At 37.8% G+C, this 72,089-nt stretch overlaps 3 protein-coding genes across 5 annotated transcripts in view; 2 read left to right on the forward strand and 1 right to left on the reverse strand.

Annotated features, from left to right (window-relative positions):
* The first annotated feature begins 15,243 nt into the window (after positions 1-15,243).
* Positions 15,244-33,727, forward strand: Gnpda2 (glucosamine-6-phosphate deaminase 2). Of its 3 annotated transcripts, none has more exons than XM_075943149.1 (7): positions 15,244-15,352; positions 17,699-17,861; positions 21,252-21,353; positions 22,700-22,882; positions 28,117-28,301; positions 30,097-30,271; positions 32,834-33,727. In XM_075943149.1, the coding sequence occupies exons 2-7, from the start codon at positions 17,738-17,740 to the stop codon at positions 32,893-32,895; spliced, it is 831 nt and encodes a 276-aa protein (XP_075799264.1). In that variant the 5' UTR covers positions 15,244-15,352; positions 17,699-17,737; the 3' UTR covers positions 32,896-33,727. The 3 variants fall into 3 exon arrangements, with proteins under 3 accessions (XP_075799264.1, XP_075799265.1, XP_075799267.1); XM_075943150.1 differs by having other exon boundaries at positions 28,123-28,301; XM_075943152.1 differs by lacking the exon at positions 17,699-17,861 and having other exon boundaries at positions 15,254-15,352.
* A 4,989-nt stretch (positions 33,728-38,716) lies between these two features.
* Positions 38,717-54,152, reverse strand: Guf1 (GTP binding elongation factor GUF1). Its single transcript, XM_075943153.1, has 17 exons — positions 53,930-54,152; positions 52,888-52,999; positions 52,582-52,730; positions 52,230-52,310; positions 51,211-51,288; positions 50,550-50,633; positions 49,300-49,364; positions 48,539-48,742; positions 47,134-47,273; positions 45,898-46,021; positions 45,108-45,240; positions 43,807-43,950; positions 43,137-43,270; positions 41,791-41,892; positions 40,859-40,978; positions 39,483-39,519; positions 38,717-38,869 (listed from the first exon to the last, which is right to left on the reverse strand). The coding sequence occupies exons 1-17, from the start codon at positions 54,062-54,064 to the stop codon at positions 38,732-38,734; spliced, it is 1,980 nt and encodes a 659-aa protein (XP_075799268.1). The 5' UTR covers positions 54,065-54,152; the 3' UTR covers positions 38,717-38,731.
* A 12,820-nt stretch (positions 54,153-66,972) lies between these two features.
* Positions 66,973-72,089, forward strand: part of Yipf7 (Yip1 domain family member 7) — an 18,314-nt gene continuing 13,197 nt past the window's right edge. The window contains exons 1-2 of the mRNA XM_075943344.1: positions 66,973-67,072; positions 68,529-68,645. Coding sequence (XP_075799459.1) covers positions 68,530-68,645 — 116 coding nt within the window. The 5' untranslated portion in view covers positions 66,973-67,072; position 68,529. The remainder of the gene's footprint in view (positions 67,073-68,528; positions 68,646-72,089) is intronic.

Consider the following 72,089-nt stretch of genomic DNA (forward strand, 5'->3'; position numbering starts at 1 on the left):
TGTTCACTATTCATCAAAATAGGAAAAAGGAAATGTAAGGAATGTGTTATGAAAAGGACATACAATTTCTGCACGAAATGATGTGATATAGAGGCTCAATTTCTGAGGAAGCTACTGTTAGAGAAACACATCCTAATGGGGCAGTTGATAGAATGCTGGCATTGTGTCATGACATTAGGCAGCCAGCACTGTATAAATCAAGCATTGTGGCTCATGCCTATAATCCAAAACTGAGAAGATCCTCGAGACACAGGAGGATCCAAAGTTCAAAATCATCCTTACCTACTTAGTGAGTTCAAAGATAGTCTGGGATACATTAAACCTTATATCAAAAATAAACAAACAAAAAACAACCAAAAACTACACACACTTCAGGAAAAGGAAAATTTCCAATTTTTATGTTTTCTCTTCATTCTGGTTGGTAAATCCTTTAAATTCTATGAATGGAAATGACTGTAATGTTTTCCGCTGCAGTTTCAGTGTAGCATGTTTTCTATGGTTTTTGTTGCCTGGTAGTACTATGGTATTATTGTATGGAGGATCTTCCAAGGTGATGTGTACATAAGATGAAGAAAAACAAGTTCATACTCATTTCTTTTCTCAATACTTTTTAATTTTAATTAAAATATAATTATTTCAATTACCATTTTTCTTCCTTTCTTTCAATCTCTCCCTTACTCCCTCTGAAATTTTTGCCCTCTTTCTCTAGAATTATTATGGATTGTGTGTGTGTGCCTGTATAATACATATATATATATATATATATATATAATATATAATATATAACACACGATTGCAACTTGAGGAGACCGTTCATGTTGCTTGTATGCACAAGGCTCTTATTTCCAAAGAAATCGAAACTGTCAGGCCAGTCCTCAGCCTGTCTCAATCCTGCCCTCTTGTGTGGAAGTGTAACACAGCAACTCTCATTTTAAATAAAAATACTTTGTAAACAGGGCCCCTTTATAACACAGGTTTTATTCTGGGTGCCAAGATAACATTAGAGGACCCCTTATCACCATGAAAATTACTTAGAACTTTCTTTACTCATGCTAAAAGTTTAAATTCAATTTCAAAACTCCTCTGTTGGAAGACGGAAAATTTCATAAAGTACAAATAGTAGCATCAGAGAAAAATAAATATCATCAATAATTTCTCTAGTGCACAATATTTAATTATTGATTCAGTTTGCCTCCAGCTTCTCCTTAGCATCTAGTGGTAAAAAAAAATGTAGGATATACTACTTAATTTTATGGGTGTTATTTACAAAAGTACATTCTTTGCCATAAAAGCCTGTAATGTTTCATTTGAAAGCTCTTATTTAATCTTAGTTGTCACTGGGAAACCTCAGGCTATAATTTCACACTTTATAACCTCAGGAAAACTCTCCTTATTAAATTACAGACAGGAGACAGTGTTTTATTCTGTTATTAAAATTGAAATTTCCCAAATCTCATTATATATTCTTACCATCTGCATTTTTATGATTGTTGTCTAAAGATATTTTCATGAAGGCCCAGCACTGATGTAAATTCCCCAAATTTTACTATCTGATTTTGTGGCTTTTCAGAACAAAAGTTCTTGTCTTAATTTAAAGGAACAGTGACTCTGTTATAATGCCTGAGTATAAATGCTTATCACATGGCCCAGAATGAAGCTTCCCATAATGAATATGGATACAATAATATGTAAACCACAGTAGAAAGACTTGATAGAATTATATTTTAATAAAACACTTAAATCAATAGAAAGTTATTGTAGCCTTTGATTATAAGATTACTGCCGCCTCACTGTTGAAAGTTAAATCATCTTATCTCTGACTTGGGACACGGTTCCTTCATTTCAGAGACTGAAGCCCAATGGGCACTGCTCACTTAGTGATCTGTTTGCTCTTCTGAGTCTTAATGTGGAGACTCATGATTGGATTTCAGCTTTTACAGAAAAAGATCACATTAACCTCTTTCCCACTGATACAAAAACTACCTCATAGCAGGTAATATATGAAAATCCCACATCTTTTGCAAAACAAAGATCTAAAATTAGGTGATTCCAATTGTTAAGGACTCTGGGGGAGGATTACAAAACACGGAGTCATGTGTCAGAAAAATCATAGGTGAGCAGGAAGCCAGACGCTTCCTCTTTTATATCAATCATTTTGCGTTCCAAGATATAACTCAAATTCAGGAGACCAACATGGCTTCCTTCTGAGGGTAGTACTCTCAGTGACCTCCCTTCTGACTAGTTACTTCCTATCTTTCAAAGGCTCCACTACTCTTTTTTTTATTTTTATATTTCTTAAACAATACATCCCAACTGCAGATTCTCATCCCTCCACTCCTTCCAGGTACACTAAGACCAAGCACACACTCATACCAAGGCTGAGTGAAGGAGTAGGAGGAAAGGGATTCCCAAGAGAAGAAGAGAGAGTCAAGGATACCCCCACACCCACTGGGAGGAGTCCCACTAATAAAAACACCAAGCTAACCATGATCACATATATGTAGAGGACCTAGTACATACCAATGAAGGCTTCACAGTAGCCACTTTTGCCTCTTAATTGATTCCAATGGTCATGCTCTACTGGTCGGTGTCCTCAAACCCTCTGGCTCCCACAATTCCTCCTTCCACTCTTCAGAAGGTTTCAGAGGGGACAGTCCTGATAGAGACCTCCAATCCAGTCTCTCTCTCCTCCTAATATTTGGGCTGTGGGTCTCCATATCAAGCCCCTTCAGCTTCAGAAGGAAGCCTCTCTGATGGTAACTGATGACTGACTACTCTTACGAGAGTCAACTTTTCCAGACATGAACCTTCAAGGGACACAGTCAAACTCAGTAAGTTCCAACATGGAATATATGGAAACTTAAGACCTCCTCCAATTTTGTCAAACTAAATGACCCTCTAAAATCTAAATTTAGTCAAAAACAATGAACTAATACAAATAATAATTCTGATTAGATTTTTCTAATCTCTTATTAAAAATTGATGAAAATATCAACAATAAATTAAAAATATGCACTTACTATTGATTTTTGTTGTTGTTATCTTTCCTTTTTATGAGATATGACTTTTCTGTAACCCAGACTGCCCTGGAACTCAGTATGTATCCCACGCTGTCAATAATTCATGGCAGTCCACCTACGTCAGCCTGTCAATTTCTGGGAGGACAGATGTGAGACACATGTCTGGCCTGAGTGGCTTTTAAAATGGGAGACAAGAGCATATTATACATTATTGCAGAATAGGTTTTCTCCTACATGACTGTTCATTTAAATTTCTGGTTCTGTGTGTGTGTATATTTGTGTTTGTGTGTGTTTATATGAAACCTTATCAAACCCTTAAGTAACTAACATATGCTTCCTGAGTTGCTTATGAAGAGTTAAGTAATTTGCCAACGATCCTACTCTTCCATGATGTAAAAAATAAAAACCATCCCATTGGATATGTCTAGCATCTCTGAGAACCTCAACACCATTGTTGACTCTTTAAGGGTCAGGGAAGCCATAAATGATTACATTCTTTCTCTAATACACTACAGAGATGTTTAATTGCTATAAAAGCTTTACAAAATCATCCACCCAAAAGCTCAGTTACATTAGGAGGGGAACAAATGTCATGACAGAGAGAATTAAGGCCATTTTAAAATCTGTAAGTCACAAAATATCTAGTAAAGAGGTGCATAAAATCATTTCCTGGAACAATTTTGGCTTCACTTTTGCTTGCATTACATAAACAACACACATAAACATGATGGATGCACTTTCTCATCAGATACAGCATTTCTTATGCCAGCTCATAACTTTTCAGTTTTATTATACAGCTCAAAGGTTCTCTAAGATCTGTGCTTCTCTGAATACTTAGAAATGTCCTAAAGTATTAGGATATCAAGGGAATGATCATATATATAAAACATAAAATATAGATATCATATATCCATGGAGATTTTAAGGATGTTTATGTCAGGCTAGTCAAAAAAATTGATGCTTCTCCACATTACATAATTCATACAAAGAATTAAAGACAATATTAAAGAGGATATGCACATCTAATTTATATGACTTCTAAATAACATAATTTTGCTTTTTCTCAAGATATTGTGACTTGATCTATGACTTTAATGGTCTTTAAGTGTATTTTTATGTTAATGTGACTAAAAGTAATTCCTATTAATAACTTTCAATGACAGTATCTCTGAAATTTGATTTAATATTTGACAGAGGACAAAAAGAGTTGCAACAAACGGGAAAACTGTATTTGTTTTGAACAACTACAGTGATATTTTTAAAAATACAGCTAAGACAGACTTCCTGAATTTACTTGTTGTCTAAAACAATTGAAAAACTAGACAAGGGGATCAGGGAGACGGTTCAGTAAGTCAGAATGATTGATGTGGAAGTATGCAGAACTGAGCCTAAATTCTAGCGTCCATGTCAAAAACCTGGCCTGGCCACATGAACACTTGTAACTTCAGCTTTATGGAGGGGCCAAAACAAAAGAGTAACTGGGGCTTACTGACTGCCATCTGAGCCCAAGCTCAGTGAGAGACCCCACCGTTATCAGTGGGATAAAGGAAAGTACTATACCCAACATCCCTCTCACTCCCCACACAAATACACCATGCACTCTCATGTATACAACAGAAATTAAGTTAAAATTAAAAATTAAGCTAGATTATAGCTCATTAAATATAAGTCATCTACAACTAGACTACACAACAAAGTCATAGCACTGTGCTGTTCTGCTGTGACTTACTCTTTCAGTAACTCTTTTAGTACTCAACCATACTGAGAGATATTGAAGCCTTTAAGAGGGATTAGAGCTTCCCCCATGGGTGTGGGTTCTCATTCACATGGAATCTGACTGTTCATCATAAGAGCTGACTGTGGTAAAGCAAGCTTGACAATTGCCTCTCTACCACACCTTGTCTCCTGTACAAGCTTGCTTCTTACCTTGGTCTCTCTGCCATGATGGGATTCAATGCAAGTTCCTATGCAGAAGGTAAGAAGATAGGAGTGCCATGGCCATTTGTTTTCAGCCTACAAACCATGGGCTGTAAGCATTTTCCTTAGAGAATGCCTATCAGTGGCTATATTGTGGGGGAAAATAATAAAATAGAACAAGATATCAACTATACACCATTTTTGTGAACAGATTCAAATACACACTCATAAATAAGGTACAAGAAAAACAAAGAAAATGTATCATATGACCACTAAGCAAAAAAAAATTGGGCTGGTGATGTTAGCAAATAAGATCTCAAAACAACGAATATCAGTATAAATGTAAATATGATCCTTTCTCAACCCAACAAGACAACATAATTTACAAATATTTATGTCCCCGATGGCAGAAAATTAGAAGGCAGAAAAGAAATAGCAAAAATAGATAGATGATGAATTTATTTTTTAAATACCAATTTCTTAAATGATAGGAATAAATTGAATTAAAAATCATTAGGGCGTTGGGAATTTACATACTATATAACCTAAATAATATATAATAATAGAGAGATTTAGTTAGCCATCCAAAACTTACAAAACATAGTGAGTATATTTTACAATCAACTATATCCCTTTTCAAACTATATCCCAATTCTTTTTTAATAGCCATAGAAAAGAAGAGCATAATTCTTAATTATATAAAGCCAATACCAACCTAATGTACAGCAAGCCAAATATAGTATGAGATATTAGAGCTACAGATAGATAGGCATGAATATAACCACAAAATATCCTCCATAAAATACTAAATTCACTTACCTATAAAAAGGCTCTTAATTACCAAACAAGATTTATCCCAAGTACATAATCAATATCAATATTCTGCATTTCACAGAATAGAACAAAAGATCAGACAGTTGATTAAATAGACCAAGAAACACAGCAAACAAAAGCTAGAACTCCTTCACAATAGAAAAACACAGTGTGAAAAACTAAGATTTGAGGTGTAGTTTTTCAGGCTGATATAGGGCATCTGGGACACACAGCTAACATCATACTCATCTATGAAAGGCTGAGGATTTACTTTCAAGATTATGAACCAAATAAGGATCTCTGTTCTTCTCAATATTATGTAACTCACTGGTGGACATTTTGGAACAATAAATAAGAAAGGAATAAAATAAATGAGAGTCACTCAAGATTAAAAAGTAAAATTACACACTCACACGCTTATTTCTTAGTTAGATTTTTTTTTCTGTGAAGAAGCACCATGACTATAGTAACTCTTATAAAGGACAACATTTAATTGGGGCTGGCTTAGAGTTTAGAATTTTAGTCCATTGTTGTCATGGCAGGAAGCACGGTGGCATGTAGGCAGACATGGTGCTGGAGAAGTAGTTAATAGTTTTACATCTGGATTGACAGGCAGCAGAAAGAGACTGAGACAAACTAGCCAGGCATAAGCATCTGAGATCTTAAATCCTGCCCCAGTGTCTTAGTTAGGGTTTCTATTGCCGTAAAAAGACACCGTGGCCATGGCAACTCGTATAAAGGAAAGCATTTAATTGGGGCTGACTTACAGTTTCAGGAGTTCATTACCATCATGGTGAAAAGCATGGCAGCAAGAAGGTAGACACCGTGCTAGAAAATGAGTTGAGAGTTCTACACATTGACCTGTGGGCAACAGGAAGTGAACTGGCTATCATACTTGGCATAACAAGCATACGAGACTTTCTTTAGGTCCTGGTAATTGTGAAGGAGGGTGTCAGAACCAGGGAATTGAGAGAGGGATGACCTGTTTAACATGAATCCTTCAATTTAGCTTCCTGGAACTCACAGGAATTCTTTAAGTTTGTGAAAACATAAGTTTTAGACACATACATTGTATAAACAGCAGCATATTTATGCCAGAATGACTGTGACAGATGTTTTTGTACAATGAAAAGTATCTTTAGAAAACGATCAAAGAGAATTTAAAATCTTGATCTTGCAGTAGTGGTAGGTACTCTATCAGAGTTAGATTAATAGCTTATCAACATTTAAATGATAATGCTAAGACTATGAATGGTATAGTCTTACCATGAGAGAAGTTTGATAACTTGCATTTGTAGTTTGCAGGTACATATCTTAATAATTTGTATTTGTATACCTTAAAACACCTTTTATTAGACATGGTAAGAGGTCATACTGAAATCTGTGAGGTTATCCTTTTTTTTTATTGAGAAAAGGAAAAAAGCAAGTTTCCGCCACCTCCCAGCCTCCCATTTCCCTCCCCTTCCTCCCACACCTCTCATCCTCCCCTCACTCCTCTCCCCCTCCCTCTCCAGTCCAAAGAGCTGTCAGGGTTCCCTGCCCTGTGGAAAGTCCAAGGTCCTCCCCCCTCCGTCCATGTCTAGGAAGGTGAACATCCAAACTGGCTAGGCTCCCACAAAGCCAGAATATTAAGTAGGATCAAAACCCCATGCCATTGTCCTTGAGTTCTCATCAGTCCTCATTGTTCGCCATGTTCTGAGAGTCCAGTTTTATCCCATGCTTTTTTTGGTAATAGTCCAGCTGGCCTTGGTGAGCTCCCAATAGATCAGCTCCACTGTCTCAGTGGGTGTGTGCACCCCTCGTGGTCCCGACTTCTTTGCTCTTGTTCTCCCTCCTCTGCTCCTCATTGGGACCTTGGGAGCTCAGTCCGATGCTCCAGTGTGGGTCTCTGTCTCTATCTCCATCCATCAACAGATGAAGGTTCTATGGTGATATGCAAGATATTTGTCAGTATTGCTATAGGATAGGGTCATTTCAGTTGCCTATCCTCAGCTGCCCAAGGAACTAACTGGGGACATTGCCTTGGGCTCCTGGGAGCCACTCTAGGTTCAAGTCTCTTGCCAACCCTAAGGTGGCTCCTTTAACTAAGAATTGTGCTTCCGTGCTCCCCTATCCAACCTTCCTTTATTCCAATCATCCTTTTTCCCCAAGTTCCCTGCATCCTCCCCTTCTCACTTTTCTCTCCCCATCTCCCCTTACCCCCATCCCACCCCACCCCCAAGATTCCAATTTTCTCCCCGGCAATTTTGTCTACTTCCCATAGCCAAGAGGATAACTATATGTTTTTCCTTGGGTTCACCTTCTTATTTAGCTTCTTTAGGTTCACCAATTGTAGACTCCGTGACCCTTATTTATGGCTAGAAACCAATTATGAGTGAGTACATCCCATGTTCACTCCCCACACAAATACAGTATAGTGTTTTCTATTTCCATCAATTTGCATGCAAAATTCGAGAAGTCATTGATTTTTACCACAGCATAGTACTCTAATGTGTATATATTCCACACTTTCTTCATCCATTCTTCCATTGAAGGGCATCTAGGTTGTTTCCAGGTTCTGGCTATTACAAATAATACTGCTATGAACATAGTTGAACAAATGCTCTTATCATATGATAGGGCATCTCTTGGGTATATTCCCAAGAGTGGTATTGCTGGGTCCAGGGGTAGGTTGATCCCGAATTTCCTGAGATACAGAAACACTGATTTTGAGGTTATCCTTTTTAAACTGACAAAAACTTCTCAGCTATCAAGCTGCATCAGAGATCTTTGAGAACGATAAAATTTTATTTGAGTTATTGATTTAAAAAATGACTTAGAACTTACTCGATTGGCTACCAAGAGTCAAGTCCTCAGGGTCCATGATGGCCATGACAGGGAACTTACTCAATTGGCTATCTAGAGCTGCTCTTAAGGGTCCTTCATGGTTGTTGAAGACAGGGTTTTTCAGGGCTGTATTTCCCTTTTGTGGTCAGCACCGAACTGCTGGACTTCAGAAAATCCTGTGGGTTAGGAATCTATAGGAAGATAAGCCTACCTTGCCCTGAGCAGCAAGATGGTTGATTCCAATTTTCCTTCATCCCCATCTGGAGATCTTCAGGAGTTTAGATGAAAGGCAGTTTTTCCAGTGATTAACACTTTCACTTGATTAAGCAAATTGTGGATAGACATTGTTCTATGCCCATCTGTCTTCTATCTTCTTTGGAGTAAACGGAATGCTGCTGCTAGGAGCCAATCTGTCTCTCTGTTATGAAAAGCCTTTTAATAATTAAACATTTAAATGCCATATTTTCCAGATCTCTAAGCACTTGAAATCTATTTAGGGTACATATAATTTTGACTACAGTATAGAATTTGCCTGGAGAGCTGGGTCCAAGCGTAATTGTACTGGTTTTTAACCTAACAGGTTAAAAGGTTATACTCGTGAAAGACAAAGAAGAAAAAACTGTTTGCAATAGAAGCTTAACAATAAAACTGACGATAGTGAAGAACAGCTTACAGGAAAAGCTGGAGGTTAGCTTTTAATTTGAAAGAGCGTTTTATAACCTTAAATTTTTATCATTATATAGAGTATATTTTAAAGCAGAATTCAATCACATATACACTATATTGTAATAGGTTTAAAAGTACATACCAATTTAAAATACTTGAAACTTATTGCTTTCTTATTATGGAATGAGATACAATGAACAGAGCTTTTTATGTAATGGATGCCACAGCAGGTCCTTCCAAGTTAAACCATCATGCAAACACAAACTGCAATGGAGCATAAAAGTAATTTTTAAAAGCCTGGCTAATGACTTAAATGTAGCTGATGGCAGGTCATGTATCTAGGGGGCATCCAAGTCACTACTGGAATGTGGTCAGCCTGTTAGCCTCGAGCTGCTGGCACCATTTGCCTGGGACAAAACCTCATGAGTCTGTGGCCCCTTCCTATCTTAAGCTCAAACAAAATGGTGGCATTTGCCCCTAACAAAGATGATGGCAAGGTCATGTGGTGCACTGCACAGAGCAGCCGCAGAAATGTTGCCACTAACAAAGATGGTGGCAGTCATGTGATGGAAAGCATAGAGAACCCATGGGAATTTTAAACAGATAGAAATAACTAGAGAGACATATAGGATGCATAGAACATACATTTACAACAGAATCACATCCATGTGGCCACTCCATTCACACATGAAGTAGACAAGAAACTTTCTCAATACTGCCAACTGCAGTCAAGTGGGAAAAGGGACCTACTCCTTGAATAGCGGAAACAAGACTGAGGAGCAGACAGCGGCTGTAGGGGTAGGTGCAGGTGGCAAGGGTAATGACCCCACCAGCCTCGTTGGCTCCTGCCCGAGATCCCACCCCAGACAGGTTTGGCTGTGGTGGGAGGCAGACCAATGGAGGGAAAAGCAGATGTGGGTGAGATACCGACAGGATAGACTTTAACATAACTGGATAGAAACTTTTACATATGCCTGTTTGCACACAGAAATTAGAAAGTTTCTGTGTTGGGGTCTGTCATTATGCAGCCAATATAGATTATTATTTATGGAGTACATAGGCCACGACCCAGAGCTGAGGGAGGGATGAGAGATGAGATTCAATAGCCAAATGTGCTAGGCATCCCTAAATTAAGGCAAGGCTCCATCAGATTGGTTAAGCCATTCTAAGGCTAGAGATAAGATAAATGACTACTTTTCAAGCAGAAAATTTCCTCAAGCCCCCAAAGGAAGAGAGACCCTTATCCAAATTCCTGATCTTGGGAAAAGTGATGTGGGATTCTCTCTGTATGCTATGAATATGCTTTTTTACCATTGGTTATTAAAGAAGCTGTTTTCAATGGCTTAGTAGAGTAAAGCCAGGCAGGAAATCTGAACAGGGATATAAAGAGAAAGTAGGTGGAGTAGAAGAAACGCCATGTAGCTGCTGAAGGAGAAAAACTCCAGCCTCCAGTCTCCAGCACTTTCGAAAACCTATAAAATATGGCATTTAAAATGTTTTAAGAACTTACACTTTTCTTGATGGTGAGTCATGTCTTCTTCTGACAGTACCAATTGCTTCATGAGGATGATGTGCATCGAATAATCTCTTTATGGAGCTTGCTAGCCATTTGGGCAAGAAACTGCTCTTGCCTGGACTGCTTGATGGTATGCTGTTATGAACTGGACATGCAAGACAAATAGAAAAATATGGGAGCCAAGAATGCAGATCATTTTCCATATTTGTCTGATGGTCAGAGTAGCTGCTGCATTCAGGCACCTTCTGACACAGGAGGTAGTTGCCTAGCTCCTTTGATAGTAAAGGAAACCGGTGGCCATCCTGAAAGTGGTCAGGATATGCTAATGCCGTTCTGCTCCTTCTATTGTAATTATGAGGTCACCCAAGGAAGAGGTGTTTTCAAGCCCATGTAACAAAATAGACATAAGCAAGACGTGACTTAAGCCATTCCCTGCTATGAAGGAAACAGAATGCAAATGAGGTTTTTGTAACCTTCCCCCCTCAGATTATGTTTAATGTTCCCACGCAGGTAAAATGGTAAAAGATGTTTTATGTTGGGGCTAGACTCCAACAAAAAAATGACTACTGAACTTGCCTAAAGAAAATAAGATAGTACTTCAGGGTTCCTGCTTCATGAAAGAAACTTCCAGACATTCTGCAGGACACGAAAGAAAGCAACTGATGAACTTTGTCATTACAAGGCAAAACAGATCTTCAAATTTCCTGCTTCCTGAAAGTCTGCTGGATACTACAGGCTTGTAAGCTAAAGAGGGATGCCCCAATGGTACACAGGTTCTTCTTCTTCAGACAGTCCAGGAAGTGAAATGGCTCTGTCAATTCTAAAACGCTGATACTTCCTGTTTACTTAGGTAATATTATATACTTCTGGGGTCTTTGGTGGAGTTAAAGAAAAATAATTGTAGTTTTCCATAGTTATGATAAAAGATAAATTATATATAAAACTTTAGACTCCCAAAGATAGGATGATAGAATATTTCCCTTAATTTGCTAAATGTAAGTGAACTCAATATTGTAACTGTAATTCTTGCTTGATAACTGTTTTGTTATATGTAATTTTACTATGTTAATGTGCCTTCTGCAGCACACAATGCCTGTTTGTGCTCTATGCACTACTATACAGTTCACAAGCTTTGGGCAAGGGGCTGGAGATTGAAACACACAAAGACACACAGAGAGACAGAGACACGAACCTCTAGTCCCTGGTAAGAAGGCCTTTATTCAAAAGCACCACGGAGGCTAATATACCCAACAGTCAAATGAGGCCAACAGGTGAAGAAAACCTTATCCTCAGATCCTCAAGGTCAAGGCAACACGTGCTCATGAAGCAGAGCTGGCTAACAACTTTGACACAGCTTTTAGTAACTCAAATCAGAAGGAAAGTAAAGATCTCTAGCAGGGAAGAGCAACTGGAGGCCAGAACTCCAAATGGTCCCAACAGCTTTCCTTTTTATTTAGAAGAAATGGGGAAATGATATGGGATTCCCCTCTATATGCTATGAATATGCTTTATTACCTTGGTTATTAGAGAAGCTATTTCAGACAATGGCTTAGTAAAGTTAGGTGGGAAATCCGAACAGAGATATGGAGAAAAGGTAGGCAGAATCCAGGAGACACCATGTAGATGCCGATGGAGAAAGGCACCAGCTGCCATCCAGAACCTTACTTGTAGGCACAGCCTCGTGGTGATACACAGTTTAATAGAAATAGGTTAATTTAAGATATGAGTTAGGCAAAAATATGCCTAAGCTATTGGGCAGTGTTGTAAAGTAGTGTAGTTTCTGTGTGATTTATTCAAGTCTGGGGGGCAGGGAATGAATGAGCAGTTTCTACCTACTGAAAAAGATTTTGGTGAAGTAGACAGTATATTACAGTTTCTTAGTGTTACCAAATGGGCCTGTTCCCCTCAACCCCCCCCCCACACACACACACAAAGGGAAGGTACTGATGTCTTACTCTTTTCTCATTATGCCATTATTCTGATTCTGTATTTATTAACTGAACTCTTGACTTTAAGGCCTCAGACCCTGGATATGAAGTGTAGGCAGTTCATCCTTGGGCTCAGGTGTGTCTAGTAAATCCCTAGCATTCTTCTTCTTGGTGGAATTAAGAGGGCATAACCTGGTTCCGTGGTGGTGGGGAATTTTTTCCAAAGAATTATTTTGTTGAGAGAGGCCACCATTATACACATTTTTAGCCTCTTACCAAAGACCACACAACATTTCCCAAAGGGAAAGGTAGTAATATTGAAAATCATTAAAAATGAACGTACAAAGGAGCTGGAAAAGTGTGGTATAAAATGTTGAAATGCTGGAACTTCATCAAGCAGCAATGATCACCACGTGGTCAATGGCAAAGAGTCTTCCTATTTTTACATATTTCTGCTCCTGAGAGGGGAAATTTCACATGTTCCCCCCAAATTCTAGAGTCCTGTAAGAAACCTCCAGTCCTAGAGAATCTGGATTCCTCTTTTATTTATTTATTTATTTATTTATTTATTTGTTTGTTTATTTATTTAGTGCCAAATGTTGAGTGTTCTGTGTTGTGCTGGATAGTCTGAAGAAAGAGTGTCACTCCAAGATAAATTTTAGGACCTCTGGCACATGAGAAGAACAGCTTCTGTGAACTATACATCAGACAGCAGTGCCATGGTTTATTTATTGTTACACAAAAGTTGGTTTTGGGGTAAAAACAAGTTCATTATACCAAAGTCCCTGATCTAATCTCTATGTTTTCTGAAGGAAAACATTGCATGCCCACCACCTTAGTCCTTAATTGTGTACTGGTTTCAGTGCTCAGTAATTCAAGAGTTCCAGGTGTGTCAGGATAGTCTTGTGGCCAAAGTCATGTAAAGGCTGCAAATTTCCGTTAGAAAAACAACTCCATGGGGGAACAGAAATCCGTGTTTTCTACAGTGATTCCTCAAGGTCAAAGTACTTCTAGAAAATAACAATCCATTCTGATGTTTACCCTAGACACAGTGAAAACAGCTACCTCATTCTAATGCCTACCCGAGGTACAATGGTTCTACTAAATTCCTACAAGTTTTGTGTTAGAATGTTGAAAACATCTTAGGAAAAAAACATTGAGGGAAAAAATCTAATTTAAAAATGCTATTTACGCATCAGTAAAATTGCAATATGACACAGTAAACATTTCTGTGAAAAAAGCTGATAGTACTGAAAAAGCTAATACTTGTTTTTTAAAGTTAAATGAATGAGATCATAAGAAACATTGTTCAATATCAACATATTGTAACTGTTCTGTTAGCCCTCATAAGAGCTGAAATCTTGATTTGCCTGGAGGATTTACCAAGACTGATATTTGACCCAGTCAGGATTTATAGTGATGGTACCTAACTTGAGGAGTTTAAAGGAAAAACACACTATTTGTATCTTAATTTTGTAGTATCTACGGAAACAGAATCCTGAATCATCTGCCACCCAATGCTGGTAGTGAATTTGTTGCTCCTGGTGGAAAGTCCAGCAGTTTTTAATCAAATATTCTGAGAACAAAAGATTTTTTTTTTTTTTGGTGCATGCGTGCGTGTGAGTGACTGCTGCTTACTTGGTGATTTTTTTCCCTTACAATGAATGTCACAACAGCCATTCAGTTTATGTACACTTCCACTCCCCCTTAGAATCATTCAGAATAAGTCACACAATGCCATATATAATCTCAGAAAGATTATATATAATCCTTCCTGAGGATTCAGTTACTGTGTTTTCAAAAGAATGAACTAAGTTCTCAGAAGAGAGCACTGTACCTGTTTTAACCCTTCAGAACTGACTATAACTCAGTCTTTGTAGGAAGAAGAAATGTTCCAAGTCCAGAGACACATTATCTCGGGAGGTCTCAACCTTTTGCATGATGACTTATTGCCTCCCTTGTATCTGACCAAATATCCTCGTGACTAGTAGGAAAACGCTCTTAGAACAAACTGACAGAAACTCAAAGGCTAGGGCTTTCATCAGGAAGCAGCATGAAATTGTTTCCTGGTTGGAACATAGTACTTTGGCTAACTGACATCTTGTTCCCTAGCCATAACCATCACTGCTTGGCTCCAGGATAAACTCTTTCCTATTCCCTTTAAGTTAAGAGCTATTTTACGATGTTGAAAAACAAGAAAGAAGTAAATATTCGATAATTGGGATAAAGTAATCTAGCTGTTCACTTTATCATTCACAGGCACTACAGGCCTACAATCAATCTCCTGCAATTCAACCTCTGAAAGACTTAAAGAAAAACTAGTAGCAGGTGGGTCCCCCAAAACAGAAGAGTCCCCCACTGGCCCCTAGCCCGGGTGGAAAGGTAGTTCTGGGCTGGAGAGATGGCTCAGCCCATTAAAGGCTAGGCTCACACCCAAAAATATATTAGTTCGGAAAGGCGGCTCTTCCACAGGTGTGAGGACTTCCCTCTCCCGGGCACCTACGTCGACAGTGCGCCTGCGCGCCGTCCTCCCGGGTTCTTCCTGTGTTGGTGTCTGCATCCGGGTTCCCAGGCTTCATAACTGCTCACCGGCTGGAGTCGCTGGCGGGTTGCCGGGTGCGTCAGTTACCGCCGCTCCGGTGTCGTCGGAGGCTGCAGGTTTGCGGGTGAGTTTAAGGGGGACACAGCTCCGACTCGGGGCTTGGACGGGGCTCGTTGCCGCTGACCCCTGGGCACGGTGCGGAGTCGGGCGCGCTTGGGGCGACCCTGCTCGGCGGCGTCTCTGAGCCCCCGGTGCTGTCGGCCTCCGTGGGGCCAACCAAGGCTTCCAGCGCCCGCCGGCACCGAGTCCTGTCCCGGGCTGCGCAGGGCAGGCGCAGCCCTGGCCCTGAACTGTCTGCCCCTGTGTGCGCTGAGGGGCGGGCAGCCTGGGCATCTGCGGCGCGGGGCATCACACCTGCTCGGGTCCGGGGGAGGGTGCTGCTGGAGCTGGACACACCGAGTGTGTGTATTCCGGAGCTGGCCCCCCGGTTAAAGGGCTGTGAAAGTTCCCTGGTGTAGAAGTTCCCACCCCATAGAAACTTCAGGGACTTGGCGTCTGACCATCCCTGGGGATGCTCTGCCCAAATGAATCAGCACCTGCAGGAAGCACTTAGCGCCAACTTTGGCGTTTTTAATGCTAGCTGCTCACCATGCCGGGGTCACAAAGCATCGACAGTTTCGGTTTCTGATGACTGTAAAACCTGGGAAAGGAGCGTCTTAAAACTCCGAATAAATGTGGAGAAGAATTTATCTTGAGTGACGGAGATTCTCTGAGGAATTTTGAAAGCGAAGACTCTGCCGGTTTAAGAATAAAAACCATAAATAACTTGGCTGCGCTTTATGGTCGGAATGACTTGGTTGAAAGACTCACCTGTGACAAGTGTCTCATTAGCTCAACTCTAAGAATCACCTGTGATACCTCACAGGCGCTTGAACTCCATTTGAGATCTGTTGGAGCTAAGGAGAGGGGCCCAGAGCCTTTTAACAAGTGTCATTAGTTGTTCTAATTGGCTCAAACAGTGAATGCATGGTTATTTGTGTCAGCTACACTTAGTCTAGCTTCCTCCGAAACTCAAATACCTTTGTAATTTCTGTAGAATTTGAATTTCTACATTGAGGATTGAGAATAATTGCAAATTGAGGAAGTATTAAGCTTATCGAATGTCTTTTATCAACAGAGTCTTTATCAAATTGTTTCTGTGCAGCCCAGGACAGTGTTTTAATACAGCGAGTGTGATAAACTCCGGGATAACACGGCACCTGGAATAGTAATGCCTCTCATTACTGTGCCTTTTCCTTCGGATGTTTGCTTCATAATCATCTTAGAAGGAAATTGATATCTTTTTGTTGGCTATGACAGCCAGCAGTTGTTTGGGATTTGGGGTGGCACTCTGTAGTTATTTTTGATGTTAGATTCTTGGTATACCTAAATGAAGACGGGGCTCAGTTGTTAGAGCTGAGTTTTTAAAAACTTTATAATTCTTTCCTACAAATGCTGTGTATCCCATATTACTGTCCAGGATTCTAGATTATAGTCATCAAACTTTCGTTGCTTTAGAATTCTAAGTCGTGTTCTTAAGAATATTATTTGGTTTCTGTGTCTTTGTCATGAGACGGGCTGTTTCCCTTAGCTTAAGCATTTGACTGAGTAGTCTTTGTGAAGTGTGCAGTTACCAAACAGGAATGCTGAAGCCGCCCTGCCATTAAAGGGTTGGTGTTAGTGACCGAGACATTTAAAGGTGAAACTAGAAATCTAAAGCTGAGAATTGGGACTTTCAGATATAGAACATAGATGTTTTTAGAGGTTATTTTTAAAAAGGAGTAGGCAGTAAGAACTAAAATTGATTTTTTTTTTTGTGAATTTTTCACCCAGAGGTCAGCACTTTCCTTCAAGTATGATCTTAATTAAACCCTAAAATAGTAAAATGTGTGTGTAGCTAATGATAATACACAATACCTCTGGAATTTGTTTAACAAATAAGGAAATTTGATCATTATGGTATTTATAGGGACAATTCTGGGTTTGGGTCAGTAACTCAAAGGTGCAAGGTCATTGTAGTAGTTAACTTGTCGTTGATGAGTGCTCTTTCTCCAAGGATGGTTGCTTTGGGTAGTGTATGTACTATACTTGTATATAGTATAGTCTTATATTTTCATTTGAATTCCGCCATGTCCTTTGCCTGCATGACCACAGGCAGGTTGTATGAGCCCGTTTTCTCCTCTGTAACAAAGCATTGTTTTTTACTTCACAAGATTGTTATAGGGATTAGCATATGCCTATAAACGACCTAACCCACTGTCCAAAGCACAGATCCTCGTTGACAAGAGAATCCTGTTGCTACTGTTTCATAAGTATGGATTGTATTTTTATATGTGCATGTCCTCCTTAAGTACTTTTTAAAAATATTATGCAATATATACTCTGGATGTCTGAAAGATGTCTAAAGATGCCTGTAATGGGATTTTCACAGGTTTGAACCTCTTGTGCTAAGAACCGTGTATCACCAATAATGAGACTTGTGATTCTTGATAACTATGACTTGGCCAGTGAATGGGCAGCCAAGTACATCTGCAATTGCATCGTTAAATTCAAACCTGGACAAGACAGGTATTTTTCACTGGGCTTACCAACAGGTATCGATCATGCTTTCTATTTTATATACTCACGTTATATAAGATTAAGGAAGTAATGGGCTTTTTTTTTAGTAAAATACTTTTCATTATCATTCTGTATCACTGAACATATTAGTATATAAAGGCAGAAGTATGTGCAGTCTATTGCAGTATGAATGTATTGAGTCTGTTTGTGTTAAAGCTCTGTACTACCTGTGCCTCCAAACACTGCGGTTTCAGAAAGCACCCTAAGTTAAATGGTGATTGTAATGTTTCTGTGCCCTTTTCTAATAATCTAGAGTTTCTAGTACACTGCTTTCATATAATTTCTTATAACTAGCTCTTTCATTAGTAACAGGTGAAAACCAAAGTGCCTCCTGCTATTTCTTATTCCGTATTACCTTCTTTATGATCTGATCTTGTTAGGCGTTTACTTTTTATTCTTCTGTTATAGAAGTATTTCAGGTGTAAATTTTAAATGCTCATGTCGTTTTTATCACATAAATAAACCCAAATGCCAATTACAAGTTCTATTGACTTCAGTTTTCCATGAAGAGTTGCCTTTAAAGAGGATCAGGTAGTATCACGTGATCTTTTGGCATGGCTGTATTGGTGACTTTTGATTTTTTGCAAACTGTGTGAGACCTAGACTCAGAACTGACTTTTAGTGGCTTCAAGGCATTCATTCCACATACCTCAAGCTTTGGATTCCTTACATGCACAACAGATAAAATGGTAATAGTTATAATAGCTTCACTACTGTTCTGAAGCTCAGCTACAGCAGTGTATGCGCAGATCTTTTGAATGCAGTCAGTGCCATGTGGCTCTAAGCTCTCGTGCTTATTTAAATAGACTGTTTTCTTCCTGATCTCCCTACATGCATTCTAACTGTAAAATCTATAGTCGTAATTCATTTTACTCACTTGATTTTTATGAATTATGTTTTTCTAGATTTTATTTGCTATTTTGCTGTCTCATTTTGTCTAGGACAGAAAAGGTCTTGGTGAGAATGACAATGGGATGTTTTTGAGAACTGGGCATAGATACTGCATAGTCACATCAGCACCCTCATGCTGACTCTCGTGACTCAACACACCTCTAGATCTGTGCACACTATGAATGGCTTATGTTCAGGCTACCTATATTAATCATGTTGTCTTAATTATGACAGAAAAAATAATTTGAGCTGGGGACAGGCAGGCTTCCAAGTACTGCATGTTAGCAGTGGGTGCTAGACGTGTTTCTTATGTGTTTAAATTGACAACTAGTGCACGTGCCAGGGGAGAGCCTGAAGACCCTTTGATGACATCTCATGTGCTCTCCTTGTTGAGCATTGCTGGTGTTTGTGTTCTTGACTTCCACCACTGCTTCTGAAATTGGAACATGCTTGTCTGAGGTTAAAGACAACATCCTGTACATCAGTAATTCTCCCACCAGGCACAATTTCTGTATTTTTAAGTGAATTTTTTTAAAGACCTGCACATTTTGGGTCTCACTTGCCTGAGAACCTTATTTTGACCATTTCCTTACCCTCAATTGGTTTGGAAGTAGACTACTTGTCCAAAGGATAAGCCTGAACTTCCTGGCTTACTGTCTTTTTTTTTTCTCTCATTTTGTTGCCCTATTGTATCTGTTTGTGTTTTGGAAAAAGCACATAAATCCCTGGTTTTATTGCCATTTAGTAGTTGGCAAATTCATTCATCTTTTCAATCCAGTTCTTACATTTCCAAAAGAAAGATCCTGCCTGTTTTCCAGGATTCGAGATTTCCATGAGGGAATGTGTGGAAACACCTGCATAGCCTTTAAGCCATGGGCTGGGCGTGGAGATAACATCCTTGGACGTTTTTTCTCCATCTTTTGTCTGTCTTTAAATACAGATTGCTGTGTGGTTGTCAGGATTCCAGCTCTTCATGACTCAGTCGAACTGTTCTCTTAGATCATTCTTTGGCGAGCAGGATTGGAGCCTTTTATCCTTTTAGCGCCATACCTTAGAATTACTGAGGTTTTTCTTCATGCCATGGTTTTGTACTTTGAATATGTGTTGTGAGTTCTTCTCAAACAGCAAAAGGCCTAACAAGCTTGGACTCACAGACACCTGTTATGAATTACTTTAGGGAATTAAGTGCACATCACAAAGCAAATAATGAAATAAATTTCTGTAATAGATTTACTCTCATCACCTCTTTCTTTTTTTAACTACACTGATTAAAAGTCTAGAAAGTAAATGGGTTCTTTATCACTGCCATTGGGGCAGTTTCTCACTTAAGCAAAATTCAGATAGCCTTGATCAAATGACTAAGCTTTCTAGCAGTAGGAGGTCCGTGTGCTTCTGGAAATGGAAGAGAAGCGAGAAGCGTGTGCTCTATCTCCATGACTGTTGTCATGTCAGTGGGCTATAGATCTCTAAGTTTGGATGGGAAATTTGATCCTACGGCTGGACTTTTGAATTATTACTTATAAGTTCAGATATGCTTAGCCTTAAAGTCCATTATTCATCTGCTTTCTGCACTCTGTGGTAGTTCTCATTACGGCCACATTATTTACAGCCATTTATTATTCTGTCTTCTCAAGTGAGGAACACTCACTCTTCTGAAACTCCTCACCCCCTTTCTTGTTTCAGCCTGAGAATTTTTTTTTAATCTACCAGATTTCTAAAATACTGCCTAAGTCTAACTACTGCTCCAGAAATATTCATTTCTGTGGCATTTTTTGTTTTTGTTTCATGATAATACGTGGCCTAAATATCCATTCCACCCATGTCTGAGAGGACAGGTCACATGCTAATAAGGGTGCCTTTTTCCGTGGGATTATAGTGAAAAACAAAAAGCAAATTTAATCAACAAAAGGAAGGCCCTTCATAAGCTGATAAACTTTGTGTCATATCATGAAGCTGAATTAAATAATTATATAGTCCATCTAAAATAAAATAATCACCTTATAGCCAGTCGTGTTTGCTCTGAAGAGATCCTAGAAGTCCTCTCTATTTCAAAGGCAGCACTTTTCTCAGCTGAGCCTTTTAAGTGATACATGGGGAAGATAAACACGAAGCAGAAGGAGAGGCACAAAGTTGTGCCTCGCTCATGCTTCCGCTCATTTTCTTATCGGCAAGTGTGGTGTTCACTTTTTTTTTTACCCAGTGTTCATTCTAAAAGGTTTTAGTCTTATAATTGGTAGTACCATTTCAAAATACTGAATACAGTTCAGAATAGATTTCCAACGTCCATTTTTGTTTATGGGTTACCAACCAAATTATGGTGTAAGTAATTTCAGTGCATTATGGAAAGAAACTACCTATCATGAGCATTAAATCTGTATTTAAGTTGTTTGTCTATCTTGAAACATAGAATGTTACTCATCGATTTAAACATGTTTTCAAGTTATTTCAGAAAATGGACACTTTATCTCTTTTAGGAAGCACACCTTTAGGATGTTATAAAAAACTAATAGAATATCACAAGAGTGGAAACCTCTCATTTAAATATGTGAAGACTTTTAACATGGATGAATATGTAGGTAAGATATATTTGAATATGCTATTTGAATATATTATATATTACATTTTGAATATTCTGAAACTTTAAAATATGTAATTCCTAGACCCCTTTGTGTACTGCTTTGTTGGACAAACTGATTATAGCATAGAATGATGGAAGGAATATAAGGCTTGAAATCTGAACATCTGCATTCCTTCTGCTGTTTGAGTGCCTTGACTGTCTGTCCAGTCACATCCTTCATATCCATTCTCTCTCCCTCTCCTTTCTCTTTTCCCTGTCCATCTCATCCCCTTCTGCTTCTTTCCTTAAAGTATAATTAAAATTATAGAAAATTAACTGAAACATATGTAAAAGTTAATTCATAGTTTTTAAAAAAAAAAACAAACTGTGTTAGCACCTACAAAACTTGTGTAATTTGTTGACTTGCTTAACTTGAAGAATCTATGACAGTGCTTAGAAACCCCTTTCTAAAACCTAAATATGAGCGTACATTTTCAATGTCTGTATAAGCAATAGCCAAATAGCTATTATGGTTTAGCATACTTTGCATACATGTAGGATGAATGTAGGAAAATTGAATGTAAGAAAATTGTGGCCACTAGTTAATTCTTTAAAAATACCCTATTATGGGTATAGCTTACACAATGAAGTCTCACCAGCCTGGCTGCATAACATGATCTTAACAAAGATGTCATGACTATACATGCTAATGTGGAAACTGGAATCTTAAGAAGCCTCAACCCTAGACACAGAACTACAGGCAAGTAAATGCAGAGAGTAGGAGAAATACTCTTCCCCAGGGAAGGTTAACTTCTATTAGCAATTAGTTATTCAGTACCAAGTGGTCAGCCCTGAAGACATACATACAAATAAGCAGGTTGTCAGGAATATATAAACACACACACACTTGTAAAAACAAAAAAAGGCCATGAATCTAAAAACATGAGACACAGAGTATATGGAAGGTTTTGGAGGAAAGGGAAAAGGGAAATTAGGTAATTGTGTTGTAATCACACACATATACAAAAAAGAAATGGTGAAAATACAGAAATCAGTACCAGTACTTTTGTGCACATTTCAGAAGTGTGTGGTGACGAAGTGGCTAAACTAGATTTCGATGTTTACCTCGTAGACCCTCTATCAGCTGTCTGATTTGACAGAAGTTCAGTGCTTCATATGTTCATCTATAAAATGAGAATGATAGTAGTATTTTATGTACATTTACAAAGTAATTGTATTAGTGTGTAGATACTTAATGTGACACAGGTATATATCAAGGATATGTTTTATGCCAACCATTTTAAAATTAATGTATAGGAAAGGTTTTTCTGGGAGTTATATTTTTATTATTAACTTCATATTTAGGACTTCCAAGAAATCATCCTGAAAGCTACCATTCTTATATGTGGAATAACTTTTTTAAGCATGTTGATATAGATCCTAACAATGCTCACATCCTTGATGGGAATGCCGAAGATCTGCAAGCAGAATGTGATGCATTTGAAAAGAAAATAAAAGAAGCCGGAGGAATAGATCTTTTTGTTGGAGGTATGAAAGAAACATTGTTATCATTTTATCTGCTAATATTTAAAATAGTATTTTTAAAAGTCACCATTGTATAATGTAAAGTACACCTGTTAATTGACTGTTAATATCCAATAATAGAAATAAAATGATTCCAATTTTATTTTCATTGAAAAGTACAGATAATGTAAGTAAAAATAATCTTAAAATTGCAACAGTTAATACATCGTTTAAATTATGCCTGGAGAAGTAGGTCTGCATGCCTGTTAAACGTTTGATTTCCTCTAAGGTCAGCAGTTCACCACATCCTGGAAATGCGCTGCTGGTCGTTGTGCTGAGCGAAGCCTGTTTATTTCTCTCTAGCTCCAGCACAGACCATGTAATAGATTAGAACTGAGTATATGAGAAATGGGTAGATTTTTAGCACATAACTCCAGTTATGCTGAGCTCATTCACGTTGCTTAAGAGTGATGTAAGACTTTGATTACCAGCCTTTAGACAAATTAAATTCTCCTAGTGCCTTGCTACATTTTAAAGGGAATGAACATTTGGTTAAACAAATTCCAAGTAAAAATTAAAATTATGTATTTATGTGCATGAATGTGTGCATAAATGTACTGAAAATTTGTTCCTTTGTAATAGCTATGGCTCTCTATTACCAGAATGAAGCAGTTTGAGAAAGTTGTTGCGTCAGAAAAATATAAATCAACTACACTAGAGTCAAAACTGTTTACGCCAATCTTTAGTATTCTACTGAAATACTAGTGCTCTATACTGCCTTTATATATTTTACACCTAATTAATGGGAAAATTGCACCAGAGGTATGTTAAGGTGGATTCATGGTTGCAGTGGCTGAGTATGTTTGCAGTGGTTGGTTGCTTGTGGGATTTGGAGTAAAATTTATATTTGTATCTTCAGTCTCTCTATATGCCTGGTAAGTTTAGTGAAGTTCATTGTAACTAGATCATGTGCAAGACAGGATTAACTCTTAACTTGCTCAACATTTGTGAAAATTCGATGTATTATAACATGGTTGAAATGCTTTAGAGTGGTGCTCGGCACCCAGCTGACTCCGGGCCCACTTGAGTGGTTTTTTCCGTGAGCTGTAGAGGCTAATATAGTGTTGGCCCTGAGTTCATTGAGTTCCCAAGGTTTTTCCTGAATTACATTATGGATGACCAGGCGAGACTGAATGCTTCTCCGAGGAAGTTTTTATCTATGTGTATCAATGCCAGTGCTGTTCGTTTTCTTTTATAGATAGAACTGCTATTTATCTGATCAAGAATGTATATTTGTTATTTTGCCTTTTAACTACTCATCCATTTTAAGTAAATCTTGCTAGTATTCACTTTAGCAATCCTATATAATGCGTTCATATTCTAGCTTTGTACGTATGGTTTAGTTTTGAGATAATTACCATATTTATCAGTATTAAGCCTGAGATACTAGATGTTTGGGGATGTTTAAACTTAATTTTGTGATTTCCATATCAAAATAAAATTGTTGGACTGTACTATTCCTAAATGGTTTATCTTAGTTTTTTTTTCAAGAAGCATTTTCACTAATTATTATGTTGGAAACATATGCCATATATTAGAGATAGTGAGTAGCTTGCCTCAAGGAAAGAGAGCATCCTGGGCAGGGGATTAAGACACCACTGTGCTCTTCTTTACCTTCTAGAAAGCACTCTTCAGTTTAGTAGGTTGTTAAGGTTGCAACTCTCTCATCCCATATTTCTGGTAGAAACTCATTTCCCATTGCTTTAAATCATTTCTTATTTCTTGTGTTTTTGCTGTTTCCTCAAAGTAATAAACGCCACTTTTCCCTTCTAAGTGAATAGGATATTAGTTACAATTATGCCTGTCACTGACTTATTGTCGCTTTGTTTTTAAACCACCTTTATCTCAAACTCCCTATAGTTATTTCTTTACTATGTCCCAAAGCAGAAAACATTTTTTAAGAAAATTATTTTCATCTTTCATTAACATCTTTACTGGAGTCTGATGATCGAGAGCCTGACATTTTTTTGTGTACTGCCCGGGAAATGCAATTTCTGTGCAGAGAGAGGGGAATTAGTGTATGCTTCATTTTCCTATTGGAGTAATGGTTGTTGAGCATGTGCTTGTTCCTGAAAGAATCTCCTTTGATTCTTTGCAATTCTTGATCTAGGTAATTATCTTTGGAATTTTTAAGATGAGGCTTGGTATCTGGGTCTTACCACTTACCCTTCTTTTGTTCCAGGGTTTGGTTAATAAAAACACTAAGAACTGCCAAATGGGATCAAATTGTCAGCTTTATTTAAGGTAAAGTTGGAATAGAGATTGTAGGTTGGGCTTGAAGCCAGTGTTTTCCCCTCTACTGTGAACCCAGCTCAGACTATGAGAGCCTAAGAGCATACTTTTGTGCTATTCTCCCCAGCGGGTTAGATGGGTTCCTTTCCCTGGGTAGAGAGAGAAAGGAAAGAAATACACTGAGGGCTCTCAGTCTCTGAAGGCAGAAATGGGGAGAAAGGTAAGGTGTATCTTGAGTTTCTGAGGAGTCCTCAGCAGTAAGGGACACAACAGTGGGATTTTGTACATAAAACCTAACTAATTCTTAAAATTTTGGTATTCTATTTAAAATTTTTAAAAGGCAGTGGGGAGAACTTCATAATTTTTAGTCGTTGAAGTCTTGGCTTAGTAATGGGGATAACTCATGGAAGGGGACTAGTAATGTGTTAATTGGAGCAACTCTGATATAAGTCACAAAACCTAGGAGAAGGGTCAAACATTGGAAAACACAAAGAGCCTCAGCTCTCAAAAGCAGAAGCTCATTAACCCTGGTAGCTGTTTGTCCCTTGTTTGCGGTTCCTTTGTTTCCATTCATCAGAAAAAGAGCTGGCTCTAGAGAGTGATTTCCATTGCTTCTGCTTGGAGTCCTTTTCTGTAGGCCACCCTCACTCAGTATGACAGGGACATAAGAAATTACCTTTGAGACCCACTCCAAGCCCCTACCCCTGCAACCTGTAGTGAGGAGTGGAGCAGAAGAGGTGTAGCTGGGAGAAATGGCCGAACCAAGGAAGAATATAGTGCATTAATTCATTCAGCTGTGATTTATTGAGTGCCTCGTGTGTGTAATGTTTGGTTTTGAGTGATAGATTGAGGCACACACAAGCCTTGTTCAGAGGAAGCTTACAAACTGCCCACAGAACTATAGGAACAAAGCAAGGGTAGATAACATAATCCCACCAGTGAATCTTGAGCTGATGCTGATATCCTGATTTAGATTTGAAGGCCAAAAGAGTTATTTGCTAGCTGAACTTGAAGCAGTATCAGAGCCACAGGCTCTGTGCTAGTTGTGGCGGGAAGCCAATGTGGAGCTCCTTTTCTGTCAGTACCCGTGACCAGAATCCCAGGCTGGCCATACGCTTCTCAGTGGCCCGGGTCACCACAAGGAATGTTGACATGAGCCATCGAAGACATCTGATTTGTTTTCCGAAGCTTTTATATTCCCAGCTCTATGCTTTCTTCTGTTCTCAGATAAAGAGGAAAGTGTTGATGTATATATGCATGTAATAAGTATGATATATATATGTGTGTGTGTGTGTGTGTGTAATGTATATGTAGTGCATTTATAGTTCCAAGAGTAAAGCAGAAATTTGGAAAACATAGTGAGAAAGGTTTAAGTGCCATTAGAACATACTAGAAACAGGTCTATACTTAGTGCTGGAAACAGTCTTTGAATATTAACCATATTAAAGTCCTTCTTCAAAATGTACTTCCAAACATTGGTCATTGACAAATAACATTTTGCTTTATACTGTATTTTTCCTAATTCTTCAAAACTAGATTATAGCTTGCTACATTTTTCATGGCTTGGGAAACTTAAAGTTGTATAGCAAGTATCTGTGAAATACACTTGTTGTATTTCACAACAACTACACATGTGCAGTTTAAATGCAAAATGCTTTGTTTTTATTGAAGTTTCTGTAAGTCTGACAACTAATATAGGTGTATTATAAATTTGATTTTTTAAAGGTTTTTGATTTTATGAAGGGAATTACCTCCAATTGTCTTCAAATCAGGAATATTGCATTCTTTTCTATACTTTCGAAGCCATCTTAGAATATAGCAGATGTATATAGGTCACTTTGGTTGTTACCTGTATGTCATGAAATCAGTGCAGCCAGTAACATCCTGCATTCCCTTCTTGCATTAGTAAGGAGATGAAATGTAACAGAAAAGATCTTACATGACTGCCAGTAAAGCTAAGTGTTTCATGCATTTTGTTTGTTTGGTTTGTGTGTGTTAGATTAGAGCAAAAAATCAAGAAAGCTTGAAAAACTTTGGTATTATACAATCTATATATTGTCTTATGGGCACAGTGGTTATTGCCTTACCTAAACATGAGTTCAGCGAAGCAAAGTGAGAGTGTAAAGACCACCCAGTAGTAGCCAGAAGGCTGATATGAGTGTATCTTGGCTTTCACTAACTCTGTTCCTGATGTGCCATTTATTTTACTTTTTGCTCATCAGTTTATGTGTTAGCAGAAAGGTGGCAATGAAGGAAGCATCCATGTTTAATCTTGCAAGATTACCTCCTATTATCTGTTATGAAAATAAGCCTATCGTGTTATGTGTGATGCTTCCCTGTTGGGAGGAGTGGGCTGCTTGTCATCCCAGCTGCCCTGCTAGCTTACACCTGAAATAATCACATAGAAATTGTATTAATTAAATTACTGCTTGGCACGTTATCTCTAGCCTCTTATTGGCTAACTCTCACATCTTGATTTAACCAATTTTTAATAAACTGTATATCACCATAAGGTCGTGGCTTACCAGGAAAGATTTAGCATGTCTGACCAGGCGTCTCCATGGCGGCTCTCACTCTTTCTTCCTCCCAGAATTCAGTTCTGTCCCGCCTCCTACCTAAGTTCTACCCTATCACCAGGCCCAATGAAAGCAACACAAATACAGAAGGACCTCCTACACCATTTTGTGGGACAAACAAGGCTCCCCCTCCTTGTGCTCCTCCTACAACACTTCCCTCCTATTGGTAGAACTGTGTTAGTTCATGCTGTGTATATAGCACATATGGAAATAGTAAATGAAATATAGAAACAGATAATTTTAATATTAGGAATTCAGCTCTAAAAGAAGGTAAGTGTGTTCATCGTAATTTCCTTGCCTTTATAACTGTTGAAATTTGAGAAAATGTTTACTCTTATGTTGGAAACCTTTATTTCATGTTTATATGAGTGAATATATCTGTTTTGAAAGGAATAGGTCCAGATGGTCATATTGCTTTCAATGAGCCAGGATCCAGTTTAGTTTCGAGAACAAGATTAAAGACCCTAGCTATGGACACCATTTTGGCAAATGCTAAATATTTTGATGGAGACTTATCAAAAGTACCAACCATGGCTTTAACTGTTGGTGTGGGGACAGTGATGGATGCTAGGGAGGTAAGAAATGTTCTTTGATCATTTTTCTTTGATGTTGAAAACTTATGGTGTTAAATATTTTAGATCTGATTTTCAATAAAAATGCTTAAATTTCCAGCATCTAACTTTTGTCATGCTCATTGACTTGTAAAGAATCAACTTAAGTCTGCAGTTATAAACCAAGCCCCAGGAAGCTACCCATTCATCTGCCCAGGCATGCTTCAGTTCGAGCTCTTAAAATCTTAGTAACTCTTATTTGCTGACATTGGAATAGTCTTGTGAAGGGCAGGTGGACAGTGGCGCAGAGCAAATGCCCTGCGTAGTTTTGCAGCATATGGGATTGATTAGAGTGCTTCATGACTATACTCAGGAGCACTGGCTGCATTGGTTTCCCACAGCTCCATTCCCGAGCCCTACGTACTTGAAGGAAAAAGCTGATTGATCGATGTGCACACACACAAATAAGTAAAAGGCCATTTAATATTTTGTAAAGAAGCATTATAGAGATCCCGCTGCCTTCTGAGGACTTCTGTGACATCATTGGCATGCTGGTGACCAAACAAACTTTCATTACTGACCAATGTTCCAGAGATTAGAAAAGACCTGAGATAGCCAGTGATGTGTATGTCTTAGAGCATGTAGTACACAAACATGTCATTTTGCTTGTTTCTGTAACAAATACTTCATTCTTTAGAAAATATTCTGTCTAACACTGTCCAGCAAGGAAAATGTACAGGTTCATTAATATTTTGCTTATCTTACATCAAATGAGTTAATTTTTGTTGTAAAAGACAGTTGGTTTTAGATAAGGCGATACACTCAACTCTAGTTAAGATTCACCTTCACCTAGAAAATCATTGTGAATTATGATTTTAAAGATTTATTTATTCATTAGATATACATTGTTCTTCAGGCCAGAAGGGAGCACCAGATCTTACTACAGATGGTTGTGAGCCACCATGTGGTTGCTGGGAATTGAACTCAGGACCTTTGGAACAGCAGGCAGTGCTCTTAACCACTGAGCTAACTCTCCAGCCCGAATTATGATTTTAAAAAGAAATAGAATACCTTGATCCAGTCATCTTTCATTTTCTGTAATTTAGAATACCTAGGCATAAAATACTCATACATAATGCGGTTTTTTATTTTAAATACTTTAGAACTGCAATCATTTTAATGTTTAATAATCGTAATGGTAAAAAAGTAAAATCTAAGTTTTTTAATTTTGTCATCCACTACAAGCATCTCATACTTATTCAGTGCTCACCTGTAAAGTTTTACGGCTAGTCCTAATTAAAAAGAACAATGGACTCTAACGCTGTTAGTGTACGCACGCATCCGCAGTTGTGGGAGGAGAGCTGAAAGATTGTAAGATCCTTGCTGACACACACTCGCATATTTCTTGAATTAGTTCACAAGGGCTGAGAAATTTAAAAACCAGGACCTTGCAATTTCTGTAATTTCCAAGAATATCATGTGCTTTAAAGTCTGTCTTTCAGCAGATCTGAATTCTTAAACTCAGTAGTTTAGAACAACTTTAAAGACCATCACATCTATTAGGTGAAAGTTCAGGCTTCCCTAGCCAGCTTTTACATAAAGCCCTTGCTTTTCTAATGTAAGATATTTTGTAACTGAACTAGAGAGATTTGGGGTGTTAGCCCAGATTATATGAATTTGTTGAAGACACATATTTTGTTCCCCCCAGACATATCTTCTACATATCAGTACTAAAGTGTTAACTCTAGTCTTCACTTTTGTGTTATCATAGAGCTTCCTACTTCCTTTTAATTAACAAGTGGCACTCTGAATTCTGCAGGTGATGATTCTTATAACAGGTGCACACAAGGCATTTGCCCTGTACAAAGCCATCGAGGAGGGAATCAATCACATGTGGACTGTTTCAGCTTTCCAACAGCATCCCCGAACGATTTTTGTCTGTGATGAAGATGCTACTTTAGAATTAAGAGTTAAAACTGTGAAGTACTTTAAAGGTGAGCATTGAACTAGTATGCGCCTGGGATGCTTGTAGTGGATGACAGCTGGATGCTGTGGATGTTAATCTTACAGTTCGGCTTCTTGAAGCCTGGCATTGTGCTAGCACACCAAGCCGGTTTTTCAAGGAGTAAAACTAAAGTTTTCAGAACTTTCATGACATTCACTGAAATTCAGTGAAGTATATTAGTTTTATATTGAATATTCAAGACTAAATAACTCAGTAGTGTCCTTTCTGGGTTTATCATTTGTTTGGTAACATTTGAAAGTCTACCTTATCCTTCTAATTGTGACCTAATCCATGGATAAAAAGCATCACCTGCTATCCCATCTAAGCTTCCTGATGTAAGACGATTCCATCCCGGGATGTTACAGTTGGTATTATAGTGGATATACTTTAAAACAGTATGATATCAGTAGCAAAGCAACAGCTCTGGTTGCTTAGACTTGTACATGTAGATTTTCTATAGTCTGGTTATTTTCATATTTTATTTGTAGTGGCTTTATATAGGAAAATACTCGTGACATAATGAACACTTTAGGTGGCTTCAGAGAGCATTTAGACCACCCTAAGCTTAGTGTTTCCTGATTATGAGTGAACTCGTACGCAAGCTCAAACACAAAGTGTAGATAGAGGACTTGTTTAGAGCAGTTGGGTATTGAATATTTAAGTAAGTGGTTCATAAAATGTATAGTATATATGACAATTCTGGGACATGGGTGAATATATACTTTTGTTGTAACTTTGATTAACAAGTGTTAGAAAGTGTATATTTCATAAATGCTGAAAGAATGGGTAACAAAGCCGCTGTATTTTACTGACTATAACTTGACTGAAATCAGCATTGGATGCATCTTAAATTGGGTGGCAGTGCTTATCTGGTTTCTTTTTTTTTCTTGGTGGTACTTAAAATAGACTTTTGGCATATAGCTGAAATAATTTTATGGCTGGTCACTACAGCTTGAACTGTATTAAAGGGTCGCAGCATTAGGAAGGTTGAGAACCACTGCTCTAGATGATCATCCACGAAATGGCACACGTAAGTCACATGGCTTACCTTTGGTGTCCCCTCTACTTTTGGGCCTTGTGATGTTCAAGGTGCTGACTGAACTTTGAAGCAGGCTGTGAGAACTCAACCTCCTCATTTTCAGTTGCTCCAGAGATGCCTCTTTGGGTTTTTCTCTTATTGGACCACTTCCCAGTGCCATTTGCTAGTTCTCTTGAAGTGATCTTCCACACTGTGTGGATTTTAGAGTGCTTTTTGTGGCCTCCTAAACAAGGACCATGCACTTCGAGCACTTTTTTCTCAAATCCAATACCCAGTTTTCTGAAGAAACTCAATACCTTCCCTGTAGTTTATTTATTTATTTATTTATTAAAGATTTCTGTCTCTTCCCCGCCACCGCCTCCCATTTTCCTCCCCCTCCTCCAATCAAGTCCCCCTCCCTCGTCAGCCTAAAGAGCAATCAGGGTTCCCTGCCCTGTGGGAAGTCCAAGGACCTCCCACCTCCTTCCAGGTCTTGTAAGGTGACCCTGTAGTTTTTTGTAAGTGTGTAAAGACCTGGAAAAATTTAATTTCTTTGCTTTCCAAACTATGAAAGTCTTACTTAGCTCACTGATTGTGTCAGACTATCTTGTAAGGACAGTGTAACTCAGAGAGAAGCTTTAATGACTCACAAACACACATACCCATTAGAACATAAATTTTTAAATATACCTACATTTAAATGTTTTATTTCCACTCAAAATATGCATACTAACTATAAAATGATTTTTAAAGTCTACCTAAATTTAGAATCTAAGTTTCTGTCTCCAGTCATTTAAAACAGGTGTCTCCATTGTGTTAAACATCCTCAGTAGATTATGGATAAACTTGTAATCACCCAGTTCCGTAAATACATTGCAAAGTCTATGTAAAGGCTCGGGACATGGCTTAGCTGGAAATGCGCCTGCTTCGCAATTGTGAAGAACCATGTATGGATCCCCCAGTAACTACATCAAAGGGCAAAGCATGGCGGTGCATGCCTGTTACCCTAGGACTCGGCGTCAGATAACAAGATTTCTGGAACTTGCTGAGCAGCAAGTTCCTCCCAGTTACTGATCTCCCTAATCAGTGAGGTGCAGTGATAAAGGGTAGACTTTGACTCTTGGCACCCATACATATACGCAAATATGTTAACACATGAAGCCCCCCGCCCCTGCAAAGAAAAAGATGTATAGAGTAATATTTTGGAGAACAGAGCTATCTTATTATGAGAGTTCTGGGTCCCTTGTCATCAACTAGAGCAACTGCCATAAAATAAAACATAAGCTTCTAGATAATGAATTAACCAATCATATTCAAATTCACCAGCCTGCCAGTCTAATCTTCCTGAAGACAAGAAATGAAGCTGCCCTGGGACTCTAGTACCTGTACTGCTCTAGATCTACACTAATTTATAAGTTGTATTTCTTCAACAGTTTTGGTAGACCCTGTCATAAGAATGAAATACTGTAGCATATAAATCTTAAGTAAACGTTCAAAATTAGCAAAATTATAACTGGATTTTTTTTCTTGAAGGTTTAATGCATGTGCACAATAAACTTGTGGATCCACTCTACAGTATGACAGAAGAAAACTGAAGGAAACTGGAGCAGAGTTCTGCTTGGAAAAGAACCTTTTCTTACTAGATGAATTTTCAGCTTATGCAATATGATAAAAATGGGAACTATAAAAACATTGAAATAGAAAAAAGAACAGCGTGTGTTAAACATTCCATATTTAGAATGTGTCTGTTTTACACTAGGGTCTAGAACCAAGTGGATCCCCAAACTGGTGGGCATTTATAAAGTATAGAAGCTATATAGCTACCTATAAACAGCATAGCAGCAAAATGTCTGCATTTAAGAGATTCTTCACAGGTCAGTGACTTAATCTCTGACTTATTTACAAGAAGGCACTCCAACCCTTTGCAGTGTCATAGAAGCCTTCACTTTTGGAATGTATGTTTTTGTGCATCACACACATGCTTTTGCCTGTAGTTGCCTTAGTCATCTTTCTGCAGTGGTTCTGGACATCAGAAGTCCTGCCATTCACTAACCAAGGAGATCTGAAGAGATGAGTGTCCCGCAGTAGTTTACATCCTTTCAGAAAGGATCTGTAAGTGCATGCTTCTATGCACCTTCCTAGGTAGGACTTTTCTACACATATGCTTATTTTTATTTAATGACTTGGATCAGTGCCCTTAATATTGGCAGGTATCAGCTTTATACTTAGCTATAAGGAATTCCTTTTGAAGAACATTTTCTGATTATTGTTAAATTTTATAAATCATCCTTATATATGTCTAAAGAAATAATTACTGTAAATGTTTAAATTGCAAAAACTTGTATAATTAAGTTGCAAATAAAAATATTGTTTTCTACCTTTAATTCAAAGTTTACAATAAAAGAAGTATCTAATTTTGTTTCTAAATGTGAAGTAACATTCATTGGGAGATTCAGTCAATGTAGTTAGGAAACTAAAAAGATAGTTTATGTTATTTTTTACTCTTTTAGATTTTTGCTCTTTGGGGTCTCACCACCCAACTCCTAGATAAATCACTCACAGACTCTTATTCTTAAGAGTGCAGGGCCTTAGCTTGGCTTGTTTCTAGTCAGCTATTCTTAAATTATCCCATCTACCTTTATCTCTGGGCTTTTTCTTATTTCTGTAATCTTACGTTCACTCTTATTCTGTGGATGGCTGGGTGTCTGGCCTCTTTTCTTGCTCCCCTTTCTTCCAGATTTCTCCTATTTATACTGCCTGCCTGCCATCCCCACCTGTCCTTTCTTCTTCTGCCTGACCATCAGGTGTTTTAGACAGGCAAAGAATCACAGCTTCGGAGTTAAACAAATGCAGCATAAACAAAGCAACACATTTTACATCATTAAACAAATGCTCCACAGCATAAACAAATGTAACACACCTCAAAATAATATTCCACAACAGACAATACCAAAGAAAAAAATAAGGAGGCTGGAGAGATGGCTGAGCAATTGAGAGCACTTGTTGCTCTTGCAGAGGACCACGGTGGTACACAAACCCAGTGTAGCTCAAGTTCTAAGGAATTCTCTAATGCCCTCATTTGGACCCCCAAGGGCACCAGACACACAAGTGGTACATACATAAATGCAAAACAATCAAAACAATGGTGCTTTAATACCCAATGATCTTAACAGCCTTGTTCCTGTGTACAAAAGTAAATCCATTTAAAGAAAAATATATATTTGGAAGATACTGAAGCATGGGAATCTGAAGGTGTTAAAAAAATTGCTGCAAGCTGGGAAGCCATGTACAAAGGGGTTTCACATGAGTCTAGAGCACTTAAAATATATATTCTCAAACCTATTCAGACTCAGCATTATCTGTCTTCTGAACTTCAAGTACATATTTTGAAGAGCACAAAATAGGACTATTACAAATTCTAAAATTTTCTAAATCCCTTGGGCCTCCTGCTTGCTTAAAACTGGTAGCACCATTCATTCAGGCAGGCGCCCCACCAAGTTAGCCTTAATAGTGTTCCTCTGTCACCCTCCTGTCTCAATCCTGTAACACACATCTCAGTCACAGTGCACTGTTACCTTCTCACTGCCCGGACAAAATACTTGGTAGAAACAGTATATCCAAAAGGGATCCCGTGTCCTTAACATATTTTAGCTAACCAATCAGTAGCATCTTGTACTAATGATTTTGGCTGTACAGCATTGTAGTGAAAAGTTAAGTCTGTTTTGATGTATCATTACTTCCATGTTCCAAAGACCTAAAATGAGTTGTTTTTATTATAACTCTGATCTTGTTTAATACAGTCTTGTCCTCAAGCACCTCAGCACGTCTCTAGCCATTGTAACTTCCTAACTCAACATGGGGTACTATTAAGGAGTGTAGACGCCGATTGACATTTCATATAGAGCAAAAATCTTTGAAGAAATCATTACTTTAATTCCATCTGTCACCGGGGAATATAAGTGGCAACATCTCACCTTCTACTGTTGCCTCCATTCAAAGTTCTATGACGGAACAGTGGCCAACCCGTGCCGAACCTAATGCAACAACTATTAATCATACAACTATGCACATTTTTATTAGATTGCAGGGGAATACACTCAAGGCATAAAACTCAAGATTAACACTGGGAAATAACCATGGGGCAGTAGATAAGCTTATGCTAAAAAATAAGACTAAAATAACATTTTCCACATATTACAAGTAAGACTAATAATTCCTAGAGTTATGGATTAAAGGGGAATATAAAGCCCAAATCAAAAACGTTCAGATGTTTCACTGAAGATACGTTATATTAGAACACACATGCTTCGACTTTTGACTTTCCTTTAGCAATAATACAGGAACAGAACTTGTTGTTCATGTTTTTTGAGACAGTTTTTCTGTAGCTTTGGGGCCTGTCCTGGAACTAGCTCTTGTAGACCAGGCTGGCCTTGAACTCACAGAGATCTGCCTGCCTCTGCCTTGTGAGTGCTGGGATTAAAGGCGTGCGCCACCACCACCTGGCAGAATAGAACATTTTTTGAACAACTGGATTGTCTTAGTTTCAAATATATTGCCAGTCCAGCTGGCCTGGGTCTGAAAAAGCCTGGGATAAAACCGGACTCTCTGAACATAGCAGACAATGAGGACTACGGAGAACTCAAGAACAATGGCAACGGGTTTTTGATCCTATTGCACGTACTGGCTTTGTGGGAGCCTAGGCAGTTTGGATGCTCACCTTACTAGACCTGGATGGAGGTGGGTGGTCCTTGGACTTCCCACAGGGCAGGGAACCCTGATTGCTCTTTAGGCTGACGAGGGAGGGGGATTTGATTGGAGGAGGGGGAGGGAAATGGGAGGCGGTGACAGGGAAGAGACAGAAATCTTAAATAAATAAATATAAATAAATAAATAAATAAAAACACTATTGTGGGAATTTGGTATTTTACACTTACCAAATCTAGCTGGGAGATGTATGCTTTGCTAAAATAATTAATAAATCCTTGCACTGATATTCTAGCCCAAAGCCCACCCCCCTCCATCCAGGCCTAAGAAGGTGTGCCTCCAAACAGACTAGGATCCCAAAAAGCCAGTACATGCAGTAGAAACAAATCCCAGTGCCATTATCATTGGCTTCTCAGTCAGCCCCCATTGTCAGCCATATTCAGAGTCCAGTTTGATGGTGAGCTCCCATTAGATCAGGCACACTGGAGGGGGGAGTGGGTGAGGAAGCGGGAAGGAAACGGGAGGAGGGGAGGAAGTGGAAATTTTGAATGGTATTATTTTTAAAGCAATAAATTTTTTTTAAAAAAAATCACCAGTATGATCAAGTTGGCTTCATCCCAGAGATGTGGGGATGGGCCACCACATGAAAATCTGTCAATGTAATCCACCATATAAATAAACTGAAAGAAAAAAAATATTCTACCAAAATATTAAAATTTATCAATAGCCTATTTCTTACAAGGCATGCCATGCTTAAGACAGAAGGCAGTAAGTAAAACCCAGCATGAGGACTCTTTCTTGCAGTAATATATTTATGTTGGTTTGTTTGCTGTAACTGAATAGGAAACTAAGTCATTACTAGCTAAGTCATTTTACTAAGTCATTATTAAGTCATTTTAGCATTTAAGTAATAGTTACTACTTTATTAGCAGCTGGTGATAAAAAATGTCTGTTGTATTGCATGAATGCATTTTGAATGTCAGAAGACAGGGCCTTACCCTAAGCTTAACTTAGGTGTATAGCATAAGCCATTTAGTTTCAGAAATATTTGATTAAATATATAAACATGAAAAGCTGTAACAAGTGTCCGGTAACATGTTGACTTTTTTTTTTAAAAAAAAGATTGTATTTTACATAGCAATCCCAGTTCCCTCTCCCTCCCCTCCTCCTACTCCTCTCATTCCACTACCCCCTCCATTCAGAGTAAGGCCGCCCAAGAAGGAGTCAACTGTTATCTCTTGAAGCAGGACCAAGCCCCTCCCCCTGTATCTAGGCTGAACAAGGTATCCTTCCAAAGAGAATGGGTTCCAAAGAGCCAGTTCACGCACTAGGGGTAAATACTGGTTCCATTGCCAGTGGCTCCACAAGCTGCCCAAGCCACACAACTGTCACCAACATCCAGAGGGCCTAGTTTGGTCCTATGCTTTTTCTTTTTTGGTTTTTCTTTTTTTAATAGAGATTATAATGTTTATAAAACTGTAAGGAACCAATTTGTACACCACATCCTTATTTGGCTTTTGAATGTTTTGTTTTAAAGCTTTTTTTAAAATTTATTTATTTATTAAAGATTTTTCAAGACGGTTTCTTTGTAACAGCCCTGGCTGTCCTGGAACTATCTCTTATAGACCAAGCAGGTACTGAACTCACAGAGCACTGCCTGCCTCTGCCTTCTGAATGCTGGGATTAAAGGCAGGCACCACCACAAACTTTTTTTGCTTTGAGAGAGAGGGTTTTTTTGTGTAACTGTTGTAGACCAGGCAGAGATATGCCTGCCTCTTCCTCTGAGTGCTGGGATTAAAGGCATGTACCACTGCCACCCAGATGAGTTTATTTCTTAATTTTCATATATATCAGTGTTTGGGTTAAAAATTATGATGCAGGGTAATTTTGGAAAGTTTTTAATTGAACTATATAGAACTAGAGGTCCTTTTACTATAAATAAGAAAAGTCATGCATAAACTAGACAATGTAGCACATGCTTGTAATTTCAACAATGGAAAGGCTGAGGCAGTATTGTCACAAATTTGAGGTAAATATGAATTACATATAAATCCTGGGCTAGCGAGGGCTACACAGCAAGATCCTGTCTTAAAACACTAAACAATAACAAGAAAAAAAGCAAGAAAAAATTTGACTGTGATTAAATGTATAATATGCCCTCTTAAATATGTAGAATATATTAATTGATGTGGGATTGCCATCTGTATGCTGTGAATACCATTGGTTAATAAAGAAACTGTTGGGCCTGTGCAAGGAATAATGCTGGGAGAAAAAAGGTGGTGTTAAAGAGAAGCCATATAGCTTTGCTGGAGACAGACATTGGGAACTTTACCTGGTAAGCAACAGCCATGTGGCAATACACAGATTACTAGAAATGGGTTAAATTAAGATGTAAGTGTTAGCCAATAAGAAGCTAGGGCTAACTACCAAGGAGTGTTTTAAATAATAGAGTTTCTGTGTGATTATTTTGGGTCTGAGCTGCCCAGCAGCCGGGAACCAACAAGTGGCCTCTCCTTTCAACAATTAACCTCTTAATTTTCAGAGGCAGTACTAACAATCTCAACTGAGTAGTGGAACATAAAAGGACTAGGCAATGTAGCACACATTCTACCTCTTTCCTTCCAGGAGTTCAAAGTTGAAGAGCCTAAAAATAATAAACATTTCATAGTTTTCATTCTGTTGTCAATGCAAATAAAAAGAAAAAGAGAAAACTCCCATTTTCATGAATCATTTATTAGGCTGGGTTTTCAGAACTTTTATGAAAGCATCTTTTGGAATTTCAATGTTGCCAATCTTCCTCAGCTTTTTCTTCCCTTCTGCTTGTCTCTTTAAAAGTTTCATTTTTCGGGTAATATCTCCACCATACTGAAAAATAAAAAAATCCAAATAGGTTCAAAGGAAATAATTATATAATTACACCAAGGAACACCACAACCATAATCATATCATTGTGACATCATTTGACTCCTTCTCAGAAAATGATGTTATTATTTATTTAAGCTAAGCATATAACATAGCTACACCCTAATGCAGAGACTCTCAGCAGCAGACCTGTGCCAGAAACTTTACCAGGCACTTAGAAAAAGCAGTATTTTGTTTAGCAACAATGTACATTTTTTACTAAAAAATAAATAAATAAATAAATAAAAATAAAAAATTAATGTAGCAAGGTAAATTTAAATTGTCACTCTTCCAAGTGTGAGAGTCACTATAAATCTTTCATATGTATAACATTATGGTAGTAACATAAAATTCTCTTTTATATGGTATTACATAAGAAAAGAGAAAATGAGAGGCATTTATTTTTAAATGTTTTTAAAATGATGCTAATATGGTTAAGCAGAAATTTACTCTTTTAAAACAAAACTTGGAAATGAAATATATGGTACATAAAAACTAAAATAGAAACAAATTTATAACCCCACTGATTTTAAACCCATTAAATATAGTAAAGTTAAAAAAAAAAACATATACATACACATTTGGCCAAAACATTTTTTCTGTATGCTTTCACACTGTAAAAGAAGAATTTTGTTAGGTTGAAAATTTATTACACAGTCCAAACGTATGTGATTTCTATACACAAATCTCCTTTTAAAATATGATAGTATTTAATGATAGTGTTCTTTAGACAAAGTTGATTATGTAATTAATTAGCTCAAATGTTCTTGTATTTCTTTTCATATACTGATTTTAAGATGGAAAAAGTCCCCTTTAACATCAGCATATCCTACGGTAAGAAAGGTGCAGGTTTGTGGTATGTATGTGCGAGTAGAAATACAAGCATCTGTGACTTCAATAAAAAGAATTACATTATTCCCAGCTTAGCCCAGAAATATTCTAAAGAGTACCTTTTAAAAGTTAAACCATCACACTGCTGGCCTGACTGCCAATGGACACTGATGAGTAAAGAATTTATTAATAAATCTGTTTTATACAGCCCTTCTCAAGACAAACTACTGTTAATGTAGCTAATCATCAACTATATAACTGTATTACTATGACACTTCCAGATCAACATTAATTTTGAAAAAAGTATCCTTTTTTGAAAATGTATTTCTAATACAATTTATGTGAAAATGACCACATGATAAGTGCTCTATTTTTTAGAATGTTCCCTGGAACTCTGCCTAATTTCTGGATTTTCTAAGATACTGAATAACTAAAACAAAATAGTGTTTAAAATGAAATTATTCCCATAATGGGATACATTTTATTAAATCTATATCAAAATGGTGGTTCTAGTTCACGAGTACTGTCATATTAGGTTTACGTTAAGCTAGAATTAGGTAGCAATTCCCACTTTGTCTTAACTGAAGAGTGTTTCTAACTTCCAGGGTCTTTAGAGCCTGGGGTGGGGCAAGAGAAGTGCTGCCCCAAGACCACATCATCCACAAAGCCAGCTTCCTACAGGAAGTAACCTATTTCCATATGTACCATAAACCACTAAGGGACCTGGTCTAGAAACCAAAACCCAGCATGTTATTTATAATCTTTCCCAATTCAGTGCTTCAGAGAAAATATTTTATTATTTCCTTAGGTTCTGTTCCTATCACTTACAATCTACCTGAACAAGTTATAAACCATTGAATGAAACCTTACAGAAATCCCTTAACCCAGAAATTTAATGGAAATAAGCAGAAATTCTTTAGTAAACCTTCATAAATTATATCAACTGTAAGTAGCAAAACTCAATGTAAGTACACAAAGTAATCGAACATCAGTGGAAGAGTCGGAATATTCTATCATCTCATGCTCTACAAGAATAAAGTGTAGGCCAAGATTAAAACTTTCACTGTGTTTTCTGGGCGTAGTTCTAAAGCCAGCATCGGACAAAAATGCACTTCAACTCACGTTTCTCTTGCGATGACTTTGCTTCCAATAGCAGCTTGGATGGCTATCTCAAACAGCTGCCTGGGAAGAGAATCCTTCAGACGTTCACATATGGTTTTGCCAACAGTGTATGCTTTCTCTCTGAGACAGAAAAAAAGATAGCTATCCTAAATATAAATATTTAAATTATCTTTATAGTGCATGTGCAGTAATTAACTATAATAAAAGTAAAGTAAGTTTTAAGAGATTCAAATAGAACTCAACATTTTACTTAGTAGGCATTTTTCTATAACTAGGTATTAATCTATATTGACTTATAATTGCATTGATGCAAAATAAATTCATTAAAAAGATGAAAACAAAAAATTGCATTGATATGGCATAATTTCTTTTTTTTTTTTTTTTTTTTTTGGTTTTTCGAGACAGGATTTCTCTGTGGTTTTGGAGCCTGTCCTGGAACTAGCTCTGTAGACCAGGCTGGTCTCGAACTCACAGAAATCCGCCTGCCTCTGCCTCCCGAGTGCTGGGATTAAAGGCGTGCGCCACCACCGCCCGGCTCGATGTGGCATAATTTCTAATAGTCTGCTAGTTTGTGAATATGTGTACTTGACTTCATTATCATGAATGATTTTTAGAAATATGAACATCTTTTTGTTCTCAATCCTTAAACCATCACTATAAAGATTAAAAACATTTTCTTGTACATTAACACAGTAAGGGAAAATTATTTACATGATAATACTACTTTAGCTATGACAACTCTATTCTGTATTTAGTAATAGGGAAAGGACAATGTAAAAGACAGAAGAAAAATTAGTAGATTAAAATCTATTTTAATTATCTTTTAAAGTTTTAAAAACTGTATCTGCTCCAGTAAGAATGAAGAGCCATCAACCACACAAAAACACCCAAAGTGAGCATGCTCAGTTGGTGATCTTTTCTAGTCTGCTTACCTATGCACCACAGTCACTAGCTCTTCTACGATATTCCCATTCAGGAGAATATCCATTTTTATAAGTTCTGCAGTCTGATAGCCTGCATCTTCATAGTCAAAACTAATGAGAACAAAGAGAACAATGGTAAACACGATCCTATAAATTAAATCTTATAAATACAACAAATTCCTTTTTCCTACATATTCATTTGCTGTCTTCACCTGAAGAAAACTGATTAAATTATTACCACACATAAAGTTTCATTTAATGGATGTGTACGTCCATAGCAAAGAACCAAATGTATTAAAAGGTCTAAGTATAGGAACTATAAATCACTAGAGGAAGAAAAGGGAACTGGTTAAGGTAAAGTAGGAAAAAACCAACCACCAAAAACAAATGTCAGCTCCTTCTACTGTTGCTAATAGGTGGTGAAATTTGGCTAACACTACTTTAATGGTTCATTGTTAGTTTTCTGTTACCAATGACAACTCTGGCAATGGAAACAAATAGGAACAAAAATAAAACAAACATGTTTAGATAATGCACTAATGAACTGCCATTAAGAAGGGACACTTGGATTTCCTACACAGATACACAGTTTGAACATTCAACATTTTTGTCAGGCCTGAATGAGCTAGTACATGTAACAGTACACGTGGACCTAGAACATACCAATAGTTACAACAAAGCTTAGCCAATCACAAACCAGTGCTCATGTTAGCTACTATTTTCACCAATATGGTCAAAGCTAACAGTGCTAGCTAGCCACAAAGTTTAACTCATAAAGCCACTGCAACAAAACTGACTGCCAGAGGCAATGTAAAAAGTTTTTGCTTATTTAACACTTAACTCTTGTACTCTTATTTGGCTGGGTTTCAAGCACTCCCTTAAAATACACAGATTTTTATTAGCTAGGCAACGTCTGCCTGGGAAGACCTAGTTCTTGACTTCAGCGTTGGTAAATGCTGTGCACATTTAGCAGTATTCATGCTCAATATTTACATCCATTTTTCAAATGCAAGTAGATGCTCTAGGGACAAAATAACATACACATATATTTTAAGTGTCACTCGGTCACAGATGTTCTTTGAAATTAATGTCCAATTTTAAGACACAAGGGATTTAAAACTCTTAAGAGGTTGCTTACTTTTTTCAGAGATTAAGTCTGATGAATCAAAAAGAATCTTTTCCTCCTATAAGTAAATTTCAAGTACTCTATAATATCTATAATGTTTCAAGCTCCCTAACCTTATATGATTCTCAACTTTCAGAGCTAAAATTGCTACGGATAGAAGAGTAAAATCTTACTATCAGCATATTCAAAAGCGCCATTGAGACATTTGTGACTACCATTATTTTCTCACCTTGCATACCCAGAAGACAGAGACTTCAAAGAGTCATAAAAATCTACCACAATTTCATTCAAAGGGAAGAGGTATTTAAGCATAACTCTATTTTCATCAATAAAAATCATATTTTTCTGAATTGCTCTTCGTGCCTAAAAAAAAAAAAATCAATGATAATCCAAACAAATACTGATGAGAAAAGACAAGTTTTTAATTTCCAAATTATGATTTCTATAAACAAAAGTAAACAACATGAAGTAATATTATTTAATGGTCTACCAAAATTTTACAAAGCAGGAGTTTTTTAATGTAAGAGCAACATTACTTTTAAACCAAAGCTTTTAATCTCTGTCACAGCAGTTTTACTTTCAAAATCTTACTATGTTCACTTTCATGTGCACAGATGGCCTAAATCACACTGAAGTCCCTTCGGGAGAAGTATGCAGTTCTTTTGCATTCCTTTCACTAAAATACTGGACTAATACTGAGAGGCAACCAGACTTAAAGCTAGTGTGTAAAATCAAGATAGTCTATCAGTACTGGCTCCGAGTGCAGGGCCCCAAAACAAGAACTATTTATTTAATTATTGAGGCCAATTCCTTAGCAAACAGAATCCTAAATCCTATAAAATATAAACTTAGGTAAGCACTGATCCAGGAACTGAAATCATCACCCTTTGTGTTTCTACCTGGCAAAGCGCCATTATCTTTCCAGTGTATTCCGTAGGTGTGACAACAGTGCCCAGAACAACTGGCTCCAAATATTCTGCTACTTTTGACTTGTCAGGGAATTGTGCAGGGTTAATAATTGTGATTTCTTTTTCTTTATATTCCTAAAAATGAGAAAAATGAAAGGTATTTAAAAACAAACACTAATATAATTACGTTTCTTAAAGGTTTCTTTTATCATATAGTATATTTAGAACACAGTTATAGAACTTACTACAATTAACAAAGCAGCAACAATAACATCAACAAAAAATACCTAAAGATTAGACTATTACATAATATAGCCTTTCTCAGCAAATAAAAGGATCGTCCAGCTTTTAACATTCTTAGTGAATGTATACTAAAGTATTTTGGTTATTAACTTTTACAAAACATACCTCATGAATAACCTAGAAAAAGTATGACAAAATGTTATATTTATAACTTGACTGTTTAAGGTATTCTAACTATAGTGTATAAAATTGGTTTATTTGTGTTCAGGTAACAGTGGTTTAATGAGTAAATAACCCCTTACATGGAATATAATACTGGTTTATCACTAACTTAAAACAAAAATTTCCCACAAGGGTGGAGGTTTTATTTTCTTATTTGGTTATTTATGACCAAAATTATCTTTCATATTATGAGCAGAATTTGCGCCGGGCGATGGTGGCACACGCCTTTAATCCCAGCACTCGGGAGGCAGAGGCAGGCGGATCTCTGTGAGTTCGAGACCAGCCTGATCTACAGAGCTAGTTCCAGGATAGGCTCCAAAAGTCACAGAGAAACCCTGTCTCAAAAAAACCAAAAAAAAAAAAAAAAAAAAAAAAGAATTTGCAATGGTCCTCTCCTTCCTAATTCTTTTTACTATCAGCACCAGACTAATTTTGATAATTAAAAGATCAATCTAAGAAAAATGATGAATTAGTTTTTTTTTTTTTTTTGGTTTTTCAAGGCAGGGTTTCTATGTGGTTTTGGAGCCTGTCCTGGAACTAGCTCTTGTAGACCAGGCTGGTCTCGAACTCACAGAGATCCGCCTGCCTCTGCCTCCCAAGTGCTGGGATTAAAGGCGTGCGCCACCACCGCCCGGCTGATGAATTAGTTTTTAAAAGGTAATAAGGTAATAAAATTTATATTGCTACTAAGCAATTGTAAATTACTTTTAATAGGGATTCAACTATAAATAACCAAAAATTTTCTCTTGTATTTAGTATATACACATATATTTTTATTAAGTTTTTCCTTTCAGGCTGATACAAAATAGAAGTGAATATTATGGTACCTTTATCAATTTTGCAGATGAAAGAACAGCTTTGTATGGAACAGTGGGAGTCGTCAGAATAACAGAAGCATTATATTCTTGCTCTAGTCGCTGGTTGAACACTTCCATGTGCAAAAGTCCAAGAAATCCCAACCTGAATGGAGAAAAGGGAGAAAAAACACCAAAATCCTTCCAGACATCCACGTCCCACTGGGTTCTGTTTTCTGTTGTGAACACGGTGCTACTATGTAAGAAAGGATGGAAATCGAGACTCATTCCAGCAATTTGCATCTCTTGTATAATTTTATAAAATAAGTCTCAAACATTCTACTATTTTAAATTAGTATAAAAATTATCCACAAAACATGAAGCCACTTGAGAAATGAGCAGACATGAAGATTTTTAGATATTTTACTCATAGAAACTGATCTTTAGGCGTGGTAAAATGGCTGAGTGGTACTGTGCTCACTGACCAAACAATAAGGACCCAAATTTGGATGCCCAGCACACACGAGAAAGGCGGGAATTGCAGAATGCACCTGTGACCTCAGTGCTGGGAAGAGACAGCAAGGTACCAGGGTGATATCCCAGGTCAGTGATAGATTTCATCTCAAAGAACAAGGTGTAGAGTCAGGTTGATCTCGGACCCGTGAGCATGAACACCTGGTGTGCACACCACATATACATGTGTATGCATACACACAACGAATACAAAAAATTTAAACTGATCTTCAGAAATGTTAAGAAGCAAGCTACTCAATTAGAACTCATTTTCTTAAGAGAAAGTGACTATGAAGTAAATCTCCCTTACCTCCAGCCAGCACCCAGGGCCAGACTGCTATCCCGATGCACTGTCACACTGGAGTCATTTAAAGTCAGCTTCTCTATAGCACTCTTCAGGTTGTTATATTCAGATTGGTCTATGGGGTACACGCCTGGAGACACAAACGTAATATGAAGCACTGTCAAGTTCAAAATTAACCATTTGGTATTTATTTCACTTTTCTTTATTAAATTGGCTGCTAGGTATCTTGGAATCCATTAGCTTTAATGAATATACAAATGTGTTGACACTCCAAACAGTGGTTTTATGCTTTTGGAGAAGTACAAAAAGAAGAAAAAAACTAAACAACGAAGGGAATTAAGCCAAACATAATTAGGTAAACTATGTTTACTCCAAAAATTAGAAGCATAACATGGTCCAGTACTGTGATGAAAACTATTAGAAGGTTAGAAATAGGCCCAAAATGGCACTGGACTTCACTTCCAGATCAGTTACTAAAACTAAATATAAATTTACTTTTAGAAACTTACTGCTGAAACTATGAGAGCTACTACTGATTCCTCAATTCTCTTCACCTCCTGCTCATGAAGTCTACAGTTTACGAATCCTCTGCACTCCAAATGACTGACTCTGCTTAAGTGCAGCAGTAATAAAGCTCGTGATCTGTGCGAGGGGACTATGAGGAGAAGCCAGGGGATAAAGACCCACGTTAGAAAAATCAGATAGATAACCCTCCATTAGGTCTTCATTATCTAAATGTCTGCGAGACTCACAGAGAACCGTGTTCTGGTGTTACATGTCCTAGAGGCTACACTGTTGTCTGCTGCATCCACGAGAGCAGTTTAACTACAAAGAACTCGACTAAGAGGTGGGATTAATTTTACTGAGAATTGTAATTAAAACACCCTAATTAATTAGAAAAAAATCCAAGTGTAATCAACTAACTTTTCAGAGAAATAAGAAAATTCATGTTATTAAGATCTCCTAGATATTATTTCTTAAGAAATCCTAAATGAGCTTTCATATAAAATGTTACAGTATACATGAAGTTGTAAGGTGATACATAGAAATACTGCATACAAATACATAGGCAAATATCATCATCTATATGTGTGTATGTATATGTGTATACACACACATATACACATTACAAACAGATCTATAAGAATGTTTATTATCCTCTAGTCCATTTTCTTTCACCACAGATATACTTTTAATTAAAAAAATTTTGGTCTTTTGGTGTTGAATTTGTGAACTCCTCACCTGCAAATACCATTGGTTTCGCTGATTTAAACCCAGGCAAGGGCTCCACTGGATGATTATGTAAATATAATGTATCTCCTATTTGAGCTTCAGTGACATCTTTCATCCCAGCAATCAGAAAGCCCACCTGTCCTGCATATCTAAATAAAATTAGCATATGCAAATATTTACTGCTTTTCTGTTGAAAGTGTATACTCACAGTTCTGTCTTCCTAGGAATCTGCCATATCCCTTCCAAACAAGCAAGTGGCACATACCAAATTCAACCTCTGGAGCTCATTAAGAAAACAAAGTGTCTTATCCACTACCCTAATTCTGTACTCATGCTGTCTTTTTTGATTCTGCTCACCTTTCACAAATTAAACACCAGCTTCTAACATCTATTATGAAGCTAATATTAATGTAGAAAAATTTAGAAGACTGTCATGTCTATTACTATGTGATAAAGGTTCATTAACAAGGGGGAAAAAGATAAATTTCTAACCAAACAGGAAAAAATAAACATGTAACAGCAGTCTATTACATATCTGATTTTCACATGAAAAAAGCAGATTCCATGAATTCAGTTTTAGGTTTAAAAACCAAAAAACATACATAGTAGCAGACTCATTTACATACAGGTTGTAGCAGAGGAGCAGTAATGAATGAAGACACGGTAATGTTCAATACATACATGACATATATACATACACATTACACATATACAATAAATGAAACACTTCAGAAATACTTCACTAAAATTAAAATGGACTGATTCAAAACATGTCATATTTCACATGAGGCTTTTTAGATACAACATGAAACTGTGGACTCTGATCCACATACTCAAATATTCTATTTGACACTTTAGTTTTCAGAGACGACCTGAGAAGCAAAACTATGATGTTCATGTCTTCTCATTACCAGAGTAGCCACTCAGCAGCTGTTTCACAGCTAACTCAGATCTGATTTTCTAGTTCATACTAATTTCTTAATCCTACTCCTCTATAAATTTTATTTAATCCTAGGTTTAACCCTGCAGCATTCCAGTGAAGAAAGGAGTGATCAGTTTCTGTAGCACCTTATATTGCAAAATTTAGTTGTGATGACATTAAATGTAAAAGGAAAAATAAATCCATTGAATGAATTGAGGCCCCCTAATACTTAATTGTACCATCAAATACATTAACATGAGAACCAAGTCTGTACTAGATCACTAAGTTATTTCTACTAATTAATAAAACCTAATTATGTTTATAGCCATAAAACTGCCCACTACAAACACATGAGATCCTTCTGACCCAGTGTCTGGATGTAGAGTTGCATTCTACCTATCATCCACTTTAGTTCTACATTATGACCATTCTGAGCACATTGGGAGAAACACATACATAAACTTACTGTACATGCTAAAACAGATTACTTACAATTTATGAGTGGGCTGCTCATTTGGATTCAAAACGCCTACTTCATTAACTTCATATGTCTTCTTGGTGTGTGCAGATACAATCTTATCTCCTTTGGAAACAATGCCATCAAACAGTGCTATGTTGGCTATCACACCTCTATACTGGTCAAAGGTGGAATCAAACACCAATGCTCTCAGTGGGTTTTCACGACGTACTTTTGGACTATTTTTATAAAAGTATATAGAGAAAATATCAAAAAAACTTATTTTCAATTGAGAAAGCATGTTATTTAATTTTTCAAAAGAAAATTACTCAAGAACCAAAGCAAAAAGGCCTTTCTATAAAATATGCTAGATAAATCTCAACCATCAGTTTTAAATTTTGAAATTATTTCAAAATAATATACAACATTTGAAATATTACTTTTTGAAATATATTCAAAAATATTTATTTGAAAATATGAGATGTATGCTCACTATACAGCAAAGACCAATTACCAATGAACTTATTTCCCTATGCTCCGATTATCAGAGAGACTGTCATTATCCATGCTTTCTTTTCCGCTTTACTATATTGAAATTGAACTTGCGTTCTTTACATTTTACTAAAAGCAAAAGGTTATTCCACCCTAGTGCAAGATCACTTGCCACATCCACTAGCTTAAAATGACAGATCAAGTTGATGGCTTATTAATCTAAACTATTAAACTATAAAGGTCTATAATTACTAAACTCTAAATTTAAAGTAGTGAATATGTGAATAGTATAAAAACTGCTTACGGAGGTATTCTTTCAATGACTGCCTGAAGAACACTTTCAACGTTTGTCCCAAGTTTTGCAGAAATCTGAAACCATGTAAAAAAAAAAAAGCACTGAGATTTAAGGCTACACACATTCTTCCTGGGGTCTTGTCATTTATGATCAGGAGGAAAAATTCCCTTATTCATTTATTTGAACACAGAAAAAAAAAAGGATAAAGATATCTTCCCATTATCTGGTGTTAGTGACCCTATGGTTTCAGGATTAAAGTAAAAGAACATTCTTGGTGTGTCCAGAAAGCAATGGAATGAGAATTAAAACAAAAATTTTGATGAGCAAAAATTATGCCTTTTAATAAAATGTATCACTTTAACCAGTATCTATCAATTCCAAAAATACCTGCTCTTCAAAACCAAAATAACTTACAAGAAGTAATGCTAAGGGCAGAAGAGATAACTCAGATTTTGAGAATCCTTGCTGCCTCATAGAGGACCCCAGGGTTACTTCCCAGCACCCACAACAGGAACTCACACCTATAATTGGAGTTATAGGAGATCCAAGTCACACTTCTAGACTCCTTGGGTATGTGTACCACTGTGCAGAATCTGGTGCTGGCACACACATACACATAATGCTACACTGAGTTTCAAAAGGCTTTTAGTTCTGACATACAGGCTAACCAAGTCTACGATATAAGGAAAGTGGTAAAATCTTTAGCCTTAGTTCATTTAAAAGTTACATAGCAACAATCTATATAAATAATATAAAGGGAACTTTCAATAGTTGTGCTAGCTAGTTTTAGTTAACCTGACATAACTAGAGTCATTTGAGAGATAGAAACCTCACCTGAGAAGATGCCTCCATAGATCAGGCTGTAGGCAGGCTTTAGGGTATTTTCTTAATTAGTAATTATGTGTGAGGGCCCAGCCCACTGTGGGTGCTGCCATTCCTGGACTACTGGCCTGGGTTCTATAAGACAGCAGGCTGAGTGTGCCAGCGGAGGGAACAACACCCCTCCATGGCCTCTGTACCAACTCCTACCTCCATGTTTCTGCCCTGATGAGCCAGCGGAGGAAACAACACCCCTCCATGGCCTCTGTACCAACTCCCACCTCCATGTTTCTGCCCTGATTTCTTTCCTTCAACGACAGCCTATAATGTGGAAGTATAACCCAAACAAACCCTTTCCTCCCCAAGGTGTTTTGGTGATGGTGTTTCATCACAGCAATAAAAAAAGCTAAGACTATCATCTTTAAAGAAAAGGCATTTACCTTTATGCATTCTTCACTAGGGATATCAAACACTTTTTCAATCTGTTTTTCAACCCTTTCAGGATCAGCATTCTTTAGATCTATCTGTAAACAAAATTACTGAATGAGCATAGTAAAAATAAAATTAGTTCACAGTAATAATATTTGGAGATCAATAATACTTTCTATGAGTTAACCTAATTGATCTCTCCATGATTTTTTCAAAAGAATTATTTACCTATGGGTAGTCTTATTTTACATTTAGCACCACAATCAAGAAATGTAACTTAATGCAGTCTGAATTTTTAAATTAGGATTCCTAACTCTATACTACGGGATGAACTTATATGGATGAAGTAAGCATTGACCTGTTTCATGGACAGCACCGATTCTTATTCTAATCCCCTCTCCATGGCAGTGGGGCTGGCACCTTTCCTTAGTCTGCCTTGCTCCCCCTTTTTTACAGAAACACATGCAATTCAGATAAACCTTTTCAACTCTCTGAAAGAAATATTTGACCTGCACTTCTATCACAAGAAATTCAGAGATAAATCAAACTGATAATCTAAGTGAATAGTAACTGAAGACCCCTCATATTAAGAAAAAAAAAACATACTTCACAATTAAACATTAAAATATAGAAGGCAAATAATGAATGGCATTGGTGACTCATTTTAATTACCTTGTTTATAACTGGAATTACTGACAACTGTGCTTCAAAGGCAAGAAAGAAGTTTGCTACAGTTTGAGCCTGAATACCCTGGAGGCAAGACAACAGAGACCATGATGACTGTTTGACACTAAATGTAAAATTAGTAATTCCGTACCATTCCATGTATCATCATCAAACTGAGATTTTTGGATCACGCTAATAAAATGATACAATATGCCCTCTGTTGGAAAACAGCCAAAGAATGACACATGGTGAACAGTGCCTTGGGGAACCGTGGGAGAGGCTGCAGGAAGTAGGTAGAGGGCTTTACCAAAGTGCATTCTGTTTTCTGTGTTGTTCTTGGATGCGATTTCATGCTTCCTGTCTTAAACAGTGCATTCAATTCATAGGACGTGTTTATTCTTGTTGGAGCAAAAATGGGACATTGTTAAGCATTTTTAATAATTCTTTTTTGCTGATTTCTATGGCATATTTTCTGGAACAGGTGTTCCTTGCCTTCCTGTAACCATTTTTTAATTAACTTGCTATAAAAGAAGCTAGTTCTCCAGAATAAATTTAGTCAGTAGCTTCAGCTCTGTCTACCCCATTAGTTTCAGTCCCAGGTTTCGAAGACAGATCTGCAAGGTGGACAAAGATTGGCACCATCAACCAGCCAGAGCCATGCCCTAAAACCTAAGACCCTTCGTTCTTCCTCACTTGTGTTTCCTGAACAGGGAGTAGCTTTGTCCCCAGAGTCACCCACAATCATCACAACTGTGTTGTGTTCCGTCGCTACTACATTATGTTCCATCGCTACTACACTGTATTCCATTATACGTTATTTTCCATTACTACGTTGTGTTCCGTCACTACCATGTTGTGTTCTGTCACTACATTGTGTTCCATTAATATGTTGTGTACCTTAACTACTACATTGTGTTCTGTCACTACCACATTGTGTTCCATCACTACTATATTGTGTTCCATCACTACCACGTTGTGTTCCATTACTACGGTCATGTCAAGTCATGTATAAAGAAAGATCTTACCTCATTTGCATCGACCACCAGTAATACACCTTGGCAAGCAGAGAGTGACCTGGACACTTCATAACTAAAATCAACATGGCCCTAAAAAGCAAAATATTGGTATCCTTTAAATATCAGCTATATTTTTTAAAGGAACAGATATTATTGCTAATCATCTGATATGACAAATACTTATAAAATGTGTGCTGGGGAAGTTGTGAAAACATTTGAAATAAGCTACACTAACATCAAAAAAATGAGAAAACAAACACCAAAGGTAGATGTACAAATTCAGCCCCCAAATGAGAGAATTTTGTTTGGAATATCAACAAGACTAACTTCAGCAATTTTGCGAAGTCAATCTGAAACTTACTGGCGTGTCAATGAGATTTAAAAGGTACTGTTTTCCTTCAAAATTGTAAAACAGAGTTGCTGTCTGCGCTTTCACGGTGATTCCTCTTTCTCGTTCCACTTGTAATTTATCAAGAACCTGCTTATTTTTCTTTGTCTTATCAATTGTTCCTAGAAACAGAAGCATTGATTGATTTCTCCAGGTTTTAAAACGAAACATTAAGCATAAAACATTAAAGATATAATAGCAAAATGTAAAACATGGTGGTAAAACTAAATTTCCAATCACTCGAGGCAATCACAAGCTTATGATATAAAATGAAAATACCTGTTAGTTCTAGGAGTCTGTCAGCTAACGTACTTTTGCCATGATCCACATGTGCAATGATACTGAAATTTCTGATATCTTCAACAGGAAATCTAGACATGTCAGGTTTCTCCTAAAAAGGGAACAGAACCTCACATTTAGAGGCATAAAATTTGCATAAAACAAATTACAAATTCAAAGAAGACTCTTAATCTGTGGGCAATTTCACTTATTGCACTTACTTTACTTCATTTTTTTCCCTACAATAAAGATATATGACTAAGTCTAACTACAAAGAACAAATTACAAGAGACTTACCAATATGTCAGTTCCATAAACAAAGCTAAATAAAACCCCCCGTACTTAATACTTCCGTCATGTATTGAGCCAATCTCAAGAGTATGAGAACAGCTTATCAAGTTCTCAGAAAATCTTTACCACAGTGAGACACACCACAAACTGTTGGAAACTGGTATTCAAGAGAAGTGGGATTGTGTGTGCGCCCACGAGTCATTGTCCCCCAGGTGGTTTTCATCATCAGGAAACAAGATGAAATTGTAATGACTGTAACGTTTATTTTAGCTTTCACTTAGTTACTCAATATAAGGCAGATGAAGGTATAGGGAAATTCTCCAAACAAAACCGTCACAGCTGCATTGTAGTCTCTTTCACCCATCGCATTCAGGTCAAAGTTCTTCAGAACTGCACCACTTTCAAAAACCCTGAATTGGGACGAATACAAATCCGTTTTTTCTAACCACAAGGCATCTTTCAGCTGGAGCCTTTGTGTCCCACAAACCTCCAAGTTTGATTATTATCTCGCTCAAACACGAAGCTGCAGACTCGGATGCAAAGTCAAGCAAGTTGCCCAAGAAGCATAAATAACAAACCCAGGAAGACCTTTACTAGAGAGCAGCAGCTTCTCGGAGGTTTCCAGAAACAACACATGCTCAAGACTGACCCTGTCCCTAAGCCAGGCTAGCTACCGAGCAGCCGGGGTCGAAGGGCTCGCCCTCCGTGCACACGCGGAAGCCCAGCGCCAACCCCGGGGAGAGCCGGTCACCTTGAGCTCGGCCGTGCTGAAGGGCCTGCGGGTGGCCCCGGGTTCCAACACGGCAACCTGCCGGGAGCAGGGAGGCAGCAAGCGCGCAGCGCCGGCAGCCCATGGCGCGAGAGCCCGCCCGGCGAGGGTCCACATGCCGGGGCGGCTCAGCACCAGGCCGGGAGAGGCTGCCCCATGCCAAGGCCCGCTTTCCTGCCTCGGCCACAGGCGTGCGCCAGGCCTGACGCCAATAAAAAGCGCTGCCTGTGGGTCGCGCCGCTCGTGACGTCAGCGCGCCTCCGCAGGGGTCGAAAGGTCACGGTCGGAGTGCTGCGGGGACCGGGGCTGACCACAGTTGCTCGACCTAGTTCTGGTGCTGTGGTCATCGCCCTGCGGCTGCCTCTGTCTAGGCAAAAGCAGCCGGACGTCCGTCAGAGCCCGCCTTTGGGTGCAGTGGGAGAGAGGCACCCTAGGCCTGCTGTAGCATGCAGCGGCTCCCCGCAGGGTCTGGGAGACAACGAGTCTCCATGAAGTGCAGCATCTGTGATGTGTTGCATGGGGGGACACGGCTTGACACCCTCCACTCTGAAGCCCGGCGTGGCTGGGGAGTTCTTTTGAGAGACTTACGGGAAAAACTGGAGTGAGTGACTTCTAGGAAGCATAGAATTGTTTATAAAAATATAAAAACAGGAAGCGAGCGAAAGTAATTCACGCTTCAAAATTGTTAAGAGAATTTATTCTGAAGCCAAACAGACCATGCACCTCCCCCCCCCAACAGCACCCCATCCAACACAGGTTTAGGATAACACATAATTTTACATTCCAATGAAATAGATATTTTATGAGCTTTCTATGGTGGCAAAGTCTTAAGTAAAAGTACTTTTCAAACACATCTATAAAACACACTGTTACAGCCCAGTTTAGAAATCTCGGCTCTAGGCCTCAGGTGCTGGTTTAGAGCATTCCGGCCTCTGTGATAATTAGGACTAGACTTGGTGAAGAGTTCTCAATTGGTTTCCATCTCTGTGTGAAGATGGTGGGTCTGGCTTGATCTGCTAGTCACAGCGTGAATACCTTCCTGTCTTTCAACTGTGATTCCCTTAGTTTTTCTGCTAGTTGTTCTCTAAATTGCCGAATTCACTCTCCCATCTTCTGGAAAGCAAGGGCACGTGCCCTGAGCATAATCTATACTGGCATTTTAATTGTATTTTAATAAATAAAGACTTCCTGAAAATCCGAGAGTGAAACAGCCCCACTGGTCAGCCTTTCAGACCAGGCAGTGGTGACATACACTTTTAATCCCAGTAGCCGCCACTAGTTGCCATAGAAACCGGGTGGTGCAAGACTTTAATCCCAATGCTGTGTGCCTTTAATTGCAGCCCTAAAAAGAATTATACAGGAGGCTGGAGAGATGGCTCAGTGGTTAAGAGCATTGCCTTGTCTTCCAAAGGTCCTGAGTTCAATTCCCAGCAACCACATGGTGGCTCACAACCATCTGTAATGAGGTCTGGTGCCCTCTTCTGGCCTGCAGGCATACACACAGCAGAATGTTGTATAGATAATAAATAAATAGATAAATAAATAAATAAATAAAAGAATTATACAATGGTGGGAGACAATTCTCAGACATAGTCTCATTTTGAGATACTTGGAGGCAGGATGGCCATTTCTCTACTGAGGTAGAGGTATGCATGCCCTCGCACACACACACACACAGAGTAAAATGAAAGTGATTTAATAATGGATATTAAATGGGTGCTAGGACTTAGAGTGGTCCCCCAAATCAGAGGCTGGGGGATACCCACAAAGAATGGGTCAAACAATCCTAAAATGGGGCGGGTTAAGATCCCAGACGGGGAAGCTCTTTTGCCAGGGTAATTAAACCAATGCATTACTACAGACATTTTTTTCGCCTAGCTTAGTGTTATATCTTTGAACAATAGTGACAGAACGTTGTTCATTTTGAGTATATTCCACAGAAGGGTAAAGGTCTAGAGTTTACAGGAAGGTCTAAGAAATTTGGCACAAGGCAGTAATGAGCTTCTATTCGTGCTTTGGGAAGGAACGTTGTCAGCATCTGAGAATATTCAATAGTTGGGTTCAAGCCTGACAGGAAAGGAAGCAGCTGGTGTGGTCACAGGGTGATCAATATACTCTGTGTCTTTTGGTCAGCATCCAAAAATTGTGAGGGGACCTGGAAAACTATGATGTGGGCTTTATCTAATAAGACCCTCTCTATGCTTACATTCACCCTTTTAATCCTGTGATAATCCTGTGTTAGTTTAATCCTGTGTTGATTGAGATCCATTGAAATGATTTTTTTTCTATAATTCAGGTAGAAAGTACTAGATTTCACAGCCTATGAAACAGCCTTTCAGTGATGAGGATCTGAATCTTCTAGAAGTATCAGAGGAGAAGCTGTTATGACTTAAGCCTCACAGCTCTTATACAGTATTTAGTTAGGGTTTCTATTGGTGTGATTAAACACCATAACCACAAGCATCCTGGGAGGAAAGGGTTTATTTCACTTTCACATCATAGTCCATCACTGAAGGAAGTCAGGGAAGGAGCTCAAGGCAGGAACCGGTGCAGGAGCCCTAGAAGGATACTGCTTACTGGCATGCTCTCGTGCCCCACTCATCCTGTTTTCATACAGCACCCAGGAACCCTGGTCTAGGAGTGGCACCAGGCGCAGTGATCTGGGTCCTTCCACATCAACCATCAATGGAACAAATGTATCACAGACTTGCGCACAGGCTAATCTGGTGGGAACTTTTTATCAATTGAAGTTCTCTCTTCCTAAATGACTCTAGAATGTGTCGAGTTGACCGACTAGCATACACTGAAGTTCTCTGAATAAAACCTGGGTGATGACAGGAAATGAGGATTGGATATGGAGCATTAACAGTATCCATTCTAAGAACTGCAATATTCAAACTGTCTAGAAAATAAACTTTAAGTGCACATATGCCAAAAAATATTTAAATTTGTCTCTTCAGTAAAGTGATTTTCTTGCCATTTAATTTACCTTCAAAAAATTACAGTATATGCTGGAGTCATACCTCAGCTGTAGAACACTTGCATAGCATACAGGAGGCCTAAGCTTGATGACGGAAGGGCTGTAAAACCCAGCGAAGGAAAAATAACATTTACTACCTACTGTTTAATACTTCGATTTTTATTTCCTTCACTGGTTTTTATTCTTTCAAGTACATAATTATTTATATAATCCTGGTGAATTTTCCTCCTCTGATTTGTCGTTAGACACCTCACACCTGTATTCGCTTATTTAAAAGCAAGTTATCTCGGGACAGTCTTTTCCCAATGTGTTTATTTCCCTGTGACAGATATAAAATTTTTATTTATTTTTGCTACTAAAGAAAGGAGTTGTCGCGTCTTGAGTAAAGAACATAAGAAATAAACACTGGATTTTAAAGCTGCTCTAGGACCATGAGGAAAAAAGCTGTCAAAAATGCATTGAAAACTGCTTGCAAAAGTTCTCTTCAGATAACAGAAAATTTAAGTTTTTCATAAAAGATGTTAGCAGATTTTGATTTTCATTTTTGGCATATTTGGGTAGTGAGCGAATAGCCTACTACTTTTAGGTCTCGTTGTTTGCAGTTTTTCAGTAAGTTTAGAAGGTGTCTTTTCAGGTCATATAGTCCAAAATTGTCATTGTTTTGATGAGGAGCACATAGCACCAAGGGGATAAGTTAATTTCTCGAGGTCACACAGGAGCAGTGAGGACAGCTTAAAATACTGCAGAAGGAAAATGTCAGCTTCTGTGTTTGTAGAAAACAATGATTTGGGAACCTCTGGGATAAAACATGGTCAGCATCAGATATTTTCACCACTTGAGGGAGAGGAGAGCCAGAGGAGCCTCTGTATTACCTAAGTAGCAAATGGTGAATGAATGGAATCTTTCCTATCTCTCTTCTGAGAAAGATAAGTTAGAGAGAAAACATATGATCATCATACAGCAAGAGAAGGGGGCATAATGGCTACTGGTTTGTCTTGCCAGGTCAGCTATCTGGCTTGTTCCAGAAACTGAGAATTATACAATTCTAACATAATATTTATAAATATGTTTTTGTACCTTTGCCTATTAAAATTAAATCAGTTCATAAACTCATATAATGATATCTAAATGTGTCAATTCCTGAGAGGATCATTGTATTACTCATGTGTTGTTTCAGAACATATGAAACACCCCCGGTGTGGGGAGACTCTCACTCAAGTCTTGGGATAACACGATCCCCCCCCCCCCCCCGCAGGAACTCACAAGAGACCGTCCTTACTGCAATCACACGAGGATTATTTGACAGGAAAAGAACCAGTGCACTAGTGCCAAGACTCATAACCCATGCAGGAGAGGATTTCGACCTCGAATAACTGGAAGAAGGGGTTTTTAAGGGAAGAAACCACAGCCCAGTAATCCAAAAAGGGTAGGGAGAGTGTCATTGAAAATTCTGAAAATACCATTGATAATCACAAGGGGGTAACTCCCTGTTTCTCAAGATTATAATCTAGCTTTATCTTCAGCTAGTTCCTGAAACAGAGTCACAGAACCTAGATTTTTGGCTCTATTTTTCCTGCTAGAGGGGTCTGGATTTATCCAGGTCTTTCACGTACACTTGTTAGTTTTTAGTTCAATGGCAACTAAGAAATATTCCAGGGATATGTAAATAAATATCACATAGAATTTTCAAATAGGTACCTTCGCAATACAATAATTTAGCACAACTGTAGGTGATATCTTCAGAGATATAGAGTAAAGAATGAGAACTGGGACCTGAGTCTTAGTCTACAAATCTCCAGAAATGAACACTGCAAATCTGAGGTGGATTCAATTCTGTCACCTCCTTCAACAATCTTTCAACACATAGATTACAAAACCTTTCCATTGGATCTGTACTTTCCTCAGTGACTTGACAAATAATAAAGTGCAGTCGGAGCAATGAAGCCTTTCAAGGCTGACTAGTAAATTACTTAGTGTTTGTTTGGGTTACTTGGAGCACTTACTTAGCAGCCCAGCTCCCGTTTAATAAGACTACCAATCTTGAGGTTGTAATGATGGAAGAACCCATGTAGAAAGTCCTCCATTGAAGACAGCAAAAAAGACAGAGAAAAAATACCATGGTTTTTAAGTCTCTATTTGTCTCTTTTGAGGCCAGAGACATCATGGACCAGAAAGATGTCATCTCTTCATCTTGTCCAAATTGCTGATGTGTACTCCAAAGGAATATTTGCTATTTTTAAGCCACCAAGATTTCCCCTTTTATTGAAAATGGGTCCTTTTCTCATACAGTATGTCATGATCTTACATGTCCCTCCCTCTACACCTCTCAGTTTCTCCCTCCCTCCCTCTCATCTAGGTTCACTCTCTTTCTGTCTTTCATTAGACAAGAATGAGCTTCTAAATGGTAACAGTACAAGATATAAGATAACATGAAGACCATTGCATTGAAATTGGACAAGACAAACCAACAGAAGAAAAAGAGTCCAAAAGCAAGCATGGGAAGAAGAGACAGATTTGTTCACTGGGAGATCTGTAAAAACACTAAATGGAAAGCCTTAACATATACACAGACCATCTGGTGCAGATAGATCCTTGTGCTTGCTGCTTCAGTTCCCGTGAGTTTTGTGAGCTCATGTGAGCTTTGCTCAGTTGGTCTAGACAGCCTTGTTCTCCTGGTGTTCTCAGTACTTTCTGGCTCTTAAATTCTCTCTTCCCTCTCTTCTGTAGTGTTCCCTGAGCTCCAAGGGGAGGGGTTTGATGGAGACATCCCATTTAGACCAAGGTGTTTCTCTCTCTCTCTCTCTCTCTCTCTCTCTCTCTCTCTCTCTCTCTCTCTCTCTCTCTATTGTCTGGCTGTGGGCCTCTGCATTTGTTCCTATCTGCTGCAGGAGAAAGCTTCTTTGATAATTAGGCTACTAAATTTTTAAGTGGTTCGTAATGAAAAAAAAACCAGTTAGCATGAAGTTTCACCAATTTGCATATTGCTTTGGAGTATGCAGAATCCCTCTACATGTCATTTAGTTGAATGTATGTCTGCAAACTGTCAGGTACAAGGTGAGTTGTTGCAGATACAGATGTTTCACAGTTTAGTGTCTCCAGCACTTGATAGCTCACATAAAAGATGCTAAGAAATTAAGGATGCCCCTATTACTATCACAGTTCATATCTTCTTCTTCCTCCTCCTCCCCTCCTCCTCTTCTTCTTCTTCGTTGTTGTTGTTGCTTTTCTTCTTCTTCTTCTTCTTCTTCTTCTTCTTCTTCTTCTTCTTCTTCTTCTTCTTCTTCTTCTTCTTCTTCTTCTTCTTCGTCGTCGTCGTCGTCGTCGTCGTCGTCATCGTCTTCTCTTTTCTTCTTCTTCTTCTTCTTCTTCTTCTTCTTCTTCTTCTTCTTCTCCTCCTCCTCCTCCTCCTCCTCCTCCTCCTCCTCCTCCTCCTCCTCCTCCTTCTTCTTCTTCTTCTTCTTCTTCTTCTTCTTCTTCTTCTTCGTTGATTCTGACTAGTACAGCCCATATGAACATGGGTGTAGGGCAGCCTATCATGGGCCACATTCCTGAAGAAAAATGACTTTCCCTTCCAAAAGGACAAAATAGAAATGATCTACATGCTTTATATACATATATGAAGCTAGCAATGAATATTAAAATACATGAAAAAGACATTTGAAAAATGCTATCATTTAAATAAAAACACAAGAAAAACAATGTTCTTAAACTTAAGTGTCGAGGGTTTGTCTTTTTATTCAGCTGTAATAAAAATGAAATCAGAAAAGAAGAAGTTATAGACAGACATTCTTAGTGTTGATTTCCGCTACTGCTGACAACCACAGAGAGGTATTTCTGGTTTTAGTGAGCCAATGCAGCAACAAAGGGATTATTTTAGTTTGCCTGTGTAAATTCCATTCTGGAGCTTGTTGTCATTATTTTATATTCCTGAATAATTACAAAGAGGATAATATCAAAAGGTAATGTCTTCAATCAGGCAGAGAGCAGTAGAAACAAAAGGAATTGGTGAGAGAGACAGCGTAGAACCAGAGTTAATAGAGCTTAGTGAAAATTTAGCTTATTTTGACTAAGTGTGAATAATTACATTTTGGTATTATTCCTTAAGATGGGATCATTTCTTAAGACAATGAGGAAAGCAAAGAAATCATTTTGGAATACATTGTGTGTGAAATGTGTATCAGGAACATTATCCGGAGCTGAGAAGAAAGGTCCAGATTTCTGAAAATTGTTTGCATATACATACATTACAAAACCATGAGAATGAATAAGAACAAACCAAAAAAGAACTATTGAGGAGAAGAGCAAAAGAAATGGATTGTGAAAAAGGATAGAAAGGGTTTTTAAGAAGATCATGTTCTTGTCAGATGAGATCTTTGATCAAATTCATTTTGATCATTAGACCTTATAAATGGTTATTTAAATGAATAAGCTAGAATTATCAATGATGACACTGTGGCTATCTTTTTGATTGATCTAACTCTGTGCTTTAAGACTCACTAAAGCAATCAGATGATTTGTTAATGGGGAAAAATATTTAAATCCATTTCGTACATGTAAAACATAGCATTTCTAAGAGTAGCTTTAAAGCACTCTACCATCTGTATTAATGATCCGTTAATGCATCTCTCAGGAAATTGAAGTCATTTGGTCTTCAATATTTCATAACTTACAGTACACTTGAGACTTAAACTAATTTCATTTTTATATACCGTTTTTGGTTGATGTATTTTTCAATTCATTTAATCAAACCAGGCTTTCATGAAGGAAATTGTGTTTTAAATATACAGTCACAAGAGTTTTCAATTTATCTAAATGGAATAAAATTTAAAATATCTTTGATAAAGTTTTCAGTGAATTTACATGACAGAAAAAACTCCTCTATTTTCTGCTGTTAATGAAAACCTAGGTCCTTTCAAAATAAACTTGGATGGCAGATACCCTGACTTGATCAGTGCACATTATATGGGTGTGTTTATCAGACCAGACCCCATTAATGAATAACATTAGTACCTGTTATTCAAAATGAGATAACAGAATAAAAGAACATTGAGAGAGGAAGAGGAGACTGATGATCCTAGTGTGGCTCCTATGCATAAACTTGATGTTTTCTCATAGTTATATAAACAAGACAGAAAAATTCTCCACATTCTAGAAATCATCTTCAAAATCTGTCCTTATCTAATGGAAAGAATCTTATAGTTTGATCAAAGTAAAAAAAAAATTGCACTATGTACCTATTCACTCTTCTTTATTTTTATGGGGCTTCCCTCATCCTTTTCCCCATCTGAATCTTTTCAGTGACACTCACGCTTTAGCCATGACGCCTCAATTCATCCTTCAGCTGTCATGACTTCGGTAGCAGCTCTGCCACTGATGCTTTATCCTCTTTTTATTTTATTTTATTTTATTTTATTTTATTTATTTATTTATTTATTTTTAATTTATTTATTTATTAAGGATTTCTGCCTCCTCCCCGCAACCGCCTCCCATTTCCCTCCCCCTCCCCCGATCAAGTCACCCTCCCTCATCTGCTTGAAGAGCAATCAGGGTTCCCTGACCTATGGGAAGCCCAAGGACCGTCCACCTCTATCCAGGTCTCCTAAGGTGAGCATCCAAACTGCCTAGGCTCCCCCAAAGCCAGTACGTGCAGTAGGATCAAAAACCCACTGCGATTGTTCTTGAGTTCTCAGTATTCCTCATTGTCCTCTATGTTCAGCTAGTCCGGATTTATCCCATGCTTTTTCAGACCCAGGCCAGCTGGCCTTGGTGAGTTCCCGATAGAACATCCCCATTGTCTCAGTGTGTGGGTGCGCCCCTCGCGGTCCTGAGTTCCTTGCTCGTGCTCCGTCTCCTTCTGCTCCTGATTTGGACCTTGAGATTTCTGTCCCGTGCTCCTCTGTCTCTGTCTCCTTTCATCGCCTGATGAAGGTTAATATTCATGAGGATGCCTATGTGTTTGTCTTTGGGTTCACCTTCTTACTTAGCTTCTCTAGGAACATGCATTATAAGCCCAATGTCCTTTATTTATGGCTAGAAACCAAATATGAGTGAGTACATCCCATGTTCCTCTTTTTGGGTCTGGCTTACCTCACTCAGGATAGTGTTTTCTATTTCCATCCATTTGTATGCAAAATTCAAGAAGTCCTTGTTTTTTACTGCTGAGTAATACTCTAATATGTATATATTCCATACTTTCTTCATCCATTCTTCCGTTGAAGGGCATCTAGGTTGTTTCCAGGTTCTGGCTATTACAAACAATGCTGCCATGAACATAGTTGAGAATATACTTTTGTTGTATGATAGGGCCTCTCTTGGGTATATTCCCAAGAGTGGTATTGCTGGATCCAGGGGTAGGTTGATTCCGAATTTCCTGAGAAACCGAAACACTGCTTTCCAGAGTTTACATTCCCACCAGCAATGGGTGAGTGTCCCCCTTTCTCCACAACCTCTCCAGCAAAGGCTATCATTGGTGTTTTTTATTTTAGCCATTCTGACAGGTGTAAGATGGTATCTTAGAGTTGTCTTGATTTGCATTTCCCTGATCGCTAGGGAAGTTGAGCATGGTTCTAGGAATAGCAATAGACAACCACTTGCATTTCATGCTGTGTCAATGCAATAGCCTCCACTTAATTAGTGTCTCATTACCGTTTCTGCATAAAGCTGATCATGCCTTTCTATTTCTTAAAACCCCGAAAAGCATCTTATTTCCAATACGACAATATGTGGATGGCTTGTCATGACCTACAACTCCCTTGTGATCTGGTCTACATCTTAGAATTATCTCCTTAAACCTTCCCCGAGTTCAAAGTTACTACTCAGATTGGCTTTGTGTTTAAACCTCAAATTGCCAAGCTCCTTGTCATCTTACAGCCTTTTCTCGAAATGCTCTTATACAGCCTCCCAAGGGCTTTTTTCTTATTAATCAGTTCTGTGCTCAGACAAACCTTTTTACAGATCATCAAAAAGATCTTCTTCCCTCATTAATCTCCATTTTGCATCATTAATTTCTAACATCAACCTGGATTGCTGTAGGCCTTGCTCCAGATAAGCTTATGGGCCTAGGATGGATGTGTGGAGTTGGGAACATAAAGAAATTGTGAGCACCTGTTGTTGCTCAGGCACGTGGCCATGTGTATCCTGGACTATCTTTATTTATACCGATTTAACATCCGTTTTTACTTCCTAAGGTTTTGAAAATGGCTATAATCATTGTCAGTGTGTTCCTTGTTTCTTTCTTCTGTCTCCCAACTCTCTTGCCAGTGTTCATTACCATCAGAAGAATAAGCAGTTTTGCAAGATATAAAGGAACTTTTCTGACTAAGCACACCTACAGGTAGAATGGAATGCCAGTTGGTAGAACATGTGATTACAACATCAAACAGGGTGATAGATAGTTTTGTCTCTTGTAATTAATATTTGCATCTGGTAGGGTCTGGGTTCTCATGATCAACTCACCAGCCAAATTGGACCAATTATTTCTACATTTTGTATTACTCCATCCCTTCTGAGGCATACCATGTTTTTTATTTAAATTTTATCCTATAGGCAACATAATCTGGACTCTTACTCTTAATAGTTGGCACTGGTTATTTCTTGTTCTTATGCCTATCTCACTTAACTCTTATGGTATTGGCACACTTACTAGAATTGTGTGTTTCTATGATTATATTTCATTCTTTGTTACTTGAATGTTCTATGATTATATTTCATTCCTTGTTACTTGAATGTTCCAATTAGCGCTTGGTAGCATCAATTTAATAACATTTATATAAAACTCTTGTGGTTAAAATAATTCTTTCAAGAAGAGGTTTGCAGATATGTAATAGTAAACTTCTTGGCCGGCAGTATGACTAGCATAGTGGATGCGCACAAGGAGAGCAGCTAGTACACAACCCCCAGAGTCAGGCCCAGAATCATTCAACCAACTGTCCACAGGTCCTTGCCAAGTGGGTCAGAGTCTCCAGGGTCTTGCCATAAGGAGAGCCATTCATGCTATTCTCAGGCTTTGTCCCCTGAAGAAATCACATGACCTCCACCACTGGATGGTTATTATGCTGGTTAGTTTTATCTCAACTTGATACAAGCTAAAGTCATCTGCGAGAAAGGATTCCTATTTAGGAAATATCGCCACAAGATTGGGCTACAGGCAAGTTTGTAGGGCAGTTTCTTAATTAGTGTTTGATTGGGAAGGACGCTCATTGTTGGTGGTGCCATCCCTGGGTTGGTAGTACTGGGTACTATAAAAAGCAGGTTGAGCAAATCACTGGGCGCAAGGTGGTAAGCAGCATCTCTCCATGCTCTCTGCATCAGTTACTGCTTCCAGGTCTCTGCATTTTTTGAGTTTCTGACCTGATTTCCTTCAATGATAAACAGAGCTAAGGATGCGTAAGTCAAACAAACCTTTCCTCTCCAAGCTTCTTTGGTTATGCTATTCTGCTGCAGCAATAGACACCTTAATTAAATCAATCATGCAACTTTGAAGTTTGTCCACTACATTTCAAACATTGTCTTTTCTATTGAGTATCCGATGTCTCTGGACATATTATTTCATCTTTATTTCTTTTTTTCTAGAAAATGGCAAAGTTAAAATCTTATGTAAGTGCTACAAAGGTTAAATTACCTACATTTAAAGTTGGTATGTGATGCTGAGCTATTCATTATTAGTTGCAGATGTGGTATTTAATGTACTAATATATATAACTTTGAATTCAGACCTGCATATCCATTTCTGTAATCATACATTAAGGCTGGAGTGTACCTAGGTATGATGACTCACACCTTTATCCCATTACTACAGAGGCAAGAGACCAGTGAATCTCTATGAATTTAAGGACTATATAGGTCTAGGTCTTTCATGATTCCTACCTCCAAAGTAAGAAGAACAGACTCTGGTACTCAGTAGCTGGTCCTCAATAAATGTGTGGATAGATGTTATTTTACCACTGACATAGAAATAGAAATTGTTAAACAATTCACTTTTTAAAAAAATTTAAACACCAGGATTTTAATAAGTAAGGAATCTGAAGTCCTAGAAAGGAGATTCAGAAGAAAGCAAACCATAGGGGAAATAGCCCTCAAAGTTATCTGATCCAGAAGGACTGAAGACTACTAGCTATAATGTTTCCTGGGAGTGAGTCAATGATATAATACAGAGGGTTAACTGTGTATCTTTCAAGGGCAAGGATGAGTTAGAAAGCCTCCAGTATCTGGAACTGACTTAAAATATGACAGAACACATTCTGTACATAACAACACTGGACCAGAGTGAGAAGGTGGCACATGGGTAACAAGTGTTTGCTGTGTAAGCACAGGGCCCTGAGTTTGGAAACCTGGTACCTATGTAAAAAGTCGGTGTGGAGGCTCAGCTCTAATCTCAGTGCCAAGAGATGGAGACAGAAGGATCCTGGGGGCTTGTTGGCCACTTAACCTAGACAATCAGCTAGCCATGTTCAGTAAAATTCTGTCTCAGAACACATCATGGAGAATGATGGAAGAAGGCACCAGGTGTCAACTACTTCTGGCAACATGCCACTCTGCACGCAGTCCCAACATACACCAAAACAAACATACAAAAACTAGGTCAGAATAATGTATCTATATCTCAACTGCAGAAAATAAAATCAGGTAAAGCCAAGATAACGCCATAATTCATCTTTCTAAAAATTGCTCAGATTTGGATAAAATAAAAGCATTTCATTTTATTTCAGTGCCGAGATCTTCATGTTAAGATCAAACACCACAGATTTATTTTTATTACAGATTACTGGTAAATCCTACTAGACTGAAAACCAGAGTGGAAGAAGTCACATCAAGCCCTTTGCTTTCCCTGGCTGACTTCCAGTAAATAATCTTGTTGCCAAGTTTAATGGACATGCACACAAGAATACTGGATTTATTTCTCCACATTATCTGATTTATGTCTGCATGTTGCTCATTGTGTTTCAAGCCATAAAAATGTGTTATAAGATACTGTGTTGGCTTTTTGGCAGCGTTGCTTTCTGTGTCATCTGTCCACTCCGTCAGCGGACAAATTTAGAAACTTTTATATATGGTCAGTGTGTCTCCTTTTCACCCACTTGTTTAGATTTCCCAAGTACAGCTACGTTTGTTGGAGGATCTTTCCTCATAGCAATACATACAGACAGGTACGTGTCTAGTCTATGTGATCCTTTTAAAAACCACTTAGCATTTAAATAAAATACAAAAGGGGATTATGTAAGAACTCAAAGAGCTGTTACATAAAACTTGGCATGTTACCTAAAGTTATTGTATTCTCAAGAAAATCTTCCTCTGGGCTTCATAACAGTTTTTATGGGCTGAGAAACTTATACTATTAAGTTTTAGTCTTTATTTTATATTTAATATCGAATTTATATTATAGTTTGTTAAAGGATTCATTACTAAGTCTTGTTTTCGTTTTTATAACTCATAGCTACTTCATGTACATCACTAATGAAAAGTCGCTTATTTATGAAATCAGCTGCATGAATTGTTATATCCACCTTTGCAAAGCTCTTTGTATTTTACTGAATCGAATAACTGATATTTTTAACAACTGTCATTGAATATTCACGATTAATGAAGATCTTAGAGTTAAGGCTGTTTTTATGGATTTATAATTTTAAATTCATTATTGGGAGTATTTCATGAATGACTATAATTATACGGACTACTCCCAGTGGTTTCTAAATTCACTCTTTCAAAATAAAAATGGTTTTCAAAAACATAGCATTGAAAATCCAAAAGTCTCTGCTCTGTCCTAGAGTTTTGAACCAAATAGCCATCCTGCCTTTCTGACATCTTGTTCTGTTACCTCGTGATCTCATTTTGTGCTTTTGTCATCTGTTGCTTCTGGATTCAGGATGAATTGACTTGAAGCAAAGTAGTAAGTGTAGGTGAAAGGACTGTGTCCTTAGCCTAGTGGTACAGAATCTTTTCTATCCTTTCTATCCCACTCATCCGCAACCTGTGATAGCATCCTGGAAAAAGGAAGAAAATGTTCCAGATAGCTAATAGGAATTCCTAAGTATAATTAGGAAATATTTTATACAGTTCTACTTTTTGTTTAGGTGAGCATGAAAGACATTGAGTAAAATTTATGTCTCTGGGTAAATTAAAATAAAAATATTAATAATTTAAGTTGTTACTTTCTGCCTTTTTTGTACTGTGTGTGTGTGCATCTAAGTGCATGGCTCTGTGTGCATATATCTGTGTACTTGTATATAATTTTTTAAAGTAAGAAACTTGCATTGCTTATTTTGCAGATATGCAGCACACCAAGTTTAAAACTTTAAACTATTAAGAATGGGGTGCATGGGGAAAGGGTGTTGGTGGTTTCTTCTAGAAAAGCTGAAGTCAACTTACAGTCACAATAAGAAAGTGTGAAAACTTCATATAGTAGTTGAAGTTGATTGGTTTTGAAAGTGACTTTCCAGCATGAATTTTCTGCTTTTCCCCTAATAGTTAATTTATTCTTCCAAATAATATCTCCTTTGACAGGAAAACAACTATAACCACATTATCAATAAATCTTTGTACATATTCAAAAAGCTTAATTGCCTAACAAACGAAATAAAATCAGACAAACTCTTAATTTTTCAGGATGTCTAACCTGGGAGAGTATGACTTAGACTTTTACCAATCTAATTACATCATCGAGAATCAGGAGCAGAGCTCTCATGATTCTAATGCTCATGGGAATCTTTATGGATCCAGAGAGTAAGTATTTGATACTGAGCAAACATACTCCCATTTTTCGAAATGTCAATGGTTTGTCAGTTAGTTCCTGATACATGGGCTCTCTTGAGGGAAGAAGTTAACAGAGTTAACCGAGCAGTTGTCAATGAAGTATCCCCCACTAAATAACAAGAAAAGACAGATAAATTACTCCAATTTTCTGCCAATATTTTTTTACTTGGTGCTCATGCCAAGTTAGTGTTTTATTTATTCTTTTAAAAATAATGGTTAAATAAGAGCCCTTTACCTGATAGTTATCTGGACACTAAAAGTGGATTCCATTTATTTAAAGACGTTGATTTTGTTTAATTTTTCTCAGAAATTAAGGCCACTACAAAACCATGGTAAGAATGAAATCTAAGTTCTTTTTGTGATTTTTATTTAAAAAATGAGAATTTTCTACACGTGTACTGTAGTCCCATAATTTCTAGCTCCCTCCAGTGTCCACTCCCAATCTCTCTCAAATTCATGAGTACCTCTTCTGGAGTAGTTAGTATTGGATATGCACATGTGTATGCACACACACACTCTCACACACACACACACACAATTCAGATGTGTGTACATGAATCTGCTGAGTCCATTTGGTGTTGGTCTCTTATGCATATGTGTTTATTGCTGATCACTTGGGACTAGATAGTTTATCAGGGGTTCTTCCCTGGATACAACTGATTATATTTATTGGTTGCCTGTAGGTATACATCTAGGGGTAGAGCCTATCCCTTATTCATGATGGCACGTCAATTAGCACTGTCCTTGTGATCTTGTTTAGGCAACCATGCCACTGAAATTCCACCGATGTTACTTCCTGTCATGTGTAGAAGAAACTACGCTACAGCAGATATCCTCTGGCTTTCACAGTCTTTCTGCCCACCCTTTCTGGAATGTTCTTTTAGCCTTAGGTGTAGGGATTGCATTGGAAGTGTATCAGGTGTGATTGGCACCCTACAGCCAGTTCTCAACATTTTGACCAGTTATGAATTTCTATCATCATTTCGTCTGCTGGTAAAAGCTACATTTATCTGTGGTATAAGGCTATGTTTTTTTAGAATGGAGTTAGAAAGTCTTTTCCATTACAGAAATAAGGTTTTATTTTTGAGGAGTTGAACAATAAACTATGCATTTTAATATGTGAATATTTGCCATTGACAGTATTGACTTAAACGTATTTTAAGATGTGTTAGGTATTGGAGATTAATTATAAGGTCTGGTGAGATGGATCAATTGGTGAAGTGCTTTCCAAAAAAATCAAAAAGACCTAAGCTGAGATATCCAGAAATAATGTGGAAAAGCTGTATGGAGTGATATGTATCTGTAACACAACATGTGGGAGGCAGTGATTGGAAATCTTCTGAGGATTGGTGGCTAGACATTTTAGACAAATTAGCAAGAGTCAGTCCAGTGAGAGATTCCCCATCTCAAAAACATAAGGCAGAGATCCATTGGGAAGACCCTTAACATTGACCAACGACTTCTACATGTGCCTGTATGCGCCCCCCCCACACACACACGGGGCTGAAAACTCTTAACTTGAATTTTAAATAAAGGAAATGAAGAAGAATTTAGTATTTATTTTTATTAGAAAAAAGAAAGTAAGTAAGAAACAAACAAACAAGCAAGCAGAGAAACCCCCACAAACTGAGAAAATTTGTCTCGGCTGGCATTGTTTATCTCTGTGACACCGAGACTTTTATTTCTTCAGCTGAGAGACAAAAGGACATGTACTTTGTGCAGTTTTTATAAAGAAAAAATGCATTGATGTATAAAAAGTATATATTAAAGCAAAGCCATTATTTGAATATTAGATAAATGTAAGTTTCCAAAGCACTCTGCTATCATATGGTATGGGTTGCTGAGCTGCCCTTTTGCACATTGTTCTGTGAGTCTATGTCAGTGAACTGGAAGAAGGATCATGTCTCTCAACTTTCATAATTAATATTTACTGAACACTCTTCATGCATTATGAGCTGCCTTGAGCCTTATTAAACATGGTATTAGAATCCTGAACAACCCTATGAGGTAAGTATTACTTTTGAGAAGCCAGCTACAGAGATAAATTGATAATTTTTTCAAGGTTATTAATCAGTCATTTTCTTGTTGCTATGACAAAATATCCATAAGTGACTTAAGTCAGAAAGGCTTTGTTTCTTTGACTTCTTTCTTTGACTCAAGGTTTGAGACTACAGACACTCATGGAGCGGCAGGGGAGTCATAGAGGTCATAGTTAAAGATTATGGTCACATTGTGCCACAGTCAGGAAACAGAAGGAGAGATGAATGAAAGCTGCTGTTCCCATCATTATATTCCTTTGTTAAAATTTGGGTACGGCAGACCACAGAATCCAATCCAATCTAGAATCTCCTTCCTTCGCACATATGCCAGATGTTTGTCTCTCTTAGTGGATTCTAAATCCAGCCGTACTGACAATAAATACTAACCATCACAGTCAGTAAGAAACAGGCTTGAGGTTTGGGGTCTGAGGTTGTTTGATTTTATATGAGGGGGAATGGAAGGTATTCAGTTTCATCTCTGTCTAGGGAAATCTGGACCATATTCTTATTAACTGATCATCTTACACACATGAGCAGTGGGTGCTGCACTCATTCCTGAGTGGTGTTCTAGCTGAAGGGGAAAGGTACTTTTGTATAGTGTTTCTACAACCTCAAATGGTGAGTGTCTGAAACTTTAGCCCATGGTACCATTTATGATTTATACTTAAAGGGATAAAGAAAACTAGAGGGTGCTTGAGCTTTAGTGAGTGCATTGAATATGAGGCTATTTCAGAATGGTTAGTGTAATGATGGAAAATGAGAAAATGTGATCGGCTTTTCATTTCAGGTGCCCTGTTTCATAGAAAAGTACACTTTGCTTTGAAATCCCTATTCCTTTACTCATTCCCTCTTCCACATGATATTTCTACTTGAGTACTACTTATTTTTTTTTTACTAAAATAAAGCTCAATATGAAGAAACTAAGTCTTTATTCTGAAGCTCTCACATTCCACCCAACTGAACATTCTTTCCCCATTTGATTATTTATACCAACACTTCTCAGAAATCAGGATGACAAGGTGATAACACAGCGAAATGAAAGAAGTTCGTGATTACACTGCATCAGCATGGCTGCATCTGGCCCAATCAGAAGCCATGGTTCCATCCCACACTGAAAAAAATGAGAAATATTTCATATGACTGGGATAGCTAAAATAATCTCTATGTATGCTGTAGGAGTTCAAAGTTATTAGGTCATATCTCTGCCTTTAATCAATGGTTAATCAATGACAAAATTCTTCTTTTTGTCTATGGTTTCATTTGCCAAGATAGGTCATTTTTGGGGTCAAGGTTAAATATGTAAAAATAATTGAATATGATTTTGTGGAATTTTATATTAAGATTAATTATAGAAGAAAATTATCAAGAATATCAA

Source organism: Microtus pennsylvanicus, chromosome 12, assembly GCF_037038515.1.
Source record: "Microtus pennsylvanicus isolate mMicPen1 chromosome 12, mMicPen1.hap1, whole genome shotgun sequence".
In the NCBI taxonomy this organism is placed as follows: Eukaryota; Metazoa; Chordata; class Mammalia; order Rodentia; family Cricetidae; genus Microtus; species Microtus pennsylvanicus.

What these genes read in the sequence shown, in the direction of transcription:
- Gnpda2 (XM_075943149.1), top strand. Translation starts at nt 17,738, where the DNA reads ATGAGACTTGTGATTCTTGATAACTATGACTTGGCCAGTGAATGGGCA. An exon ending in TAACATGGATGAATATGTAG is followed by an intron (nt 21,354 to 22,699) that starts GTAAGATATATT and finishes CTTCATATTTAG; the next exon opens with GACTTCCAAGAAATCATCCT. An exon ending in AACTGTGAAGTACTTTAAAG is followed by an intron (nt 30,272 to 32,833) that starts GTGAGCATTGAA and finishes TTTTTCTTGAAG; the next exon opens with GTTTAATGCATGTGCACAAT.
- Guf1 (XM_075943153.1), bottom strand. Translation starts at nt 54,064, where the DNA reads ATGTGGACCCTCGCCGGGCGGGCTCTCGCGCCATGGGCTGCCGGCGCT. An exon ending in TCAGCACGGCCGAGCTCAAG is followed by an intron (nt 53,000 to 53,929) that starts GTGACCGGCTCT and finishes TTCCCTTTTTAG; the next exon opens with GAGAAACCTGACATGTCTAG. An exon ending in AGATAATGGCGCTTTGCCAG is followed by an intron (nt 43,271 to 43,806) that starts GTAGAAACACAA and finishes TTTTTTTTTTAG; the next exon opens with GCACGAAGAGCAATTCAGAA.